At 43.7% G+C, this 72,089-nt stretch overlaps 1 pseudogene; it reads right to left on the bottom strand.

The window, feature by feature from the left end:
• Nucleotides 1–49,423: 49,423 nt before the first annotated feature.
• Nucleotides 49,424–58,923, bottom strand: LOC135911677 (uncharacterized; annotated as a pseudogene).
• Between the last annotated feature and the right edge of the window lie 13,166 nt (nucleotides 58,924–72,089).

The following is a 72,089-nucleotide window of genomic DNA, read 5'->3' as shown; positions in this document are numbered from 1 at the left end:
TCATTTGGTAATGCTAGTCACGAACCCGCCGTGGTTGCTCAGTGGCTATGGTGTTCGGCTGCTCAGCGCGACGTCGCGGGATCGAATCCCGGCCATGGCGGCTGCATTTCGATGGGGGCGAAATGCGAAAATACACGTGTACTTAGATTTAGGTGCACGTTAAAGAGCCCCAGGTGGTAGAAATTTGCGGAGCCCTCCACTACGGCATTCCTCATAATCAGAAAGTGCTTTTGGCCCGTAAAAGCCAATAATTTAATTTAACGCTAGTAACGATAGCATTGCGATTACACTGGTTGGTTGGGTTACAACCAGTGTGTTAAGCAGAATATTGGCCAATGTGAAATCTATACATGAGCGTTGTTGAGTAGTTAAGTGACTTCGTTGGTGTGGAACTTGAAACCAAACTCTTCTAACACAAACTCATTTAACTATTTTTGTTTGGTTTTAAAACGTCCATATTGAAGTCTCCAAAGATGATCACAAGGGTACGGTCCTCATGGCAAACCCACGTAAAGTTACTGGTCATGACCTTCTAGCTATCACACTTGAGTGTACCTGGAGATGTATACACGGTGGATATCCAAATTCCATCTTTCATTTGTAAGCCACAGTCAGTGGAATTGTCCTCTTGCGAGTCAAAGGTGTATGGTTCTGCATACATATTGTCCTATGCGTATATGGTAATGCCTCCTGCTCTGGAGTCCAAGTGCGCTTCACAAATATTTCTTTTTCAATTTTTATTAAAAAATTTATGTTTCGTAATGACAGCATTTATATGATTGGTCTAAACAAATTCTGCTTGTCGAACAACAGGCAGTAGATAGAGCATCTAAATGTATATAGCAAAAGTGTGCCACAGAGTTATTGCGTCAACATCAGCTGCTACCGATTGTTTTTCAGCAATTCAAAATGATATTCCAGGTGTATATAAGAGTCTCGCAAAAACCGTATGTTATACACAGATGTCAATGACGTGTTTAAAAAGAGTAAGTAAAAATGAAAGTGTAGTTGATGTAAAGGCAATGCTATACATGTAAGAACGTTTGTGTTGCATTGTTTATTAGCCCCCACAGACACACACCATTTTCTAATTTCCTTATGCATTTTTCTTTTAGAGATAATTCCGAACAGGCCATCGTCAATTTGATTCAAAAGACTTCGAAAATAATATTCGCACCGCTTGCTACCATAATTAATTTGACAAGTGATTTACCGAAGCGCTCTATTGTACGCAATGTTAATTTTTTTGCGAACTGGTATCTTGAAATTATCAGAAAAGTAATAGCGCGAGATCACACCAAAATTAAAGAGTTGCTGTATTCCAAGTATACCAAAAAGAACGTCTCTTTTTGCTATATCAGCTAATTGCAATGGAGTGCCGTAAGTTACTGTATTTACAATTTGTATAATTGTATTGTTCAAGCTTTGCTTTTGATAGTGTCAGCAAGGGGCATATAATGATATCGCATCGTCATCATCATTATCATCATCATCAGCCTATTTTATGTCCACTGCAGGACGAAGGCCTTTCCCTGCGATCTCCAATTACCCCTGTCCTGCGCCAACCGATTACAACTAGCACCCGCGAATTTCCTCATTTTCATCGCCCCACTTAGTCTTCTGCCTCCCTCTACTGCACTTGGCTTCTCTTGGTAGCCATTCTGTAACCCTAATGGTCCAACGGTTATCTAACCTGGGGATTTCATGACCTGCCCAGTGCCCCTTTTTTCTCTTAATGTCAACTAGAATATCGGCTATACCCGTTTGCTTTCTGATCGAAACCACTCTCTGTCTCTCAAGGTTATGCCTAGAATTCTTCGTTCTAACGCTCTTTGTGCGGTCCTTAACTTGTTCTCAAGCTTCTTTGTCAGTCTCCAAGTCTCGGCCCGACATTTCAGCACCGGTAAAATGCACTGATTATACACTTTCCTTTTCAATGACAATGGTAAGCTTCCAATGAGGAACTGACAATGGCTGCCGTACGCGATCCAACCAATTTTTATTCTTCTATGAATTTCTTTCTCGTGATCAAGACTTCCTGTGATTAATTGACCTAGGTAAACGCACTCTTTCACGGACTCTAGAGGCTGATTGGTGCTCCTGAAATCCTATTCGCTTGCACGGTTAGTCACTATTATCCTCGTCTTCTGCACATTAATATTCCACTCCACTCTCACACTCTCTCTGTTAAGGTCCTCAATCATTTGTTGTAACTCGTCCCCAGTGTTGCTGAATAGAACAATATCATCGGCAAACCGAAGTTTACTGAGGTATTTGCCGTTGATCCTTACTCATAAGCCTTCCTAGTTTAATAGCTTGAATATTTCTTCCAAGCACGCAGTCAATAGCATTGGAGAGATGTGTCTCCTTGTCTGATCCCTTTCTTTATAGGTATCTTCCTACTTTTCTTGTGGAGAATTAAGGTAGCTGTAGAATCTCCGTATATATTTTCCAGGATATTTACATAAGCGGTCTGTACTCCTTGATTACGTAATGCCTCAACGACTGCTGCTATTTCTACTGAATCAAATGCCTTTTCGTAATCTATGAATCCATATACAGAGGCTGATTGTACTCTGCGGATTTCTCGATTACCTGATTGATCACATGGATGCGATCCATTGTAGATTATCCCTTCCTGAAACCTGCCTTAATTTTCCCTTGGTTGACTAAAGTCCAGTTTGGCCCTTATTCTACTACAGATTATCTAGGTGAAGATCTTATATAATACTGGGAGTAAGCTAATGGGCTTATAATTTTTCAATTCTTTGACGTCTCCCTTTTTGTGGATTAGTAAAATGTTTGCATTCTTCCAGTTTTCTGGAACCTTTGCAATCGATAGACACTTCCTATGGAGAGTCGCCAGCTTTTCAAGCATTATGTTTTCTTTATATTTGATGAAATCGACTGTTACTGCGTCTTCTCCTGCCACTCTTCCTCAGTTCATGTCTCGCAAGGCCTTTGTGACCTGATCGCTAGTTGTAGAAGTATCTGTACTATGTTCATTACTGCTTCGAATGGAGGTATTGTGGCTCCTCTGGCTACTTTACAGATCAGCATAAAATTCTTCCGTTGCTTTTACTATACCTTCGAGATTGCTGATGAGATTACAATGCTTATCTTTAAGTGCATCTTTGTTTGTCCTATGCCAAGTTTCCATCTCACTGATTACAGGCTGCGTACATTTCTTACGGCTTCTTCAGTCTTTCTCATGTGAGAATTTGCAAAATCACCAATTTTCGCCTTGTTGTTCAGTTTTGACAGCCTGGCGAATTCTATCATATCTCTTGAGTTGGACGCTTTCGTTCTTTGCCGTTTCTTTATTAGGTCCTTGATTACTTGGGACAGCTTGTCTATTGGTCCCTTGCCTCCCACTTCAATTGATGCCTCTGAAGCCAGCCTAGTTACGGTTTCATTCATTACCTCTATGTCATCTTCATTTCTCTGTTCTATGGCGGGATATTTGTTTGCAAGCACCAGCGTGAATTTGTCTGCCTCTAGGTTGACCTGCTTCTTCTTGACCAATTTTACTCTTTCTCTTTTCAAATTGAGGTGAATCCCAGCCCTCACTAACCTATGATCACTGCATTTTACCCTACCTATCACTTTTACATCCTGCACTATGCTGAAAATCATTGGTATGAAAGCAATTTCATTTCTTGTTTCACCATTACTGCTTTTCTATGTCTACTTTCTGTTGCTACGCTTCTTGAAATAGGTATTCATTATTTTCAGCTTATTCCTTTCTGCGAATTCTACCAGCATGTCTCCTCTAGCGTTCCTAGATTAGACACCGTAGTTGCCAACTGCCTGTTCAGCAGCGTGCTTTTCCCCCACTTTTGCATTGAAGTCGCCCATTACTACAATATACCAAGTTTGCACGTTTCTTATCGCTAATTTAACATCTTCATAAAGCTTATCTACTTCATCATCATCGTAACTGGATGTTGGAGAGTAGGCTTGTACTGACTTCAGTCTACACCTCTTATTAAGTTTGAATACGACTTCTGCTACCCTCTCATTAATGCTGTAGAATTCGTCAATGTTGTACGCTATGTCCATATGGATTAGGAATTCTATCCCGTTTTGCTTCTTATCTGAAAGACCTCTATAACAGAGGACATGGTCATTAGTCAGCACTGTATAAGCCTCAGCAGTTCTAACCTCCCTTAGGCTAATTATATCCCGAACAATGTCTGATAGTTCTTCAAAGAGTCCTGCTAAGCTAGCCTGACTCATCAGAGTTCGTGTGTTAAAGGTTGCCAAGGTCAGTTTCTATTGGCGGCCTGTCCGGATCCAGGGATTCTTAGCACCCTCTGCGGCGTTACAGGTCTGACCACCGCCTTGGTCAGGTGCTCGGCTGCTGCTGGAGACTGAGGACCATGGGTTAATTGTAGGAACTATGAATACATTAATACAGATTCAACTAACGCTTTGTATATGGTTATCCGCAAATTCACTGGCGTTTTCCCTCACAAATTGCACATCATTGCGGCGGTGCCCTTATCCTTTTAGATATGTAGGTAACATGCTTAGTCCATGTAGTGCAAGTGCGAGTGCAAGTGCGAATGCAAATGCTGTATCGTGTGCATATTGAAACAGCTTCGAATTAGTTTTCGACACACCCAGATCACATACATATGTGTTGAAAAGCAATGGTCCGAGCGTGCTACCCTGTGGCACCCCATACTTTATTGGCTGAAAGTTGCCATAAACGTCCCCAATTCTTACACACTGTACTTTATTTTTGAAGTAATTAATAAATAATTTGTAAACCTCCTTTCGAAAGCCCAATGAATTTAACTTTTCCAACAACATATTATGGTCTATTGTATCAAATGCCTTGGTCAGGTCTAAGAATAGTGATAGTACTACGTGGTTATATTCTAATGCATTGTTGATAATATCCGGCAATTCTTCAAGTAGTGTAACCGAGATTTTGTTCTTTGTAAATGCAAATTGTGCCGTGTTATTTAAAAAAAAAGATTGTCGCAGATTCATTGCATGGTAGACACAATGTCTTTTTCGATGGTATGGCCTAAGGAAGACAAAATTGCGATTGGCCTGTAGTTTGCGCACTATGACTTTTTGTCATTCTTAGATAATGGTCCTACTATGGATAACATTAGCGCATCTGGTATTTCACCCATTTAGAATATTCCATTTAGTATTTTAAGGATAATTTCCTTTAACTCACTAAAGTTGTAGAACAGAAATTATTGCTTTATAAAACAGTAATACGCCCGAAATTAGAATACGCTGCATCTGTCTGGGACTCTAGCTATTTTAACCTAATTAACTCATTAGAATTAGTTCAGAATAACGCTGCTCGTTTCACTCTTTCGAATTATAATAGAACTGCCAGCGTAACAGCCATGAAAACTAGCCTTTCTCTTCCATCTCTTGCAGCTCGACGTAAAGTCTCTCGTTTATCATTATTTCACAAAATTTTTCACTACACAAAACTACGTGATGTATTCATCCATACTCCACACTATGTATCTCGTCGCATCGATCATTCTTACAAGGTACACATCCCTTCTTGCAGCACAAATAGATTTTCCCAGTCATTCGTACCTCGGACATCACTAGAGTGGAACCACCTTACCGCAAACATTGTGTCCATCAATGATAATCCTTTGTTTCGTGATGCCTTAACCAACATTACTTGCTAAAATTCTGTTTAATGTGCTTGTATATCTTGCCCTTTTTTGTAACACCTTTTGTAATTGCTCATTGTAGTCCTACTGAATTATTTGTCAAATTGTATTTTTATGTTGTATATTTTTCTTTTGCAAATTTACTGTTTGAATTCACTTGTAACCCACTCCCCTCTGTAAAGCCTTCACAGGCCTTGAGGGTATAATAAATGGAATGAAATAAAGTTGTAGAACAGATCTCTACAGCGAATTTTATCATACACAGGTGGTTGGTGCATTTTCATCTGGCGCGTCATCGCATATAGATCAGATTCAGAATTAGGCGGCAAATACGCACACTGCGCACAACCACGTTTCAGCCGATACGGGCTATCTTTATCAGGGTTCATACGTCTTACTCCTTCTGCTACACCTGTGAAGGTCGTATTGAATTCATTGCATAAGGTGTGGAAATCTTCCTTGGGAAAGTTTTTTTTATTGTTTCGTCAATAGACGTTTTCTTAGATCTGCTCATCATTTGGTTCGCCATTTCCCAAGTTTTTTTTTGCTATCATTTTTTTAAAGTAAACTGTGGCATGAGGTACGTTCGTTTTGCATGTCGAATTTTCGCAGTTACAAGATTCGTAATGATTTGTATTAATCTCTGCATGAAAGATCTTCTGGGTCTTTTTTGCACTTTTTCGAAGTTTCATCTTTCAGATAACACAAATGAACTAGCTTTTCAGTCATACGTTTATGTTTAGCGTTTCTTATACGAATCATCACTCGTTTCGTTGACTTGAGATAAATATATTGCAATATTTCTGTTATTTTCTTGTACCAACCTATGTGACCAAGTCGCAACAGGGACATCCAATCAAAATTTCGAAAATGTTTAGCTATCACGTTGTTATCCAATACCTCTTTTGTAATAACGTGATTATCAGAGTTTTCAGTGTGTTTATCCGTCATCACCACAATGGACACAGAGTAATGATCCGCTAATTTTTGTTTTATGATACCAGAAGCATAGAATTCATTTCCACATAGAAAGATAATATGATCAATGCAGGATATTGTAATTTTTGAGCCACAATATTCCTCTCTAGTATAATGTTTAATTGCATTCTCTAGGCCGAATTCTGCTGAAATAATCCGTTACAACTCGATTAGATTCCCTTCATTCATTCATCATCATCATCATCAGCCTGGCTACGCCCACTACAGGGCAAAGGCCTCTCCCATATTTCTCCAACTACCCCGGTCATGTACTAATTGTGGCCATGTTGTCCCTGCAAACTTCTTAATCTCATCCACCCATCTAACTTTCTGCCGCCCTCTGCTACGCTTCCCTTCCTTTGGAATTCATTCTGTAACTCTTAATGGCCATCAGTTATCTTCCCTCCTCACTCCTCATTACGTGTCCTGCCCATGCCCATTTCTTTTTCTTGATTTCAACTAAGATATCATTAACTCGCGTTTGTTCCCTCACCCAAGCTGCTCTTTTCTTACCCCTTATCGTTACACCTATCATTCTTCTTTCCATAGCTCGTTGCGTCGTTCTCAATTTAAGTAGAACCCTTTTCGTAAGCCTCCAGGTTTCTGCCCCGTAGGTGAGTACTGGTAAGACACAGCTGTTATACACTTTTCTCTTGAGGGATAATGGCAACCTACTGTTCATGATCTGAGAATGCCTGCCAAACGCACCCCAGCCCATTCTTATTCTTCTGATTATTTCCGTCTCATGATCCGGATCCGCGGTCACTACCTGCCCTAAGTAGATGTATTCCCTTACGACATCCAGTGCCTCGCTGCCTATTGTAAATTGCTGTTCTCTTCTGAGACTGCTAAACATTACTTTAGTTTTCTGCAGATTAATTTTTACACCCACCCTTCGGCTTTCCCTCTCCAGGTCAGTGAGCATGCATTGCAGTTGGTCCGCTGAATTACTAAGCAAGGCAATATCATCAGCGGATCGCAAGTTACTAAGGTATTCAATAACTCTTATCTCCAATTCTCCCCAGTGCAGGTCTCTGAATACCTCCTGTAAACACGCTGTGAATAGCATTGGAGAGATCGTTCTATCGCGTCTATGTTAATATCTCCGACTAAAAGCAACCAGGCTTCATTGATCTGTTTTTGAAAAAATATACTTAGTTCGTGTAGTCAACCATTCGCGTTGATGTTAGGAGGCCTATATACCGCACATAACGTATAATTCAAATCTTGTTTACTTATATAAAGTCCCAGTACTACTGCAGCGTTAAAACTTACGTCTATATTATTCAATATCCAGTCATCATGAATGAACAAAACAACACCTCCACCTTTCCTATGTTCCCTGCACCACGCATACTTAGTATAACCAATCAGGGTGTACATATTTACCGAAGACATGTCTACAGCAACTTCAGGTAAAACAATAACGTTACTGGGAAGAACTGCTCGTTCTAGACATAAACATAATTCATCCCAATTTTTTTTGAAGCTGCGTATATTTATGTGTACCACATTTAGATTTATTTGTAACCCTTCTTCTTCTACCTTATCATATACACGAGCATTTCATTCACTGAAGTTGTGAAATGTACCTATTACGTTATGTAGATGAGATCCCTTTTTGCCCTGATTTGCTTTTTCGGCGCCCCCTCTGCTTTTCTGATTAGTATTTGTCTGTTCTGCATCCAGACGTACTGGTAGCGTTTCTGTTTAGCAAGCTGTCGGGATTGCCAACAAAGTTGCTTTTGGTTCCTTGTCATGTTGTCATTAATAAAAATGTCATGCTTTAACGATTTTTTTTCTGATAGCGAAGTGTCCCTAGTCTACCGATCTCTGAAGCGAACAATAATTGACGCAATTCTGTCAGGCCGTGTTCGTAGTCGATGCGCCGCTTCCATTTCCTCGTGTGTCGGTGTCAGCAACTGTAGCCTCGAGCTAAGTTCTGGCAATGTACAATATAAATCTTCGTTAGGCGCCTCATGAATTCCATGTATTTCAATGTTCCTACGCCGCGAGTGCGCTTGCCTATTTTCCCCAGTGTCTTTCAACAGAACTATTTCGCTTACTGTTCCAGCTAATTTTTCTGTTAGCTCTTCCGATGTTTTTTTCATCTTCTCGATCTGCGTGTCATGATCATCAACCTTTGACAGAAGCTTGTCGTACTTAGCAGAAAACATTTCAATTGCCTTGTCCATACCTTCAGTCAAATTACATTGTTTATCAAGTTTTTATTCAGCCTTTCCAATCTGATCATAACAGCGCCAAGCGTTCGACTTAAGGCATCGATCTGTATGCTCAATTCCTTTCGCTCACTTGCATTTTCCTTTTCATGCTCATCAGAATCGGCATCAGACTCTTGGGATTCTTTTCGCTGGCATTCATCACATTTGCATGTGAATAAAACGCTGACTACCATACTTTTCAAACCGGACTTTGATATTAACCAGCACTTCGCAGCAAGGTACACGCTACAACACTCACTACATGTCAAACTGTGTTGGTCTTTGCCAAAATTCTTCTGACATGAAAAGCAGTTCTGCGCAGCCATAGGCACAAAGCAAGACAGGATGCAGTCCATTGGAGCACACAAATGTAAAATGAAACTAAACTGCCTCTCACCTATAACCAACAAAAAACACGGTTCATTCAATGCTCCACCAGACTGCAGCCTGGTCTCCCATGCATCTTCCTTTTTATGCAGCTTGCAGCCATCACCATCGGGCCGTGCGGTTGGTGATGGTGGCAGCGCATTGTCCTGAGCGCAACGACGCGCTAAATCTGCACCGTCATTGCGTCGTGCATCCCTTCTGCGGCCACGCAAGCTTACGGCGGCGCACGTTCGCTGCTATATTGATATTAAAGCTTTATACTACTTGCCTTCCAAACAGCAACGTGATAAACATCGAAAGTGGGCTGGCCACAAGGAAGATGCTCACGGAGACATACAATTGATGACAATATCACAAAAGGCTGGGCGCGGTCAGGTCGCGCTTACAGACGTTCTTTTTCTGCGTCAGTTACGCTTTCACAGAGCGTCTAAGTGCGAAACATTTGTTCGCATAGCTCTTACAGAAGTATGTCTAATAAAAATTTCTTCGCGCGGCCAGATAATCTCGGTAGCGAGCTCCAAACTACTCGTTTGCTTTAGCTACCTAAGATAAATTATTGAAAAGTTCATTACCGCAGCTTCGTTAATTACTCACACATCTGCTTAACTTACTCCGTATCTAGAGGTTACCAATATAAATTCGCAAATGATAAAATTACGCCACCAAGTTTTGTATTGGTTCAATATTTTTATTTTGTTGCAGTTTAAACAGCCGCCATAATGATAGTGCAGTAGGCTTCTTATAATGCAAGTGTATAACCTTGGACAAACTTTTTTAGCGCAAATCAAGTGCATAAGCTTAAACGCATCTGCCCAACCGTGCACTTGGGCCTTTACAATAGACTTTCGTACAATATACGAGAAGCGCCTCAGCGCTATGGCACATCGCGCAAGGCGAGCAAGAACGTTTTCTGCGCTCCCGATTAGATTTCTGAGTGTTGGTGGCATCAGGCTCGGTTTCTTGGCAGCATCAGGAATAAAAAAGCTGCCTTGAGGAAAGCATTGGAAAACGTTTTCAGTACTTTGTAACAGATGGAGCTGTGCGGAAATGTACGTTAGAATGAAAAGTACTGAAGTTTCAGGGTGAGGGCTTTGCGGCATTTATTTTGGCTGGCGAACATGTTAAGAGCTAAAGAAGAAAATGCCGTGATTTTATGACAGGGCTGAGATTTATAGTCACGTGGATTATGAGCTCCGTCGCAGTGCCCGTGGTGGAACTGGCCCCTGGATTACAGGGCTGCATTTACAAACGAAATGCTGGTTTAAAAATACAAATAATTGGGAATTGTGTAGCCCATGAAATTTTGGTTACACGTCGGCGCCTCTGTGTAGTCTTGGGGATCCCTTCTACCATGAGCATGATGTTTCAGATAACATTTAAAACAACTGTACATTTCTTTTTTCTTTTTTGGGTGAGGTTTGTTTAGCCACTAACTACTGTTGCAAAGTTATTGCTTGGCTCAAGATACATTTGCATGTATTTCAAATATCCCGAATGTTGCCACCGATTCAATTGTGAGGGTTATCTAGTCGGACTGCGCGCGTAAAGCGAATATTGGGGTACATTTTTGACCCCATTCGAGCGCCCGCGATTGCGCGGCAATGTACAAGCATGCAAGTCTAATGAACTGGTGCTTTGATCCGTAGATCACACTCTCAAGAAGGACGACTTGGCGCTCAGCCATCGTTAAGCGTTGAGTGGTTTTTTTTTTTGCAATGCAAGCTCGCTTAATAGCCACTTGGATTCGAGAGTCACCTCTTTTGAACTGCATTATTCTTGACATCCACTACAACGGGACAGTATAGACGTGCTATATTTTCATTGAGTGAATACTGAGAAATAGACTAGGACTTTTGTTGCGTGTGCTTTAACACTTTTAACGAAATAATTTACGATTCACGACTGACCTTTTAATATAAAGTGTTGTACCTCATAAGAGCTCGTACCTCTGTAAAATGCAGCAACCCGAACATTAGCAGGTCTCACGAATAAAGAAAATTTAAATGCTTATTAGTCAGGTTTCACGTGATGGCTCCTTTTCACTCCTTTTTATCAAACTTTTAGCCATATCGCCAGCAGTCGCATCCCAGCAGAAAAATTCTGTGGGGAAGTTCTTTTTTTTTTCAATTTTATCCTGGTTAAAAAAACAAGAAACCTGTTTCTTCCTGAAATTTTCAATGTGTGAAGGTGGTGAGGACATGGTGCATAGCGGTTATCGGCATTACCGCAGTGGAAGCACAAGGGCCTCCGGTCAGTAGTGCATGAGACACCACCCAAGTGGGGTCGCGCTTCAGCCGTGAGTGGCGTACAAGAAGGGCTGAAGTCACGAGTCCATTGCTCAGCGGCGCGTACACCATGGAAGTTCGGGGACAACAAGCCTCACACAGCTTCCACATGCGCCATACTAAGCGGCAGTTGCTCCATTTCGCCCTGCGATGTTTCGAAACGTTATCGGACTTAGCCAAGCCGCCGGATTTCCTAATGGACGACCTCAGCCAGGGAAAGTCGTAGTACCGATGCTGGCAGTTACCTGCAGCTTTGAAGCTCTTCCCAAACATCAAACATCAAACCTTAGTACCTGTCACAGGACGTCTGTGTTGCTCGAAGGCAAAGCAAGAAAGAGACGCGAGACGACAGGCACGTCGTGGTTATACTGCCTTGCACGCTGCTGCAGCTCCTTTTCCATGGAACTGTACCAAGGAACTTATGCTTTACTTCACACATCTAGTCTTTTAAGTACTTTCTTCGTACGTATTGGATCCGTGCGTCCGAAGTGTTGGCACATATCTTCCACCAACATTGCAACGCTTCCGGTCGGCCATTGTATTCTCGCGTTAATTACAGACTCAACATGTTCCTTGCTATATCGGCTTGAATAACTGTCGACCAGCTGCCATGGAAATTCCTCTCATAATGATAAGGCCACCTCGTTGTTCTCAAACCATGCCCGTGTGGAGTCCTCCAGGGTGAAGTAGGCATTGTTGAAGTCGGCGACGCTCTCAATGTGATCACTCCAGTCTTCCGCTTCCTCGAAAGCATCCCAGTGGAAGGATTTGGGAATTCGTGGTTGGATAAATACGGGCTTGGTCGGTCCGGTTGTGAAAGAAGGGTCTGACGGGCTCATAATTCTGACGCGGTCTGGAAGAGGCCCGAACTGAGACGGCAGTCCTTAACTACGACGGCTTGTTTTCCTTAACTACGAGGGCTTGTCCATACCTGAACATGAATCAGCTCGACCGGACTTCGTGCTGAAATTAAAGGGGGGGTTCGCTCTGGCTTTTCTATTTACGCTTATATTTAACAGAAAAGTGTCATTTTCGTTTAGTCCGGAAAAAAAATAAGACAGAGAGAGATAGAGAGAGAGGCTATATAATGAAAACTGGCGTGCTTTGCTTGGCTCCACGCCAACCACACTGCTCCATGTGAGCGCGTTGACAAATGAAATAACACCCACCGGGCGTACGGCACACAAGAGACAACTCGATGAGACAAGTTTTTCGCAGAAAACTTAGAAAAGCCATCACTGCCCGGGACGCATAGGCAGCGCTCATCCATGGTCCACGCATACGTCGTAGCTCAAGGTTCGATCCCTGAGGTACGTTCTGTGCGCAAATTAGGGTCATAGTTTGGAATGGGGACAGGCTGCAATAGGCAGATTAAGCGTGCTCTGTTCTCTCGTGTATTGCGCTCAGGGCCAAACAGCGGTGATCTTATCCACTTATTTCTTTATAAAAAGCACGTTTTATTGACAACGCTCTAACAAATACGGTGCATGCATGCATGATCACGACTGTCAAAGCCACACTGATTGCGAAAATCGCACGTTGGATCCAAAGTGCGAATGTCTGTGTACTGGTTGTCGAAATGTACATAGAATAATGCACATAGAAAAATGTGCATAGACGAATGGAATACAGAGAATGGCAGATAGAAGAATGGAATACTCCAGGTTTTCATTATCCTAACTCTGCAGAATCACTTGAAACTCGCATTCTCATTAGTTCCACCTAGGTAACATTGCTGTTAAGTGCTGTTTTTTTGGGGTGTGTGTTTGTTTCATTTATTTTTTCTTGCAATGTTATATTACTGTTCCGGCCTTTTGTGTACACATTTACCAGTATACCTTGCCCCTCTTGCTTGGGCCATAAGGCCTGCAGTATAATTTAAATAAATAAATAAATAAATAAAGCCCGAAGAGGCAAAGATGACAGCAGAACATAGGGCCAGGCTTCATCCTGTGTTCTTCCATCTACTTTGTTCATTGTCGCTTTGCTAGCCATGAATACACGCCAACTCGCGCAGTTCGCCATTTTGTTAACGTGCGTACTGTTGCTCCCGGTCGCTCCAGATAGCGAAAGAAGACAAGATACCTGAACCTTGGCTCCTAGAAGAAGGTATCAACATTTGCTCCTAGTAACTGTGCGCTGAGCCGGCAGCGCAGTCAGCCTGCGCAGCACCGAGAGGGCAGCTACTGCCGTACGATGCTCTGGAGCCACCAGCATGCCTTGGTGTGCAGCCAATTTATGCCGTTGATAAGCTGTTTATGAGCGCGTGGCCATTTCAGGGGAACATAGGGCTGCATGTGAGTCAGTAAAGATTACCCTTACTCTGGGTGGTTGCTGTTACAGCTGCCGTTGGAGTACTTATCTAAGAGCAAAAACATTCCCCAGCATCCAGGTTGTGATTGCTTTGGTAAAGAGTAGCGCACCAAAATGTCTTTATGATGTGCCAGTCTTTACCAGAGCATTGACAACCCGGATGTCGCGGAAGGTTTTTGCTTAGTTCGCGAAGTCCTTATAAATAATGTATGATTTTTTTGTTTACTGATTATTAATTTTCACCATTATTATTGTCTATACTTGTGCTTTTATTTCTTTTTTTTCCGAATCGCTCCAAGGGGCCATTTTGAATGGAGATAAAATGCGTCTTTGTTGGGAACTGGATCTGCACGCAGGCGTACGGGGGTGTGCGTCTATGTGTGTATGTGTCACAAGTGCAAGCGTTGATATGATCCAGAATACAGCCAAGTTCTACAACAAGATACCTGAAAAACGAAGGCAATACAGTATACAGTAAGAGACAAAACCAAGATATGATAAATGAAAAGCTGCGTGAGTAATGCTGACAAAGCGCACTCAAGGGGAAAATGTTCAGAAGTCTGCCGTGATAGGCTAAAGTAGTAGCAGAATTCAACTCGGCCCCATTGAAATTGTTAAGCATAAGTAGCCATATGATTTACACGTAAGACAACAGCATATATCGTCGTTTTACATTCGCAGCTGACGGCCCTTCGAAAGGCAGATAAGGTAGCTAGCTATTCCTCTCAAGTGGGGCAACTCGAAATATAATTCTTCAAAATCAAGCGACAGCATAAGAGCTCGCAAAACTGCGCTTTGATGTCAGAATGACTGCACAGCCCACTTACTAGCGCTGGCATAAGCGGTCTTCACGCAATTTCTTTTTTCCTCCGTTCAACCCACGAAAATGAACAGCAATGCGAGAGCGCACCCACGCGCGAAGTGCATTTCCCATCGTGCAGCCATAACTCAAGAGCCCTTTGGCGCCCCGCAGCGCCGCTTCAATTTGCATTTAGTCCACAAAACTGTTTTCTTTTTATTTGAAGTGTGCATAGCAGAGGCCTTCCAATCTTTACTTCAAGTGTGTGTTTGCATTATTATTTTGTTGACTATGGATACTCGCAATCATATATTGACTGGGCTGCACATCTGCGATACCCGAAGGGCACTTCTGTGGCATTAATGTTCCCATTTCTTTCTTTCGTTATTATTTTTTTTCGCAGCGAGAATTTCCGATGAAAGCACCAAGAAAAGTTTTTCTTTTTCGACGTATTGGTTGCTGTGGCTTCTCCACTGAGCTCGTTTAGTTAATAGGTAAGCTATCATCTATTTTAGTAGTTGATGGATGAATATGTTGTACATGCGTAAGTATTTATAACTACGTGAGCATACGTTGTGTGCATCGTACATCATGTATACGCTAACGCAGCAAACACAGGCATAAAGCAATTTTTCATGAAGCTTTCGCTTGTAAAGGAGCATTGGCTATGAAAGAGGCATTTATTATAGCGGGTCGGCATATACTATAGGTTCATATTGTAACAAGGAGGTATCTTTACACAAACATCCTAACACCAAGCCGGTGCCTATACGATAGCGAGTCGGCGTATAATATGGGTTCATATAGTAACAGAGATATTTCTTTAAGCAAACATCTTTACATAACACCATGTTCGGTGCCTCATGATTACAGAATTATAATAATTATTTCAAACTTGTCAATTTTAAACAATTCCTTCATTTATTCATTCATTCATTTTACAGAAGCTATATAGATGTTATCGGATAAAGCATCATGTTTAAATTTTGGTAGGGAGAGAGAGAGAGAGAGAGAGAGAAGCTTTATTTTGGTTCCTTCAAGGATTTAGCCTCTCGAGGTCTCGGTCGTCTTTGGCGCCGGCGACTTGGAGCCTCTTCCAGCAAGGGTGGGCCCCTATTCCAGGGCTCCACTGAGCCTAGCTACAAATACTTAACAGATTCCGAGGCTTATCATTCACATGTTCCAGAAGAACAGTCATGATGGGCGTGCACGCAGACTAATTAGCATTATTTGTCTACCTCAGGCGCTTTGGGCCTGCCGGTCTGTCTGTCTGTCTGTCTGTCTGTCTGTCTGTCTGTCTGTCTGTCTGTCTGTCTGTCTGTCTGTCTGTCTGTCTGTCTGTCTATCTATCTATCTATCTATCTATCTATCTATCTATCTATCTATCTATCTATCTATCTATCTATCTATCTATCTATCTATCTATCTATCTATCTATCTATCTATCTATCTATCTATCTATCTATCTATCTATCTATCTATCTATCTATCTATCTATCTATCTATCTATCTATCTATCTATCTATCTATCTATCTATCTATCTATCTATCTATCTATCTATCTATCTATCTATCCGCTTACACCGACCCAGTGGCCGGAAAGTCTGCCAGCTTGGCTTACCATATGTCATGCCGTCATTGTCGTTCCATTGTCGTCATTTTGCTTCGTCATCTTCCTCTCGTAATGCCGTCGTCCCGCCTTCTACGCGTGACTCAGTGGATAATAGCTTGGGCCACTAGTTATGTGCTCGTGGTCGTGATGCCGTCATGGTAGTTGCGTCGTCGTCATTCAGGCTATGTCATCTGTCTCTCGTCATGCCGTCGTCGTCACGCAGTTGTCGTCATGCCCCCCTCATCACACTATCGTTTTACCATCGTCGTCACTTCAGAAACATCATCCCATCGTCGACATGCCACCATCGTGCTAGTGCCTTCGTCATAGTGCATCAACATCATTCGTCGTTTGTCATTCCGTCGTAATTACGCTGCCAACGCCGTCATTGCGTCGTCGTCAAACGGTCGTTACCATGCATCACCGCCATTCCTGCGTTGTCATCTGGCTTTCTTCACGCCGTCATCACAAGTTCTACGTCGACTCAGGGGCCGAAGTTGTCTAAAAGTTGCGGTAGAACCCATCTCATAATGACTGTCGACGGTAATGCATTAGCATCCAGTCAATATAGCGACACAATCTATTGCCACCGTGAAAACGCGTTGTTATGAGGCGCCTACTGCAGCAGGACTCGTCTTTCGCGCTTCCGTAAGAGCACTCCGCCCCATATAATGCCGCCGCGGTTAAGCCTGCGCAGCATGGCCTCCGAAACACATGGTGCAGCAGTGCATGTGAAAGCTGAGGACCATGTCACGCAGCAACCAAGGTCCTTTCTCGCGCTTCTTTCTGGACAAGCCGCACCAACCAATGGCACTACTGAGAAGTCCGCACGTGGTCTCCGAGAAGACAAGCGTGGCGCGCCGGTGCCTGCGAACAATGAAAATTGTTCCCTCGCTTGCAACCCACTCAGTGGCCCATACTCAGGGACCCAAGTAAGCGCGAGGTTAATTGAAGAGCGGCATACACCCAGTCGAAAGCTGATTCAGTCGAAACCTCAGCAGTCATGGAGGCATTACGGAATCATGGTGTAGATGAGTCGTATGTAAAAATACTGAAAGATATCTATAGCGACTCCACAGCCACCGTATTACTCCATAATACCACTCAAGTCGCACCCCTGGACTGTTTCTACGCAATTTTATCAACATGCAGGTTTTTTTCATCCGGTTGAAAATTGCGCAGCAGCGGGATACGAACCACGCACTGTTTGCACGCGAGGCGGATGGTCTGCCTCTACGCCATCGCTGCATCATCATGAAATGCTGAAATGGCGACCGGCAAAGCAGGTTGGTTGGAGATGATGCTAGCCACAATCTTAAAATAGTGCCCATGCTCGCAAGGGCACACCCCCCCCGCATCACACTGCACCACGGCATAGTGTTCACTGGTCTCTATGGACGCGATAGTTTCTTGTCACAGACAGGAAAGCACCATTGCCAGTATCATTGCAAGTATCGTTTCGGTCTAATGGCCTTTCGCGGTGCACCGGACGATGCCGGTTTGGAGGCTGCCGGCGCACCGGACGCGTCGCGGAACTCGTGGACTGCTGGTGTTGAAAACAGCACTCAGCGCCAAATGATGACAATAAAGTGTATAGTGCCCTGTATCTGCCATTTGGAAGGTGCTATTGGAAATGACAAATAAAGCTTCAGCGTACTAAAAGTTACAGCTCGAGTGATATTGTGAATTAACGTGAGGAAGAACTCGGAAGCAATGTTTTTTTTGTAACTTGTTTGCCAAGTTACTAGCACGTGTAATACGGCCTTGACTGGTTGCCCGGATGTTCCTGTTTGAATGCCCGGACACCGGCTCTGACTTTTGGCTCAAAGTCATTTGAAGGTTGCCGGCTACAAACCGCAGCAAACATTTTGGAGCGTCTTTGCCGCAGAACTCGCGCATTCTAGTATTCCTTCCCAGCTCCCCCAGTAATAATTATTTTATAGCCCCCGCCTAACAAGATCCGCCTTCGAGACTATTTTTAGGAGTCTGACTTGTGATACCGCGTGAAATGCTGTCCCTCAGACTTGAGCAACGTGCAAAGCCCTGTTGCAGAGTAAACGGACACAGTGTGAGTACAGAGCTTATCAGAAGATTTTAGAAGTTGCAAGTTGTCTTTCCGTTCTATCTGGCCGTAATGAAGTAGACTTAACAAAGAGCGTTTTAAGCTTCTAAGCTGCGCTATTGTAGGATGATTCCTTGAAAAACAAATTTGTACATCACTCCATTCATACTATCCTATAGAGAAGCGCGAGAAAGAAGCGATACAATTTAAAGTGTTGGATCGCACTTAAAATAAAGTGTTTTTTGCATCACATTATTTTAAATACATCGTTCGCATGTTTAAATGTTTTCTTCGTTGCTGGTACTTCGGTCACTCTCTCTCTATTTTCATTTGCCATTCACTATTGATTTCTTCATTTGACTTCGCGTACATACTTGTGGCAATTTCTTTTAAGGGAATTGGGCCTAGGTGACACCGGTAACATTTTCATTTAAAATAGTGCAAAATGACGAAAAATACTTCTCAGAAAAAAGCAGAAAAAAGCAAAACAAATGAAGTAAGTGAAGAGCACACGTGCGATGGAACCCAAATGAAGGGTCATAAAATGGCACGTAATGGTACAAAACATTTTCTTTGCATGCATGTAAATTAAGAAAGAAACCATGCTTGAAGGTACATAATACGATTGATTCCTTGATGTCTGCAGTATTGCTAATTAAGATAGCAACTATGATAGCTAGTACGAAGGGAAGGACAAACATCTATTGTTAAAATATATTAGCGCTCGGCAAGACTAGAAAGTGTATCATAGAAGAGTGCTTCTACGCAGCTGATTTAAGAACGTGCACTATGCCAAACTGGATCAGGTGCGTGTGTAGACAAGATGAGCCAATATTGACTACGAAATACGCACATTGTTTGCATAAACCTATTAGTTCCTGCTGTTTTCCTGTGGCAATAAACAAATCACCACCACGAATATTCTCCAGCGTGGCAGCTGTCTGAAATGTATGACTGTGAAGTTCGCACACGGGTATGTACAGAACTATTTCATCTGAGCGCAGTCTTTCATCTTAGACGCCTCTGTATACATCTGGTGCATATTATGCAGAGGTAGGAGCAGGGACCACCGACTGCGATACAATGTGTTTTTCTCACTCAGTTTCCGTAGAGTTTGAGGAAGCACATGGTTGGCCAAACACTGCCTTGGTCACACTCAGGAATATTATCCCCAAATGTTCTATGAATTCATAGAGAAGAAGGTATACAAGATTACCTCCACTGGCACTGATAAGACCTGTGGAGCTCGGCAACATGAGCTCTATTGAAGAAAGCTTGTTTTCTCTCTCTTTCTCAAGGCTTTGTGTTATTATTTACTTTCTGCCACACCAGTAACCCCTTCTGTAATGAAAGGTAATCTGTTGGAACATACAAGAGCATGCGTCCTCTTAAGTACTTAAATGCTAGAAAACCTTACTGGGTTTCTTTTTTTCTTTTTTTTTCTTTTTGACAGAAAATAATGAAGGTTATCGAAAAAGAGGAGGTGTGGCGCATGAAGTAATTTTTTAAGTCTCTACGAAAATGAATAACCGTGACACTTTTGGAAACGATCGATTTTTCAAAATTGTTTTATGGAAGCAGTTTTATTTTATTCTGAGATCACCGATCATTGGTATATGTATGACCTGGATTGTCTACATATCTGGGTTATATAATTATTACTCCAGCGCGATACCGGGGAACCTGCTTGCGCGCACATCTGCAGCGTTACATTCATATAATTCGCCAAGGGATAAGTGAAATGTTACCAAACCCTTTCGCGGGTTTCACCTGCAAACACCACGATATGATTATGAGGCACCGCGCAGTCCGTACAAATTTGGACAACGTGAGGCTCTTCAGAGTGGACCTAAATCTAAGCACAGGAGGTATTTCGCACTTATCCATTATACAAAATGCGGCCACCACGGTTGCGATCAAACCGGCCACCACTAGCTAACCAGCGCTGCGCCTTAGCCAGCGTAAGCTACAACGGCCGCTAAAATGCCGCTTCTCTGAAAATTAATGAATACCTAAAGCACAGGGGTGAATATTCGACCTTCTGTCAAAGTTCAGTTCGTGGCACCCTTTAAGCGAAGGCTTTTTTCTTTTTCCTTCTGTACTGGTGTCTGCAGTCTTTAAACCTTTTGAACCTGATGGGTAATTTAGGGTTATACGAGCCAAACAACCCGAAACACAACTTCAACGAAATCAAGCGGAACACTGATGCTTTCCCGCTTGTCCTTATATTCGCGACTGTCATATTGGCTGACATTCATTCAGGTTGCTTTTTTAAGTTTGTTTAACACCTTTAACCTCTTGCCTCGCATACTAGGAAACGCTGGATGTCACTAATTCATCTTATCAAGAAGCGCTTACGCGCTCCCTGACGCCCAGCGCTGCACGGTCGGGACCTTCGATCTTTCATTATTGCAAACGACATAGCTCGGCGGCGGCGTGTCCTTTTTTTTCTACCGACCGGCATGTTTATTGTTTGCCTACCACACCCGGAAGTGCAGCCGGCGCAGGCGAGTTGCCGATGGGAAGACGCACAAGACAAAAGAGAACGCGGTGGTTGGTTTCCTTCAACTTTATGCGATCCAGGAGAATCCGGACGCGAGCGCAGCCAGCTGTGAATCTGCCAAATTCTTCACCTGGCTTTTTTCATTAGGCGCTGAGGAACGACTTCTCCGCGCGTTCCGGCTGCATGCACGAGGTCGGCAAGCTTCTTTCTCACTGTGCGGCCCTCTCTCCGCCTCTTTCTCCTAGCCGTTCCCTTTAATCGCGTTGCGCGAATACTTAGATCGGAGCTTGGTCGTGCTCTCTTTGGTCTGCCTCAAGGCGAGGGGAGGTTCAAACTTTATTGAGAGTCGCCTGCGATCGATTGACTCAGTTTTAGCTTTGATGCGTACAGCCGTGTTTAGAGTACGTAGCGAGAGGGTTGCATGCAGCGAAGGGGGCATCGCCGACGACTCAGAGACGACGAGTGAATGAGGCAGAAATCGAAGAGCCCCGCCTGCACGCTGAAGACACTGATAAGTGCGCCCACTGAACGACTGAAACGCGCAGAAGGGTAACGAGGCCCCGCTGTCACCCAGATCCCCATTGAGAGAGGAAGGCTTGGGTTGATTTACGTTACGGGTGGTATAGCAGACTTTTATTTACTGCCGCCGTTATCTAGTGTGCTCACTCGATAATATATATCGTCATGGAAAGGGACTATATGCAGGCCATAAGGAACGGTTCAAGGGCTAGGCAATACGAACCAAGACAACATGGGGCAAAAAAGAAGAAGACTATATACAAAATCTCATTCAGCTCGATCCTATTAAAGGGAAAGCGAAGGACTTTCTGAAAATGTTCAGCTAAGAGCACATTTTCACAGTGGCTGGCTTTCATAACTTATCTATAGCAATATAAATTACTAAATAAAAAATAAGAATGCTTAATTTAGTAAAAAAAAAGAAAGGAGCACGGTCACCACGGGGAATGTGGTTTGAATTTGTGCCCGTTATTTGGGCGCCGCTTTGTTACGTCATCGTATTGAACTATGCCCGCTGTCTTGGCATGGTGCAGCTGAGGAATCGGAACTTGCGTCACAACAGTCTGCGACATACGGAGCCACGGAAGTCGTATGGAAGCTTCTGACCCTGTGCAAAACCTGAAAGACGTTGTTTTTAAATGCAAGTTTGAGCAATGGCACCTCACCGACATTCAAAGCTCTCTGGGCAGCAACGACCGCTCAGCCTCTACAACCGAAGCGAACTTGTGAGCTTTCAAGCGTGCCGAGAAGGTCCAGTGGCATGTACACACCGGTGGCTTTTTTTTTTTAATGCGTAACTAGAAAGAACTTGCACAACTTGGTGCTGCTTGGATGATAGGGTGGTAAATATTGTTTTATTGAAGGCACAGCTGACACATACAGCGCTGAGTTTCAACAATAGATTTGGTAAAGACAGAAGCTCAAAACGCTGCTCATGCTGATTCCCTGTGCGCTACACTAATGAGAATTACTTGTTTCGTGCACCGGAATGTCACAGAAGTGTTCACCCTGATGCTAACGCCAACGCAACTGCCAACGAACCTCAATGGAAGCTTTTCGCTACGACGTGTCGCTTTCCCGCGCAATTATTGGGAAGACCACACGCGCGGCAAAACGGCACCCAACGCGGGTGCTTGGGCGGCTGGATGCCGCTCGGCCCACATTGCTTCGCTGTGAAGCCGTATAGCGGACGGCGCTTCAAACACAATCGCTGATCTTCGCAGTATGCATAGCGCGTGGGTCTATTATCGCTTCACCCGAATAATCCGCGCTTTCTTGCCGCAAGAACAGAAGAAAAAAAATAAGGCATGAAATTCATGGCGCTGTTAGCTTTAAATCATATAGATGCGGGACAGCTACTTCGCAATGTACCGGTGGTAGCTTGTCAGAAGAGAACATGTTTAAATTTAGCTCCCATTATTTGCGTTAAGAAGAAATTCACTTCCTTTTTGCGTCACCGGCGGCGCTGACGCGTTCGGTTCAATAAGCCCGACGAAAAGGTGACGCCGTTCTACGCTCTATATACTGACGGTGTTATGCTTCGCGGTTCCGTATTATAATGTCAGTGATACTGTGGGGATCGTGCTTGGATGCCTTCTTTATACAGCAGGGGATTCTTGACGTTTTGCGTAGTGGTGGTTAGCTATGTGGCTATTTTGTCCTTACATTGGAGGGTTCTAATGCAGTAATGTAACGTATTCTAATCTGGTTGCCATTCTGTTATCGCCATTAGCCCTCCGTGATTTGTCAAACCTTTTTCCGGCCACGAGCACTTTGCCTGTCCCTCACGCGACTTCATGAAAGTGCAAAAACCCACCCTCTCTACATAACGTATACACATTGATGATGCATTCTTATGCAAAACAAAACATATTCCTTCCGATTCTGCGCCCTTCTCCCTATTAGCCTTACGTTATTGGTAAAAATTTATCATGCATGCACACTCAGGCCACCATAAGTCGGAAGACTCAGTCGGGAGTAGAGTCACTCAGACTCAAACCAGCCCTTGAGTCGGAGTGTGAGGGAGCGTCGCTGAGTGGAATTTTGGCGAGCCTGAGTACCGAGTGAGGCCCTATAAGTAAAAAATATATTTTGCGAGGCTGTCTTAGTGAGTTATGTTTATCTTGCGATCATTGGGGGTTCGAGCGACGTCGCATAACCGCCAAAACTCACGTCAAAATGACGTGCATGCACAAAACAAGGATTATTATTCCAAACAAAACTATTTTTATTTTGCAATAGCCTGAGACATCCCCGTTACGAAAGGAAAGAAGACGGCTGCATGCACCCTACCTACCAACCCTCCGGCACTTTTGGCAATGTTTGCGAATTTTGGTTCGTTTTACGACTTTACGAAAGATTTCATTAGGTTTTACGAAACATAGATTATGTTTGTGAACTTTTTTCACTCATCCGCCTTTGAATCTTCTGTTGGGAGTTGTCTGATAGTGAAAGGACGCAAGGGCAAGTTCCTTCATTCGGGCAAGTGTATGCAGAGAAGTTGCTGAAGCAAGCGAAATCGGCCACAGCAAGGTCGCTGAAGTAGTCACTGTGATCTAAAAGCAATGTGTTGCCGGTAAAGTTGCTGTTCCAAGTTTACTTCTGCTTGTGTGCTGCATCAAAAAATAAATCTTTGCTAAATAAGGAGCGCGTTATCTGATAAAAGGCGTGTGCTGTGGGAAATCTTTACAAAAAGTGCCTTCTATTCACCTCTTGAGCCCCCACGCCCTCGACTGTCACTAAACCTCCCCACGCCGTTTTGGTGCCATATCCCCGCAATTTTTACGAATCATATTGAGGTTCACAGGTTGTCAGGTACGAGGGTTTATCCAGAAATAAGGTTCCCATCAATTTTCGAAATAGACCACATTGTTTATTCCCGTAGAAATTTACATCATTAGAAGGATGAAACTTTGCTCTTAATTTTCTACATAATCGCCATCTTTTTCTACGCATTTTTGTAGATGGTGCTCCAATTTCTGTATCCCAATGTCGTAGAACTCCGCCGCCAACCCGTTTAAGAAGCGTTTCACCTCTTCTTTTACTTCATCGGCGCTCCGGAAGCGTTGGCCACTCAAATGTTCCGTTAACTTTGGGAACAAGCGCTAATCACTAGGCGCGAGGTCTGGACTGTACGGTGGGTAGGGCATGACAGTCCACCCAATGTTTCTCAAAAGTTCCTGGGTTTGACGGGAGACGTGAGGTCTGGCGTTGTCATGAAGCAGCGTTCCACCGGCTGTCAGTCGTGCTCGCCGGCGGTTCTGGATAGCTCGCCCGAGTTTTCTTAGTGTTGCACAATAACTGCCTGAGTTGATTGTTGTCCCAAATTCCATGAAATCGATCAGCAGTATCCCCTTACGATCGCAAAAAACACTGGCCTTGACTTAGCCAGTAGAAGGAGTTCGAATTTCTTTACGACTGGTGACTTTGGGTGACGCCACTGTTGGGATTTTTGTTTTGTTTCGGGAGTGAAACGAAACAAGCACGTTTCGTCTTCCGTGACAATGGAGTCCGACAATTCTTCCTTATCTTCTGGACACTTTTGAAGAAACTGGTGAGCATAGTCAAGGCATTTCTCGTTGTGGTCTGATGTCAATAGCCGCGGTACCCATCTAGCACAACACTTCTGATACTCCAATTTTTTAGTCAAAGCTATTTCCATTATACTGTAAGAACTCCCAGGACTCTGAGCAACAAGTTCACGGACGGTGATCCTCCTGTTTCGAAGCACTTCACGTTGGATCATCTCGATAACCGCCTCCAAAACTGATGGTCTTCCACTCCATTCTTCATCGTGGACTTCCATCCGACCGGAACTAAACTCCCTGCGCCACTTTCGGACGTGTTGAACGGACATACACTTGTCGCCATACACCTCTGCCAACTGACGATGAATATCCACGGGTGGAGTCCCTTTGGCGTGCAAAAGCGAATTACGGAACGAATGTCGCACTTGGCGGGATCAACGATGGGAACCTCCATATCGGGCGGCTGCTGAGCCAATAATGAGCGGTGCAGCGAAGCGCGGCCGGGGGGAACCGAGAGTGGGGGAACAGCCCCACGCAGCAGTATTGCTGGATTTCGCCTCGCACCTTCCTTCCCGTGTGGCTGGAGCTCTTTGGGAACCTTATTTCTGAATCAACCCTGGTATATATGCACCCATCACTCCGGCTGCTCGGAGCTGCCGGCGAGAACGTATTTCTTTGATTTTAGTAAAAATGAAGTTCGAAGCGCAACATCAAGCTAGAATTATAGTACATTCTGAGTGAAACACCCCCGCACCTATGCCCGCGCGCAACGTTGTTATGTGAAGCAGTGTTTGCTCACCTTGTTCAACTCATCCATGGTTTCCCGCTTGATTGCAACAAACACAATATTCCTCGATCAAATCTACACCTGTTTGCAGGCACGGCATGGCCACAATTAGTACATAACCGGGGTTGTTGGAGAAGTATGGGAGAGGCCTTTGCCCTGCAGTGGGCGTAAACAGGCTGATGATGATGATGATGAAATCTACACCTAGGTAGCCGAGATTTCAAATCATGTCGCAGCGCTAAAGGCAGAGGTAAAGCAAATACGAAGCGTAGAGCCGATCAACTGTTTCCACAGCGGTTGCCATCTTGCGGGCACTGAACGACATAGGTTGCATGTACAATCAGCGCATGCATGTATGTCACTACTTCGTTAAAAAACCAAGTATTTGTGTTTATTTTCTACTGTATTCGAACAAGTTTTTCGTCGAAATGTTATGAAACAATTTTGCTTCCAGTAGCGCGCAGTTGTCAAAATAGTAAGTGTTCCTGTCCAAAATAAAGTTGGTATACGGTTGCGATGAGCCCCTCCTATAATTGAACACCACAGCGAAAACAGGTGCTTTCTGTCGGGTCACGTTAATAAGCGGCACGGCTTACTAGCATGTGCAAAAACAGATGGAAGGCAAATTGAAAATACGGTATCGGTAAGGGTAGGGTGGCAGTGTTCTGCTAACACTACTCGCGATATCCTCTAGCTCACGGATATGAAAGGCGAGAGCCTTTCTTCGCCGTGAGCCTAGAAAGGCGAGAGCCTTTCTAGGCTCACGGCGAAGTTTGTGTCAGCAGACCTCACTGCCGGAGTGTACGCCGAAGCGTCATCAAGCCATATGACGACAGATTAAAGAATGCAAAATGATTGATAGTGACAGTTAGTGAATGATAACGTTATAATAGAGAATAGTAGAGGTTAATAATGAATAGTGAGGACTAATAATGACTACTAATGACTTGTAATGACTACTAATGACTCCGAAATGACCAGTATGTCAACGACGGCTTGCCGTGACCACAATTAAACAGAAATGACTAGAAATGTCTAGTAATGAGTAGTAATGACTAAAATGACTACTAATGATTTGTAACGACTACTAAAGACTACGAAATGACCAATATGTCTAACGACAGCTTGTAATGACCACAATGGATTACAAATGACTAAAAATGCTTACTAGTGAGCAGTAATGACTAATAATGACTGAAATGACTAGTAATGACTATAAAATGACCAATATGTCTAACGACGAATTGTAACGACTGCAATTGATTAGAATGACTGAAAACGCTTAGTAATTACCAGTAATGACTAAGAATGACTGAAATTACTTGTAATGGCTGCTGATGTCAAGGATATGACCAACATGTCTAACGACGGCTTATAATGACCACAATTCATTAGAAATGACTAAAAAGGCTCAGTAGGGAGGAGTAATGGCTAATAATTACTGAAATGACTTGTGATGACTAGTAATGACTACGAAATTACCATTATGTCTAACGACAACTTGTAACGACTACAATTCATTAGAAATGACTGAAAATGCTTAGTAATGACCAGTAATGACTAATAATGACTGAAATTACTTGTAATGACTACCAATGACTATGATATCACCAACATGCCTAACGACGGCTTCTGATGACCACAATTGACCACAAATGACTGAATATGCTTAGTAGTGAGCAGTAATGACTAAAAGAAAGAAGAGAAAGAGAAGAGGCAAACAGAAAGAGCCGAATGATAAGAGGAGGAAGAGTAGGCTTTCGCTGTTCACCTCTTAAGAGAGATCTTACGAGACCCTGTAATTTTTAATCTGGAGAAGTGGTCGAACGCGACACTGTCACGGACGCTGGCATTCACACAAGTCGTGCGTTCCCTGTATAATAACGGCATAGCAGCCAACGCTATCGTAGGCGTGTCTTTGCAGAAAAAAACGAGTTGTTGGTGCTTTTAAGTGGAAGAAAGCGAGGCCTAGTTTGCGCTTAAGGGACTGATGCGCTTCTGGTGGTTACTGCAGTCATTAAACGGTGTTGAATTGAAATAAATAATGCATGTGTGTGTAATTTTGGTAATCTTACGGTATAAAAATAAAGCACAAGATATTCCAAAAGAACGAAACATCGCATTCTCTTTCACAGGTTTCCTTTCCCTGTTATTTTGGTGAGTTCGAAGTAGCGTTTCTCAGCGTCGCGGACAATCGCTTAGCAGCCGTGCTCATTTCAACTCTCATTCGTGGATTGGCGCGGGCCCGGTATGCACACGGTATGCACTTGCGAGAACTGCAATCCACGATACCTTTCAAGCTGCCAAAGGACGAAAGATGCGAAAAACGTTGCACTAGACAAAAATATCGCCAAGCCGGGCCATTACATTTGCCGCCGTCATGTATACGGCTTCGTTCATTTCGTTCAAACCACACCGCTTCGTTTAATGAGACCGCTTCCTTAAATTTGTAGAAAAACCGATGGGTAAATACAACTTTGAAAACGCTCTTTTTGCTAAGTTCTTATTGCCGTGCCCTACTGAAACGCTGTTGAAAAGACCGCAGCTTTGAAACACGTTTCACGTCGACAGGGTTTCACTGTATTAATTCCTCCTCACAGTTGTATTCGCCGCTTGGGTTGAGTTGCAGCATAGATTTAGTGTGCTTGTGGGGACAGTATATTTACAATTGTTTGCTCCGCTGGTAGTCCTGCGTCATAAAAGGAAAGAGAGAGAAAAAGGAAGGAAACCATCATCATTTTACGGAATGATCACATGTTCGTTCATGACGACATGGCGCGCGAACAGCGTTTAGTCTATATTTGAGATTTAGTGGTAAATAATTATATTAACCAGCATCGTCGTTTCCCGATGTTCTTAATACTTTACGTGATATACGTGCTTGCCACGGCGTTGGTTACTATACTTATTGTCTAGTACGCTCTTCGACAAATGTACACCACCTGCCGTGGTTGCTAAGTGGCTATGGTGTTGGGCTGCTGAGCACGAGGTCGCGGGATCGAATCCCGGCCACGGTGGCCGCATTTCGATGGGGGCGAAATGCGAAAAGATTGAGGTGCACATTAAAGAACCCCAGGTGGTCGAAATTTCGGAGTCCTCCACTACGGCGTGCCTCATAATCTGAAAGTGGTTTTCGCACGTCAAACCCATTAATTTATTAATGCACACCCTTTGTTATGTATATTTGCCCCACAACAATAATCGTCACGTCTTGCTTGCGTTTCCTTTCTTGAAAACGCTGCACTCGTTACTTTCCTGTCGAGAATGCTTTGTCACGCTGATAACGCGCAAGCCGTTCATGACTTGAGGGTACCGGGCTCGCAGCGTTATAAAAAGGAAATGGGGACAAGACAGATGACGATTATTGTTGTGTGGCAAGATACGACCCAAAGGGTGCAATTTTTTTTTAAGAGTGGCTTTAAGAGTCTTACACTGCTAGCGATTCAAACGCTTCCGTTAAGTCAAAAGTTCTTCAGTGTGCACAGCCCTCCTGTTGCTTTCGCTGGTTGTGCTCGGAAGGCAACAATGTATTTCCTCGTCTTGTTCAAATATATGTATGGAATGTTTTGGCCAGTGTGAAAATATCAAACTTACATTCAGCGCTTGCAGCGTACATAAACCAGCTAAACGTTTTGTCAACAGCATATTTGCTCTCGAAGAGAGATAAGTGTTTCACAGGAGGCGTGCCGGAGCTATATAAGAGGCAGAATTAGTAACACGGCGCTCAAGATCCTCAGCAGAGTTCGAATCGCTGAGGGACAACCCACACATAACATTATCTGGATACCAAGCCACGCAGGGATCAGGGGCAACGAAGGGGCAGACAGCTTAGCTCGAGGGATGACCAACCGAGCAGGAACGTCAACCGCCCCAGAGGGGCCACAGATCTACTGCGGGAACAGCTATTCAGAGCTATTAAACCTCTATAAGGGGCTAAGATGTCAATATCCCCCACCACATAAAGCATTAACAAAGGAGGAAGCTGCAGGATGGCGGAGACTGCAAACGGGCTCCTTCCCAAACTTACACATACTAAGTAGGATGTTCCCCACGCAGTATAGCGCAACCTGTCCGTGGTGTGGAGCTAAACCAACATTATACCACATTACATGGGAGTGTACAGGCATTCCACAAACACAAAACACCAAGTACGGAGCAATGGGAGAGCTGGCTCACCAGCCGCGAGCTAGAGGCTCAAAGAGCTCTAATAGCGCACGCGTTCGAGCCCTGGACTAGGGGCTCGGACTGGGGGCTCGGAGCACTGGACTAGGGGCCCATCCATGGCTGAAGAGGACCCAAGCTTCAAGAATGAAGACTTCGGCCTCGACCCTCTAAAACCTTAAAAAAGTCAATAAAGTTTTCCATTCCATTCCATTCCCACGAAGAGTTAAGAAGGTGCATGCACTCTCCTAATTTTCCGTACACCTGCTTGCTGGAACGCATAACGCTTACCCAGTTCTTTTAAGTTTTTAGCGTGTTAGCTGTCAGTGAGCCACGAACCTGCTTACGTACAATACAAGGACTAGTTCAGCGTATACATCTTTGTCTTTACCAAAGGCATGTTTCATCAACCAAACAGTGGTTGAGGCTATGACAACCATGGGGTGGTTCAGTCTATGTACAGTAAATTCTATGACTTCTAGTCCCCCCCCCCCCCCGAGTCTGCAATAAATAAGAAACGTAATGTCGCGTGCCAGGTGGTTGTGATAGTGATGTTATACGCAATGTTAGCCTAACTGCCCATCAGCGCCGGGAATTGCTTCAGCGAAGCGCGGCTGTTGAGAGCCCACATCGCACTAACGCTGTTCTATTGCTTCACCGCCAAGTAAAAGCACGAAAAGACGTGATACCAATGTTCTCACAACGCGCGGCCTTTCCTGAAACACTACAGGCACAGAAACGAGGATGCTGTATGTGCGGGTTGTATACTATTTCAACATCAAACTTTTTTCCGGGTTTCAGTTTGACCTGAAGCGATGTGGACACAACTGTCCTGCACAAATTGCTCGGCCCGATCACCTCGACGGGCGTATACCGTTCACTCTCATGGACGTCGCCAGAATGGCACCGTGGACGCCATTCAACACTCTCGTACACTCGTAAAAAAGTTTGCACCCTTTAGGGCGTATCTTGTCCTACAACAATAATCGGCATCTGTCTTGAACGCATTTCGTTCGTTAACGCTGCGAGCCCGGTACTTTCAAGTCACGAATGGCATGCGCGTTATCGGCATGGCATCCCCGACAGGAGAATAGCGAGCGCAACATTTTGGAGAAAGGAAACGCAAGAAAGGCAGATGACAATTATCGTTGTGGGACAAATATACACCCCAAAGGGTGCAACTGCTTTAAGAGTGTAGGTGCCTAAGGCCCAGCGCAACGACTGTTCGAGTAATATGGCCCAATTTCAATTTATTCCCAGCTTAAAGCAACACTGGTCATAGTGCTCAATAAAAGACCAAGTATTTGTTGAATATTAGGCCTCCTAAATATTAGAATAGAAAAATTCGGGAACATGTAAAATTACGAAAGCAGGGTGAATGCAGGGTGAATGCAGAAACATTTCCGTATCTAATAAAGCGTATATAATATTATCGGACGATCCACTCAGAATGAAGCATTCCGAAATAAAATTATTGCACTTGAATGTTGACAGTTTCTAGCACTAGTATACTCTATCATTTTTCTATTCGTTTCTTTGGTCACTGATTAAACTTCCGGCTATGGAGGCTGCATTTCTATGGGAGCGAAATGCAAAAACACTCGTTTTCGTTCCCGTAAAACAACTAACTCTAGGTGGTCCAAATTAGTTCGTACTACTCCACTACGGCATCACTCGTGACCCAAAGACAGTTTTGGGACCATAAGTCCCTGAATTTAATGTGACTTATTCGTTTTTTTACGCAGATTCTCGCGGAATCTGCGTCTAAAAACAAACTCTCGACAGGCCGGCGACGGGGTTTGCTCTGGATACAATTTGGCACGCTGGCCAACATAAAATATATTTAGCTGAGATGTACCTAGTGAAGAAATGTGAAAAAAAGATTATTACACCTGAAGCAACAACAAAGCGGGAGGGTGGGATGTTTATTTCTCTGTAGTGTGTGCAACATGCAAGGCTGTGGTGTTGTAAGAACATGCACCCACCAAAGAGAAAAAAAGCCTAAGCAGATATCGCGTTCCACGCGCTCAATATATACATATATATAACTGTGTAGATGGGCACAGGTATATTCTTGAAAAGATATCGGCAATTCGTTTGTGCGGCTTCTGTGGTTTCAAAGAACTTCAGAGGACTATAATTTCTTTTTTAATGTTTTTTTTTGGACATGGCTGCAGTGGTGGAATAAGAAAGTTTGTTACGAGCAAGCCGCAACCTCTTTAGCAAAGATTGAGTTATTAACTGTTGTTCAGCGGTATTTTGCTACATATTTAGACTGTGTAATTGAAGCCAATCAGACCTCAAGGTATCTATATCTAGTACAAATCATCAGGATAGAACGAATTTTGAGTTTATCCAACTCACGATGTCCATTAATGCAAAATGGGGATCTTGATAAAAACAATTCTTGGAACGCCGGTACACTCGCCAATGTTTTGCGGATGGATATCTCCGGATGAATATCGCTGCTTGTCTCAATATTTCAGGCAATTGGACATGCTCCTAGCACATACGGACTTAAATATTACAATTATTGTAAGTACAATAAAGCGAGCAACAATAATGTTAGTACATGCCAGTTAATTATACGGCGAATTCGCTCTATTAATCAGTAGGTCGGTCGGTCGGTCGGTCGGTGGGTTGGTCGGTCGGTCGGTCGGTCGATCACCTAACTTTATTAGGGTTCTAAGGAACTACGAAGTCGCAGTTGCGGGACGCTTCCACGTTGAGGCCGGAAGACCATGGCCCTCCGCCCGTTCGCGGGCCATTTGGACAACCCTTAGTTGGTACTGGGGATCGCTGCTTTTAAGGGCCTCTTCCCAGTCCTCTTGTTTATTAAAAGACGCGTTTTGTAACGCAGAACATCAGCAAAGCATGTGTGCTAACGATCAATGCTCTTCATTGCACTGAGGGCAGTGTGGGTTGAGGTCCGTAGCAAAGTGGCTAAACTTTCCTCTCGGAGGGAAATATCCCGTTTGTAACGTTCTCAATGTGGAAAATTGAGGCACTCTTTTTTTTTTTACTCTTGACCGAAAACAATTCTTGGCTAAAAGTTTCTTCCATGCGTTATCTTTATAAATTTCCTTTCACCTTCGATGCCTGCTACACATGTCCGGTAGAAGATCGCTGTGTTTGCTATCAAAGAAAATATTGCAACATGGATGTGTTCCACCATATACAACCAGTTCAGGTGTTTGCCATATGTACAGAATACACATAACGAAGAAACATAATTGTAAATCGGCAGTCTGATGCATTATGCAAAACAAAAATAAAAAATAAATCAGACTCATACGAGGGCAATATTGAACAAATTTCAAAAAAACAAAGAAAGAAAGCAAACATCATTTGATGGTGTTTAACGTTTAGTAACATGGCAGAGGCAAAAATGTATTGCTCGACTGTAACATGACCTCCTCCCCCACCCCGCCCGCTTTCCCTTTCATGCCACGCTATCCGACTGCAGATGAAAGCCTGCCTTTAATGTTGGATGCTTTCGCAAACCACAAACCACAATTCAGTACCACAACAGGGGTGGAATTCATTAGGCGAAATTATAAACAAATTTTTCCGTAAGAAAAATCTAATAAAAAGGAGTTTTCACATAGCTAAAACCGTTCTTCAGCTCAGCCAGCTTGCTATGCCCACCGCTGTAAATATCAGCACTGAAGTAGAAAAAAGGCGTGTATATGTAATGTTGGCACAGGTTCGAACTTTACTTCTTGCGCCAATAGTAGGCGTAAGTCCATTCACAAAGCTTAAATAGCCATTGCAGCTGCCGACGTAAGAAAAAAACGTTTACGACAGCGGGTAGCAGTCTTGGGAACATAATTATATCTTCGTCGTTAGACCTGATGCGGGTAAACACTGGAACTTCTTGTTGCGGCCGATTGGACAGAGGCCACAGCTGGTAGCCTAAGCTGGCGCGCGCGCTAACTTTGCCGCGCGCTCTGATTTGTCATGTGAAAGTGCATTGAGCAGTTTTAGCGCATAATTGTACTCGACGTGCCGTGCTTTGGAACACAGTAACAGTAATGCCGTGCGGTGAACGTCTGCTTATTGTCCGATAGGCTGTTTCCTCTATTTGCGGAATAGCCTGACTCTTCATACTCGTCATCACAGTGTGCTGTCCGTCTCTGACAACTTCGAAGTTTGTCATTGATGTGTGTTGAACACTTCTCTTTTTCTAGATTGACCTTTCCCTGGCTCCTAGAGCTGCGGATGATTATTTTTCCATGTGCTTTTGAAACTATAATCTTTCTTGGGAGGGGAAGCAATGAAAAAAAAAAAACGCCTGAACACCTCTAATTATCGAAACTTCTTGCGGTTGGACAATTTGCTGTCCTCTTTCACGCTGTTAGCCTCAGATTGTTAATATATTGCTCTATAGTTTCAATTCAGCGCAAAGTCAAGCAACGTAGTGTTTGTGCCCACGCTTATGCTCGTCTTGTGCCTACGGTGTGAGCAAACGTATGCGTACGACGCACGGCAATCCTGCATATGATACGAAGCGAGACTTCAATATTATGACATATAAAAAAAGAAATGGCGAATAAAATTACGTACCACCACTGATACGAACATTACTTGGCCTCTCGGACAAGCGTGATGCGGTGCAATAAAATACACCCAATGAACGGAGCGAATAATCGTCTCCTCACTCCTCTTGTAGCCAATCGTGCTAAATGAAAGCGTACGAATGCTCTTTCTTTGTGGGCAACAATTTTTGAGCGGACAACACCTGCCGGGTCTGTAACTCTTAATGGACTACAAAGATCCATTCCGCCATGTAATATCGTGTAATAGGTCCACAAGGTGTGGTCAATAAGCGACCAGTGATCCAATATATAGAATGCGACATGACGGGAAGCTTTCATTGCTCCAAAATTTTAATGTGCATTCTGTGTAAAAAGAACTACGCCCTATAGGGTACCACCTCATATCGCGTCACTTAGCGTGATTGTCAGCGATCTACAATATTTCCCTATTTATAAACTGCTATTTATTTAGCAATCCACTGAAGAATTAAGTGCTCTTACGCTGTTTAAGAATGTTCAAATAACTTCTATGAAATTAGTGAAGGTTCGGTGACGTCAAGTTCATGTTTACCTGTGCGCGTGACACCATGCTTGTTAATTTAGTTAGTAAGTGAATGTTTATAAGTTTATACGGCCGGTAAAACTACTTTCCTTACTTCGAATAGCTGTTCAAAAGTTTCTATCGCAATTGATGTTTCGCCTTCAGGGCGAAATTTGTAATTTATTATTTTTTTTTACTAAGTAACTGCGTATGAATGGCCCAGCTTTGTGAATTCCGCCCCAATTGTCGTGGCAAGGAATAGCGCACACAAGATTAATTCTGAAATCAACCGCGATGTAATAAAAGTTATAGTTTCCGTTGCAAGACGTTTGATGATTGGAAAACTATATTAAAAGGCCCGTACACCGATTCGAAACACCTCCTAAAATTTTATCACGTCTCGGAACTATGGAAACAACGAGTCGTTTACTTTAACAAGGAACTATGAACTTATGTATTTCAATCACCATAAAAAGTTGCGCAAGGCTGCATTAGGTGCTACTCTGCTGTAAAGCACTTATAATCTGGGTTTACTGGCACTGATATGTATTAGTGGTAGCAGGTTGCGACTAATGCTCATTAGGACGCGTTATTCGCTGGTAATTGTGCTCAGATTTTCATCAAAATGTATAACCTCACTTGTTTCTGTCAATTACGGACAGTTTTTTTTATTAAGAAATTGGGATGCTTTCGCTGTACGATTGCCGCATTGCCTGCCCATGAACTCAGGGCCCACTATTCTTCACTCGGCACTTCACACATCTACTGCGTGTAAGCTTGCCTCTAATCCCCTTTTGGTTTTTAATCAAACAACATATTTTTCACTCCATCGTATACGCCATGTTCTCTTAACAAGTTTGTGTCGGCTTGGCTGCCATTGATGCCACGACCCAGCGAACGCCGCCTTTTCCGGGATGCATCAAAACGCTGAAATAAGAAAGAAACATCGTCATACAAGATTATGAACCACTGCATAACTACATGACACGCTGCAGACGTTCTACAAAGCCTTTAATTGGACAGATTTATAAAAGTGCATTTATTGCTGCCACAGCCCAACACTTTAGAAGCTCAATTATTAGGTATGCAATTGTCATTCCTTTCCGTTAACACTATTACCGATGCTCACGCACGCATAACTAAGAAGTGTTGATTCACGTCTAGAAACGATATATAGAGACAAATTAGACACGCATGACGTTTCAAGTAATAGTATCAGCACAAAAAATTGATTGAAAAGATAACGAGCGTTGAAGCTGCTTGGTCGAGCTTCTTTGCTCGTAGTGGGTATAGGCTTCTCAGTGCAGAAGCCCAGCAGCAGCAACCACTTGCCTTGCCCGCCTTACCAGCCGGAGCTGGTTGGTTCAAATTATCACCTGGTATCCACTCTTGTTTTCTAAAGGTCCAGCGAAAACTATATTTAAATGACACTCCAGATGATGTATTAAACTCCCCCAAACCTAATAATGAAGGCACAGTATGAATTTCAAACAACTCGCCTAACAAAACAAGCAGGCCTTGAGAAAAAGATTAGAATCTGCAGAATTTCCAACTGCTAGTATTGCGCTAGTAAGCATGCATTTCAACAGAAACCAACTGTTACCCTTGCTAAAAAATACAGCTCTCGGTGCAATTGCAGACTTTACACAAGCACATGATTACATACTTTTCCATAGGTTAAGAAAGTACGGAATGGGTGAGAACACATTAAACTACTAAGCGTTGTTAATACCCGTCGCCGGGGCTTAGCAGCTACGATGTTGCGCTGCTGAGCACGAGGTCGCCTGTTCGATTCCCGGCCGTGGCGGCTGCATTTTAACGGCGGCGAATGTGTGTGTCTGTGCGTGTGTACGAGGTCATACATACTAGTGTGAGAGATCTGCTTTTCTTTAGACAGTACGTTTATAAACAAGTATTTTACAAATTGTCAAAGAGGTCAATGTAATTCCCTTAAAGATACTCCCATTTCACACAATACTCTGGTTCCATCTTGTTTGACATTGCCGAAAGCACCCTTGGATGTTACATGTTAAGTGCTTCAGCAACAATGCTATTTTCTGTTGAATCGTCACATCCCGAAATGCCGGCCCTGGAGAAGCAGTTTGCATTTGGGGAACGGGAAAAAAAAGTCGTAAATCCGGCGAGTAGGTAGGGTGTTCCTGCAAAGTGATAGCACTGCGTGGAAAAACCTCACGCACTATCAGCGCATAGTGCGAAGGGGCGTTATCATGATGCAGAACCAAGACTCTTTTTTGACAAATTAGATCGCCCACTGCGCACACGAACTTTCAGGGCCTCCACGCAGAAATCATACATTGACAGTTTGGCTTTCAGGTACAAAGTTGCAGTGCAATGTTTCACTCCAGTAAAAAAATACGATCAGCATGGCATTGCTTTCTGTATTCTGCTTCCGCGATATATTGTCTGGTTCACCTTTCTTTTTCCACTATTTCCTTTGCAATTTTAGCTCAATGTCGCATTCGTAAACCCAAGTTTCTTCACCAGTGACAACCATTTGCATGCTTTTATCACTGTAGTTCCAAGTTTTCCAATCAATGGAACATATTCTCATTGAACCGGCAGTTTTAGCACCATCTAGGCGTAAACGTTTTTCCTTTCCAAATTTTCAGTGCAAGTTCTGTGCACAAATCACTTTCGCAAACAAACTATTTCTGCTATCATTTTAACAGTCATTCGACGGTCACTGAGTGCAAGACAACGCATAGGATCGATGTTTTCATCTTAGCATGACCTAGAAGCACCAACCTGATTCACGACCTTCCTGATTCACGACCTGATTCCGATAGGGTATTCACGACCTTCCCGAAAATGCTGCATGCACTCGAACACGTTTTTTTCCCCACTTTATCCGTTTAGGTAATCCTTTCTATACGACTTTCGCGACATTTTAATAATTTATTTCTCATTCTTGCCCAATTTCGAAATAAAATTGTAATTGATCTGTTTTTCGTCTGTTCGTCGAGCTCCATTTCGACAAAGACTAAAGATTGGTTGCACCAAAAGTGCACCCATGAAGTTCTGCCTTGCCATACAGCGCTCCGGGTCAGGCTGGAGACAAACCTTGTCATTTAGAATTGAGAAAGCCACAGAGTGACTCCGCTACAGCTTCTCCATTATTTTGCTGACTCACTGCATGCCTCCATGTTGCTTACAGACCTCGCACACATTTGTTCTGCAGCTGAATTTTTAATTTATACTGATTGATCATACGAGCCTCTTTCTTTCCTCTTCTTTCATCCAACTCTTTGCAATGGCTGACCCAGTCATGAAAAGATTAAGTAGATGTGCTGGAAATAACCAACGAAATAATAACGCATAGAATGCCTGTCATTTTCCAGGGCAGAGGCACTTGTAGAATGTCTTTTTTATGTCTTTTTTTATTTTAATAACCCCCCATCATGGCGTCGTGGCTTTGGTGTTGCACTGCTAAGTCTGAGGGCACGGGATTAAATTTTGGCCACAGTGGCCACATCTGCAAAAACACCCATGTACCATGCAATAAGTACACGTTAAAGAACCCAACTGGTCAAAATTGTTTGGCAGTGCATCTTGCGGCGTACCTCTTAATCATATCGTGGTTTTGGCAGGTAAAACCCCAAATTTTGTGGTGCTTTCTTTTATTACAGCGAAGCTGTTAAAAGACACTTTCCCCCCTATCGTGTCCGCGTGTAAAAAAAAAAATCCCGATGACAGTGAAATGCCGGGCCGACTCGTGGCGGCGGTGCAGTTCGCCGTTAAGAGGCCCGCATTCACAGCTTCACTGGTCATCTTTCTTCACAGAGTGGAAGTGCACTGCGTTTTGCTGAACGTTTTTTTTTTGCGCACAGCCTCCAAAATCTACTCGTATCACGTCATTACAGTTCAATTATCTGCCCAGGCGAACATCATTGTTTTTGCATTTCGCCCCCCATCGAAATGCGGCCACCGTGGCCGAGATCTGATCCCTTGATCTCGCAACCTCCTACTCAGCAGCACAACACCATAGCCATTAAACAACCACGTCGGGTGTTTAGCAATGCTACGTGCATAACCAAGTAAACTTAACGAATAAACCGACACCAGTTTCATTGGTTTACATTGCCGCTTTGAATGAAACACGTTACTAGGCTTTTATGATGATTCCCTTCAACTTTCCAATGTAAATATGGGCCGTAATGGTTGTAACTAAGACGCCCAATAACGTAATTAGTTTATTTAGTGAATGTATTGTTTTTAAATATTCGATTGTAGATTAAGAATTTTCCGTACTCTGCAGAACCAGTTTAGACTGAGTACTCCTGTTACAGAGCTTACAGAGAGTTACAGAGCTTACAGAGGTTACGGAGTTATATAGAGAAAAAAAATCCCGAAGAAGTATTAATGGGAAATGAGCAGCGATTGGTTTAATTCTGCCTACTATGATACTTCGATTCTTGCTGATCAAAGTTATGATCGTGCTTAGTGATTTCGAGGCGTTTTTCGCGGACGTTCTTGGGCTTCTTTCAGGCTTGCCATAAACTTTTATGTAGCCCGTATTGAGCAACAGAAAGCGGTATCGGCAATATATCAGGATGGTCCACAATTCTTTCATTGACAGATCTTCTTAGAATATTTTAGAAGTTTAATAATAGTAATAACTATTTATGCAATTAGGCGAAATACAAAAAAAGAAGAGTCTGGTTTGCTCCAAGCGACGGCAAACAAAATTACCTTGGTTCTCTCCAGTTACGTGGTACTTGCATATTTTTAAATCTTGGCACAAGTTCATTACGTGGTACACATGGAATACATAATGCCGAACTCAAAGAAGAGAAATACTTGAAAGGATTCCCGTGACTACTTTACCTTTTACTGTGCCCATTGAAAATTCGTGCAATTTTACTTGACGCGAACAGCTATCTGACAGCGAAGCAGGTATTCAGAATAATACCATAGTGTACTTCTGGGAATGCCACTTTTCTTTTACTTTCTCTGATACAGCTCTGTCACCGTTTCTTCGCGTGATATCGTTACTCTGTCCACATAAATAATGTCCTCAAGTGAGAAACAGAAGGCAACAATAAAATTCACGGCCTTCCTGCGAACAAAGCGGCTGTGTGCACGCAACGTTCAAAGAGTTCCGTGTTACGTTCGTTTCACAAAGGCGAAGAGGTAAGAAAAAGTAGCCACGTATGAAGAATGTGCCTTCGCACAAAATGTCCGTAGTCGCGTAACTGTCAAACAAACGCTTTGCTTTCGACATGTTCAACGTTGCTTTGAGTTACTGCCTTGAGATGCCGTACCCAACGGGAGTTGTGTTCCGAGTCGAAGCGCTTGCACTTAAACCTTAAACTGAAGCAGCGATGGGAGAAAATGACTTTAAATAAAAAAAAAACGCTCGTCGTAAAAACGTGTTGAGGTTGTACAAAAACGAAAAAAGAACAATTTACTGCCTCGCCACCAGCTCCACGCGTAAAGAAAGACGAATTTTAAATGTGCCGTTTCAAAGTGTGTCTATACCTCCCCTGCGTCTGCAAAAAAGTATTGCCTCGTTTTGAAGCTTTATGGCGCAGTTTGCGCTCAGGGAGGGTGGCTACCTGTCTTTTCCGCGACTGACGCTCCTGATTCTGTGTGAACTTGTTTATCGGCGAGATGGAGCAGGATGATTTGTTAACCTAATCTTCTCCTTAACTTTTGTTCCCCGCCTCGGAAGAAAGCAAATACCAAGATGAATGCGTACTATAAATTCACGTGTGTGTCTTGGGTCTGATTTACTGCAAGAAACGCGTCGTCGCGAGTCGCGACTACGAGCACACGACACGAAGGCAAGCTTACAGACAGGCCAGCTTAAGTAATAATGGGTGTTCCGGTCATATTTCAGGCATATGCACACTGACACTGTCACAAATTTCAAAAGCACATGACTAAAAAGGCACGATACTTCCAGGTAGCTCCCCTTTCTGCAGCATCAAAGCTTATGAAGGCATCATGTTGCCCATTTTCGCAATGTCATTAGTCAGTCTGGCGGACGCAATACATGAAAACTTCTCTAAAATAAAACTTCGGAGATTAAGATACGCGCTCTAAAATATTTATAAAGCTGTATTTACGACGGGCATAGCATGGCAGTCGGCACTTTCAGTACGTCTATGTGACCAGTTCTTTGCAAAAAAGCGCTAAGGCGGAAGTCTGTACATTGCTCTGCTCTCTGTACTTCGTTGAGCATAGACGCTTTTTCCGCACTGGCGTCTGAGTGTGCGAATACGAAGTTATTTCGGCTAGTATGCCCGAAAAATATGACGCAGGAGCTGAAACCTTTGTCGATTTCGGTTGAAGACGCAAAAAAATGACTCACCCGACATGCTGTCAAACTTACAACCACACCTGCTGCTACGTACGCACGAAATCGTTGTGTTAGAATTCTGGTCAAACCACGTATTTCTACACATTTTGCAAGACGTTGTACTTATAATGCAGCGTAATTCATTCTTTTAGCGGAACCACATCATCATTGAGGTGCACTTGTCGTACTGCTTCATCTGATTTGCCTCATATCGATCCCTTTATTGAATTCAAATTTTCATTGTCATTAGACAGAAATATGGAAACCCCTATTCATCGATTAAGGCTGGGCACTGCCTACACAATACATTTCTTGCACAGAATTGGCCGTGCGCAAACCCCCGAATGTGATTGTGGATTTGTAGATGAAGATATACATGACCTCCTTCTAGACTGCCTACATCACGACACACCGAGACGCCGACTTAAAACAACCCGAATTACAGTAGACCACATAGATGTTAGTTTAAAGAAACTTTTGGGTCCTTGGCCAAAAACGCCCATGCAGAAGAGCGCTTTAAAAGCACTAAAGACTTTTCTTGAAGACAGCGGTATTGCTGGCCGTTATTAACGCTTTTATTCTTGCTTTCATTTCAATGTCGCTGCATATATGAACGTGTTTGTGGATTATGTTATGTTGACTGTTCTGTTGTGTCTATATGTGATAATGCATTTAGACAATTTATGTACCACCCGCTGACTATAGTGACTATGTTATTAGGTGACAGTACCATTTGTATTTTTGAGACTTTATCTGCAGAACTGTGGAGTCATCTAACTTGCATATTACATGTACCATATGCTTCTTACATCATAGTATTACTTTGAAAACGTTGCTTGACAAACCCTGGTGCTTGTATGAAAAGGTTATTTGAAATGTAATCTTGAACCCTGTATGTTGTAAGCAAGACCCATTCAAGAGCTAAGGAGTAGCTGGCGCCTTACATTGTGCGTCAACATCTCATTATATTATATCAATAAAAAAATATTTGGGTTGATAGTTTGATTCGAGTTTTCCGTGGTAACACCCTATGTTGGGATTACCAACACCTTGTCTCAAAAGCAGGTGATCTACTAAGATTCCCTCATGCAGAAACGACAACACTCAGTTCGCCAATACTTCGTATTCACGTAGCAGCCGCGATGGAGCAACAGCAGGTTCTAAATATTCTAAACACGCATATATCAGTTCTCTGCTATACCACTCTGTTACCACTCTTGCCGTCTACCCTAAGTCTCCGACAGGACCTAAAAACATGCTCCTTGTTTCCCACTTCGCTGCAGCATTCACAGAGCTGGTAAAAAGGCGCGCCTAGCTACCTAATCTTGAAAGTCCAAACTGGAATGTGTGCCAATCTTGCCCCGATTGAATTCAACAGTGTCAGAATTCGGCGGTTCAACCTCCTGACTACGCATAGCTTATGTGCCGCAACCCGCAAGGATTGTGAACTACAGAAATTTGATTCCTTTCAAAGCTCGGAATTGTATGCATTTTAACTCGAATCTAACTCTTTTTTGCTGCTGAAACTCAAGATCCTTGATAGAAGAACACGGTCGGAAAAACTGTTCGGTTGGCTGCCAAATAAAACATCGCAAATATGGCCAGTCTGTAGATTGGTAGGATTTCTTGAAGAACCAGGAATCGCGGAAAATCCTTGGAGATTTATGATGGTGCTAGGCTAGTTGTGTATTTTTTTATCCCCTATTCAGACATGCGCATCTATGTTTGCTACACTTTTAGTAACTACACGTAGGAGGAAGAGGATCTACAGCCTTGCAAATGCCTGCCGGAAATTCCTTCCCACGAGAGTCTCCTTATTTATTGTGGGGATAGACATAGCACAGAGTGAGATGCACCATGAGAAGATCTGATTCTACCAAGACCTCTCAAGGGAATTGTGCAGATCAGTGGCCGAATTCACAACGCTTTTCGTTTTTAAGGTTCGTAGGCACTCTTTTCCATCGGTTGTTCGCCTTAGGTAATATTGTGTCCGACATGGGGATTGGATGGAAGCTACTTTTAAGAACAGTTTCAGCGTAAGAACAATCTAGTAAATACGGGCACAGAGGTATAACGCTGCCACTATACCAAGTTCACCCTGTACCCAATGTGTATGGGTACAGGGTGAATACCCTGTACCCATACACATTACAGGGTGGGTACCCATACAGGGTACCCATACAGGGTGTATACAGGGTGGTAATTAGTGACGTTTAGCTTTACTTGCTAAACATCACCCCTCACTGAATGTGCATCGGTGCCTCAAGGAAAATTGAGGTGAAGGCGAAACATTCCTCTACTTAATGTCCTGAGTTTCCGTGGGAAGGCTGGGACCTCCATGGTTGCGCATGGAGCCTCTCTATATTTCACTCAGTCCAAAAAAAAAAAACTGTTTGGCCTAGTTGGTGTTCACTGCATATCATATTGACCGCAAATGAAGAGGGGGACAGCGGATAAGAACACAAAAGCGACATGGGCGGTAAATACCGCCCGTGTCGTTACTGTGTTCTCTTCCGCTGTCCCCGTCTTTATTTGCGGTCAATATGATATGCAGTATGAAGCCTTGCGCGCTGGCACAAATTACAAGCATTCTAAGGAGTAATGTTTCGTACCATTATAACGGTGGGACAATGAACACATTGCTAAGCGCAACAGTCCTAGGTTGGTGTCACCATGCCATTGTTCGCGCTCACCGCGTGCGAAAACGATGTAGTAAGGAGGCTTCCAATCGGCTGAGTCTCTTGGTCACGCAGGCCTGGTACGGTGGGCACGCAGCGTCCATGATTCCGTTATGTGCTCATGCAGGTTCATTGTGTGCGTGGTGACCACTAGCGAATCATGGTGTGTAAGCACTGCTGCTTGTCAAGCCAAGCTGTCTACAATCTTTTTTTTCTCACAGTGGCTGAAATTGTGTTCTGGAAGGGCACCTCTGTCACCACTCATTTTGTGCATGGGAACTGTTCGCATAAAGTCTTCGTTAATTGATTTTTGTAGTGTAAAGTGTTTCATTTTAATTGATCACACCTAGGCGTAAAGGAGTAGCCGGTGGCTGTAAGATTTACCGGCATCTGGAATATTCATTACTTGAAAAAAAAAAGGTGTGCTACAGCCTGGCACCCTACCGTATCTGTTGATTATAAGAACGAACAAGATACAAAGTTGCTCCTACTTAGCAATGCAGAGCAAAATTCTTATGCTCTTTTAGCTTCACTCGTGATGAAAATCAACCTTTCATGCATGCTGTCGATGTTTACAAAAGAAAAAAAGAAACAGGGCAAACAAATTTAATTACGGGATTTAGCGTTCAATGGAAGGACATAAACAAGAAAGGAAAACAGCGTAGTTAACTAGTATAAGTACCAAACGTCTACTCCGTGATGGGAAAAGAGGTAAATGGAATAAAATGTGACAAGGAATAAAAAAGAACGAGACAAAAATACGCACAATAACGCGATGCAACATGCTGCAACTTTCAAATCCGGTCACTCAATTCAGAAATCCTTAAAAATCTCAGCAGGACATTTAAAGCCCTTAGTGCCGAAACAAAGGTGTCGAACCTAATCCGAACCTGAACCAAATGCCGTACTCAAGCGCCAATTTTGGGAGCAACTGAACCCGCACCGGAACCGATATATTTAGAACTTGCCTGAACCCGATCCGAACCGGAACTGACGAAAATGACGGTTTGGCACGAAACGCTTCAAGCATATAAGGCGACAACGATAGCTCAATAGTCTGCACGATAGTTCGAATAACTATACTTCAATCGGCCCACCCTACTAGCAGATTGTTACGAGTTAGGTGTTGCGTTTCTTGCAAAAATGAGGATGGACGATGAGTATGTCCTGTAACTACGGTTTCCTCAGCAGAGACACTTGCACTGCTAAAGTGGGCCATGCCAGTTGTGTTCCGCCATCGAAAAGTTGTATAGGGGACTCTACGGAATCAACATTTCTGGTGACGCTCCCTAATCGGCAGTTAGGTCAACTTGTAACTAAAGCTAGGTATGTTAGATAAAATCGGAGAGTGGAAAAGACTATGCCCTCAAAGAGGGATGTCAACAAGTTCACCTGCATAACTTATTCTAACCAAAACACTGCGGTCACTAACGAATCCCGTCACCTTCTCAGTGAGCATAATCATGGCTATAGATGGCACGCAAAATTCGCTTTTGTTATGTGCCATGCTTCAACCCGCATTTACTGCGTATCTTTGAGTTGTAGAAATAATTCGTGGGGCACAATGTGCGTGATCTTGATCATAGGTCAGCAAACTCACTCATGAGTCAACTGCCTCAGACTCAGACCCACCCGTCAGTCTGAGTTTGAGTGATCCTGGCTGAGTAGAATTTCCGTGAGTACGAGTTCGAGTGAGCCCCGCTGAGTGCATTTTCGGTGAGTTTAAATGCGAGCTGGTCGGATTAAGCAAACTTTTGGTGAGACTCAGCCCGGGAGTGAGCTCTAAGCAAAAAATATTTTTTTCTGAATGAGTCTGATTCAGTTCGATTGATTTTGCCTACCTAAAAAATAAAAATAAAACATAGCTAAAATCACGGCGAGAGCGGCAATACGATACAGCGTGCCGCGTACATCGCATGAGAGCAAAAAATAGAAAAGAGCAAGGCACGAGGGTTTCCAGATGGCCCCCCAGAAATATAGCCAAACGATCTGAAAATGTAGCCCAAAAATAACCAGACCCAAATGTTTTATGAGCGAGAAGTTGCCAAAAACATAGCCTAAACGCTTTATGGTGTTCTACAGGTGCCTTATGTGTATATGGCGTAAATGGTGTCAAAATCTCACCGCGTACTTCTGGCTCCAAAATTACTTCTGCCGCATGCAACCAGCACAACACGGCCCTCAAAATCTACGTAAACTATTGGAGTGAGAGCTGCCACTCAGCCGTGGATTTGTACGCCACTTATTGTTACAATGAACCGAAGGATTTTTTTTTCGATTTACTCATGACGTTATCGGTATTTACTGAGCCACGTTCTGAGCTAACTTTAGTTCATGCCTCGCTGTACCCGAGGCATTTGTCTATAAGAGTCAAGCAAACTCTCGCCAGCTCCAACGTTTAGGATCAGATTCGGCTGTTTCCTATCGTGTGCCCAAGAGGCGACTCGAGCTCAAGGAATCAAAATAGGGACGCCTTTCCTAAGCTTGATTCATAAAACAAATATGTTAGTTATCTCCCGCTCTCTTTCTTTTTCAATTTACTCGAGAACAGCTTGACGCTGAGTTAGCAAATGCTGCCGCTTATAGGCACACTGGACTCCGGTGAAAATTTGAAACCTTTTCGCGTTTTCCTTGTGCGAAGAAGCTGCAGTTGTGACTACAATTCGCCTTTGATTGGGAACAAACAGAACGGCTTGCTGGCCCATTATGGAATAGGTGAATTAATGTGTATAATATTCATTGCCACAGGGATTCGCTGGCAAGATCTGTGCAAAATGAAAATGTGTACGCAAGTTTCTGTGAATGCAGGCACGAATGCGTGTGTTGCCAAACTGAGCTGTGTACCTTACTTTCAGTGAGACTTCTGAGAAGAAAAAAATGTAATTCCGCTAGGGAACACACACAGTCGATTTATATAGGTAACGCACGGCTGTCATGAAGTACAAAGTAAAGTTTGTCTAAGAAATTCAAGCATCATATATTAGAATAGGAAGTCAGTAGAACACTATTATGCTTTTACGGACTGGCAAAAACTCTTTTCATAACCAGTATTGCAATGTGTGCAATAAATAATAAAATATGGACGTAACAGTACCACAAGCACCTGTTATGTACATCGAACGCAGTTTTTTTTCTCATTATAGCTGCAAAATACGCATGAGTAAACTACAATGTAATGACTAGTAAGGCGAACAAAGAGGAATTACAATGATGGTAAAATACGCGCATATAGAAAGTAAGCCATAATCGCAATTATTCCTACACACAAAGTTTAAAGGGAAGAAAATTGCCGCAGGAGAACGGTATGAAAACCGACAAGTTGTCATCCAGATGTTGGCAAGGCAATCACTCACCGAGCTTTGGTGAGCAATTGGATTGCCATCTTCACAGAGCTTATCATTGTAATAATATGCAACGTTCAAGAAGTATCATGAAAAAATAGCAACTTTCACATAATACGTAGCTGCTTGACTAAAAGAAAGAACGAAAAAAAAACATTGTGTAGAGTGCCAGTTCGTACTTCTCACACTGTAAATTTACGCAGATGGATTAAATATACAGTCTAGCCATATTTAAATTAACTTCCACTGTCACATGGACCATATAGACATGCAGAGTTGAAACGCAACAGAAATGTTCATCTGGCTGAAGATCTTTGCAGCAGTCCCCACTCTCTGCGAGACCTTACTTCACGTGAAGGAGAGCTTGTAGTGTCTAATTCGACATAGGGTTTCTCAAATCATTCTTTGACAAGGAAACCTGGCTGAACACGTGTTGGACGGGTGCGTTCGAAACAGGCAGCGCAAGTATGGACAAAGCAAGCTCAGCCAGCAGAGGAAACATTGGATTTCCGGCACTGGTTCTTGCCTTCCTGATGCTTGGTGATGCCTGGTGATACTAGAGCAGAATACTTCGTTTTGTTCGACAGTTGAGACTACTGCGCTTCGCTGAGCATGCACATAAAGACTCGAATCGTCGCGTTTCTCGTTTAAAGCTACTTGAGGATTTTTTCATAAAGTTACTGGGTGTATAAATAACACGGTGATTTCCGGGAGAACCAAGCAATAGGTTTCGAAGAATCCTTGAAAAACATTGAAGGACCATGGGCGCAAATGACTCGCCACGACATGCGTGCGAGTACTTGACCTGTTGTCTAAGTCCACATAATAGTTTGCTGTATAGCAGCCGGCATGGGACACGTACTCGACAGCTGTGAGCCCCACCGCTCTTCTTACTGAACCACGCGTGAACGGGCAGCAGATGGCGCGGAAACCAAAACAAACAGAAGAGAGCTTAGCGCTGGAATACGTATAAACATGGCAGCCATGACTTGACGCCATCTTCCCAGCCCCGACATTGGCTAAAAACACAGCCTTCGAGGTTGCCTACATATGTTCGTAGCAGCAATGAGCTTTGGCTTTTCATAAAGCGGAGTTCCCGAATTTTGTCAGTTTTGACGTGTACTTTCAACTCGGATGTCTTTAAAATAGCCCGAATATATTCATGTAGCAAGCTCAAAATTTTCGGCGCCAACCCGCATAGGTAGCAGCTCAATTTGGCTATTAACAGCCCACTCTGGCAACCATGCAAGGCCCACGTGGCCGTCGTTCGCGTTGTCGTCCGGCTCCGCGCGGCACCTGCAACACCCCTTCCCCACCCGGCCATCATCCTATACACGCAGCCTTTACGGCCGTCCTAAGTTGGCGGGGCTAAGTCCAGACTCATGGCGTTACACTTCTACCGCACTTCCAGCTCCCCCTTTTCCATGTACCTCCTTGTTTCGCGTTTGCCTACAAATCGTGCCTCCGCATCACGCTGGAGGCAGATTTGGAAGAGAAGGGGAGGCAGGCTCGCTACGAAGCGCAAAACATCCGGGCCCATGCGAGTACTTTGTTATGTGTAAGCTTTCCCTTTCACTGTTGCCGCCGAGGTTAAACAACGCGAAACGTTACAGTTCCGTGGGCTGCGGTGTAGCGAGAAGCGAACAATATCGACGTCTCCTAATTTCTGGAGTTTGGTATAGGCTTAGTTACTGTATCCATTAAGCGTTTGCTCGACCCCTCCCCTATTTTGTCTGCAATGCATTCTTGCTTTCGTGCAAAAGCGGTGCTGGCTATCGTTCAGCGTGATTGACGACTGACAATGTGGAGCAGCTTGTTTGCTAGTCGGACCACGCATCTATTCTTTTTCTAATTTCTATAATGAAAGGTACTCATGATGCTACTACAAAGTGACCGGACTTTCGAAATGATCAGGAGGCCAGCACAACCTTCGAGAAGAAAAAGGTGACTTTAGACCCTATAACGTAAAACTATTCCAATATGTTTTCATTCCAAGTTCCTAAAGTCAAATTTGCGTAGCCGCCGACGTAAAGCATCGGGTGGTGACCCAGTGCGTTGTCTTAAGAGCCAAATCAAACGCGCTCATCATTTATAGGATGTCAATTTTTTGGTTTCTAAGCGAATAGCGTTGCCTACATTGAGCAGTTTAAAAAAAATCTAATTGGCACACAAGATACGAGGGGAACGCTCAAACGGAGAGAGATTCTAGGGGGCCGACCCATGCACAGTGAAAGTAGAGAACCGGATGAGGAGGGTGGTGCCGGCTCCTGGGATTGGTCCGCTTCTCTTTACTTAGCTTGCAGTGGCTGGTTGAAAATCGAGCCTGCGAGCAACAAAAGGTTAAGAATAGCCCTAAAACGAATCCTCAGCAAAGAAAAGTTGGCTTAGCGTTGTCGTAAACGTCCCGAAAGGGCTCCCCGGCAGGTGCGAGTAGCCAGTGCCTGAGTGATCGGCGGACAACCATCTTCTATTCCTTTCGGAACGGGGCAGTCTCCGGCTATTCAGAAAAAAATTCAGTTTTGCTCGGCATAATAATGCATTTTTCACGAGTACCGCCACTTCGACGCGGTGACATTTCGCGGTTTTGGGACGTCGCGTGATCGACAGGTGAAGGGCGCGCAGCCCGAAAACTTCTGGCCAATAGCAGAGGGCTAATGCCGAAAAGGCGTCGAATGATAAATAATTATTTTTCTTTTGTTTGGCCTAGTAATGCATAATCAGTGTGTGCATGTCAATCAGATGTGGAGCTATCGCAGTTTTCGTGACATCGCGTGACAAACAAGCGAAGTGGCGGTGGCCCAAAGAAGCTTTTGACAAATCGCAGAGGGCTGATTGCAGAATTGAAATAGAAAAGATTGGAATAGCTTCACATTATGACATCCCTGGGGTGCTGTAACGTAAAGCTATTCAAAACTTCTCTATTCGAATTCTGCGATCAGCCCTCCGAGATTGGTCAAAAAACTTTCGGGCCCCACCCCACTGCCCCTGTCTCTCACGCGACGTTACGAAAACCGCGAAAACGCCCCATCTGATATGATGATTTCTCATTCAGCGTCTTTTTTGTCATAATACCAATAATACTGTGCTATTGATCAAACGTCTTCGGGCTGGGCCCACTTCGCCTGTCTGACGCGCGACGTGACGAAACCGCTAAAACTTATGACATCAAAGTGACGTGTACGCGTTAAAGACGCATTAATATGCCGAACAAAACTGAATTTTTTTCTAGATAGCCGGAGGCTGCCCCATTCCAAAAGGAATAGAAGATAGCTGCCCACAGATTTCTCTGCCACTAGCTACTGGGAGCGGTCGCGAACCATGGATTTCCCTGCATATAATAAAAAATTTCCGTGGCACATAACGCTATCTAGCTCTTTCGGCGCTATTAGATCTTGCCGTTGAGTGCGGGAGTTGGCCGACATTGAGGAGGATTTTGAAAACAGGAGGCTTATTTACATTACATATGAAACACAAAGTAATGAACAATCAAAGCCATTGACAGCCGGCAGCAAATCGGGTGCTGCGGCCTGTGACAACAGAAACGACAAAAACAACTCCTCTCCCTGCCTCTCGCTTTTAATCCTTTTGGGTCTCACAGGGAGACGCCATTTTCGACAATCGTCAAGCCAGCTCAGGTGTCATCATTTTCCTTCAATGGTAGGCGCCCGTGCCAGTGCCGTCACATTCAGCCAATGGGGACGCCTCCTCGTCTGGAACCGCTCAGCTGGAGGAGACGGGTTATTCTCGAACCACTTTCCAGAGCCGCAAAACACCTTTGCTCGGGACCGAAAACAACTACCTGGAACCGTGCCAGCCTCCCGTTGCACTTTCTGGAAGAGTCAAGCATGGGAGGGAGAGGGGGGAGGGGGGGAGACAATAGCTCGATGTGTGGCGCATGAGGTGGCGGTCGCCAACCTGTCTGAAGAGTCCCTAAACGTGACAGACGCGCCCCGGCGTCCCATAATTGGAATGGGAAGGTGATTGGATGTGGTCGGGGAACTTGAGTGATGCTAGGAAAAGAAAAAGGGTCCGTATCCAACAGCTCCTCCTCACCCCGGATGTTCGGAATGGCCGGTGAACTCAATTCGCTGGCCGTAAGGAACGCTGATGGAACATGTAGTGTACTGGTTACAAGCCTCGTGTGTCGAATTTCTGGATCCCGGGCCTTGGAGAACGTACGTAAAACAAGCGAAACAACATAGCGTTGCACCACGTGCAAGCGCAGGCTCTTCACCTCTGACTCGCGAGGCTATTACTATGTCAAAATCAACCCTGTTTTTTTTTGCCCTTTGCAAATTTTCATAAAGTAGTTCCAACCACCTTTCTAAACATCTTCCTATATCTCCCCGAATGCCGACAAAGCCAGAGTGATATTGTCGTTGCAAAAGAAACGAGGGAAAGTTAAGCAATTTTTATAGCTATATGCAAGCAAAATTTTGAAACTACAAGTATGACTTCCAGTCCATAATAACGCTTCCGACCTCCTTAGTCAAAGGAAGGAAGGTAATATGTCGGTTTACCGAAACAACCGGCTCAAACCATCCGCGTTCCCATTTAAATTGCCCCTTTTGTAACGGACAGTGAAGTTATATTCCTGGAGAATTAGACTCTATCTGAGCAAGCATCCGTTCTTAGGGGACATGTGTTTGAGCCAGGTCAGAGGACAGTGGTCGGTCTCGAAACTTAATTTCGCTCCGTACAGATAACAAGATAATTTGTGGACCGCCCAAACTAAGCAGGCGCATTCTTTTTCGGAAACGCTGTACGCCTCCTCTCTGCACATAATTTTCGGCTAGTATACAGTACCGTATGCTCCTCCACGTCTTCGTCCACCTGGTTGAAGACGACTCCCAACCCTCTGTCACTAGCGTCGCACTGCACGATAAATTCCTTTGAATATTCGGGGGTCCAAAGCACTGGTCCTGAGCTCAGAACCTTTTTCAGGTGCTGAAATGCGGTTTCTTTGGCCTCATTCCATGGAACTTTTTCGGGCTCTCCCTTTCGGAGGGTATCATTCAGGGGGCTTGCTACGTGTGAGAAATTTTGAATGTACTGCTGGTAATAACCCAGGAGCCCCAGAAAGGCTCTGACATCCGTCTTAGTTCGCCGTTCAGGAAAGTTATTGATAGGCCTTATCTTTAGTTCGGAGGGCTGCCGCGTTCCTTGTCCTACGACATGCCCTAGGTAAATAACTTTCGAACACTCGAAGTTGCACTTTTCGGACTTTTGCGTGAGACCCGCGTCTCGTAGACGTGCCAGCAGCTTCCTTAAGGGATCCATGTGATCGTTTCAGCTGTTAGAAAAGATGGCCACATTATCTAAGTAGGGGATCGCGTAATCTTGTAGGTCTTTCAAAACAATATCCATCAGTTTGGAAAAGCTAAACGGTGCGTTAACATTAGTGGTCGAAATGTGCCAAGCGGGGAAGTGAATGCTGCGTAGCGACTTGAGCTTTCTGACATGGGCACCTGCCAGTTCCCCCTAAGTCAATTGTTGAAATGCACTGGGCTCCGCCCACCCTTTCAACTCGTTCTTCTATGTTCGGTATAGAGTAAAGTTGGTCCCTTGTAATCGCAATAAATTTCATATAGTCGACATATGGACGCCGCTCTTTCCCGCTCACCTCTACGAGAACCAACGGGGAAGTGTAATCACTGTGTGCTGGCTCAATGATTCCCAACTCAACCATTCGTTTGATCTCTACTTCTATTATTTGCTGACGAGGTGAGACCCGGTACGGTTTAGATTGGGCGTTCTCGTCTGATCTCAACCCAATCTCATGAGCAATGAGCGTCGTTCTCCCCGGCCGGCTACTGAAGCAATGGCGAAATTCCACAAAGGGTTTCCGGAGGTCGCTTACTTGATCAGCTTCGAGAGCCAGTCGGTTTACAGACAGATTCTGGTTGACCTCTAGGGAGCGTTCCGCATCTGTCACTGTCGCTAAAACTGAAAGTTCGACCACTTCTTCTTCAGACGCGTTTACCACCATGTTCACAACCTGTTCCCTTCCACAATAAGGTTGCATTAAATTGCAATGGTAAATGATTCCCTTATTCCTTTTTCCGCGAACTTTTACAGTCTAGTTAGTCTCCGATATCTTCTGGGTAACCTTTACGGGTCTTTCCCACTGTAGCTCAAGTTTGTTTTTTCGTGAAGGCCTTAGGATCATCAAATCAAATCAAATCAAGTTTATTTCAACATGCAACTGATGCTGAGGACCGTGGACAAAAAGCCAGCAAGGCTTGACGTGGTCCAGTTTTACAGCAGCAACAAATGCAACAAAGATTAGCACGGGTAAAAACAACAGCAATTGGAAAAATAGGATTTCCACATTAATAACTGCGAAACATTAATCATGATAACTATGAGCAAGTACAACAAAAAACAAAAAAGTAAAGCTTACATGATGAGTAATTCTCATAAATACAGCTAGTCATAAAATACATCACAAAACACACAAGAGATAATAAAACAAATGAAGCACTATCTACGTCGCTATTACGACACAATATATAAAAATATTTCATACAGTGACATATACAGAAGGATTCGATACGCACCAATACAAAAAAAATCGTTATACAAGAATTGAGCCTGTTCAAAGAACATTCATACATCTACGTACATATTCGCATCTAGAAGTATGTTTATCCTAGCACAGAAATAAGCATTACTTTATGTTTGCCTTGTTTAAATGGTAGGGTAGTCGAAAACGTAGCATTTGATAAGTATAATTTGTTCTAGGCCTTGGTAGTTCCCATATTTCAGAACTCCTTGTACTGACCACCTTATGTTTTGCTATTAAGTTGGAAATACGTTTTAGGGTGTCGTTTCTTTTAATACTGGTCATATAATTTCGTAGTAACATATTTTCATAAATGTTAGGCGTTGACAGCAAATTGAGCTTTTCAAATAGAGGTATGTGTTAAGTAAGGGACATCGAGTATACAACGTACAGCCTGTTTCTGTATTCTATGCAGTACATTGATATTAGACAGCGTTGTAGTGCCCCAGAACAGATGGCAATAGTTTATATGCGGTAATAACAGTGATTTGTACAAAATAAGTTTAATACTTTCTGGAAGAAAAAAACGCAACTTGCATAGTATTCCAGTCACTCGAGAGAGCTTACCTATTACCATTTCCATGTGAGCATTCCACGACAAATGTTGCTCAAATATATCTCCAAGACACTTAATAGAAGGAAAAATAGGCAAAATGGAGCTGTTAAGCTGTAAAATGGTACTAGTGTCAATATTTTGATTTTTCGGCCTAAAAATACAGCTTTTGTTTTATTAACATTTATTGTTAGCGAGTTCGCGATACTCCAAGATGATTATTTTGACAGCACCTCGTTGGCTTTAATTATGAGATCTTCAGCATTTTTTTCGGTTACAAGAATTGTAATGTCGTCTGCATATGCAATAAATTTTACGTCTTTGTCAATAGTCACTAGATCATTAATATAGATACAAAAAAACAAGGGGCCCAAAATGCTGCCCTGGTGTACTCCTGCGATAAGTGGTTTCAAATCGGACGTATAACTGTTTATAACTACGTGTTGCATACGGTGTTGGAGATATGATTTTATTACCTTAAAAAAACGCCTCTGAAACCATAATAGTTAAATTTTTTTGTAGGGTAGCATGATTAATGCAGTGAAGCGCCTTTGAGTAGTCGACGAAAAAACCCAGTGTACATAGCTGATGTTCGAAAGAATCTAATATAATTTCCTTTTGTGTTAGAAGGGCAGTTTCAGTAGATTCACCTCTCGTAAATCCAAATTGCATGTTTATTATTCATGTATGTTTAGTTGTAAAGAATGTAATGTGACTGTGAATTAATTTTTCCAGAGGTTTTGAAAAAAATTAGCAAGACGGATATTGGTCTACAGTTAGTTAAATCGCTGTTATCGCCGCCTTTGTGTAACACTATAACTTTAGCAACCTTTAGGCGTATTGGAAAAGTACCATCAGATGAAACAAGGTTATAAATGTATGTCAACGCCGGAGTGATTGCATCTAGCACGAACTTAGCAGACCCAATTTTAAAACCATCGGCATCACAACATTTACTATTTCTGATAGATAAGAAAGTGTCGATTATTTCCGTATCTGTCGTAGGAGTCAAAAATGCAGATTGGCTGGTCCTTGTAGTTAGATATTGCGAACAATTTGGATCGTGAGAACTCTTTGCTAAATTGGTAAAGTACTTGATAAAGATTCGGCTAGTTCCTTTTCTGATATTGCATTGCCATTCATTGTAATTTCTCTAATAGTCTCATTAGAACTGCTTCGTCCAAGAACTGTGGTAATACGCTTCCAAACAATATCTGTATTTTTCATAACGTCAACATTAAATAAATTTTGTAAGTACATCCTTTTCTCGTGAAGCAGAAGACTGTTTACTTTATTCCTTTGAACCCTAAATTGACGCAAGGTTTCTTCAGACCGCGTTGAAATAAAGTTATGAAATAAGATATTTTTTGTGCGTATTCCTTTTAAACACTGTTTCGTAACCCATGGCTTTCTACATTTACGTGCAGGTTTCAACACCTTGTACCTGAAAAATTTCTCGTAAGCAGATTTAGACTTTTCATCAAAATACCCGTAAGCTGTCTCGGGGTCTGTAATAAGCAGTAGAGGTGACCAGTCAACGAGCAATATTTCATTGCGAAAATTGTTTAAACTACGTGCATTAATGTCCAGTACAGTCAAAGGAATGTCGTTCATGGTTCCAATAGATGTGTTAAGTTTAAAAAACAAAAAAATTGGGTCATTGATGATGTGAGTGCCTACAACACCGGATGAGAGATTTGTATCTTCAATGTTCGTTATGAAGACGTCTAATTAGCGTACTTGAGTCATCTGAAATATGAGTGGGAGAGTTTACTACATTTGCAAAACCATTAGATTCAAGTGTCCTATAAAATTGATCGCGTGGTTTAGAAGTCTTCAACAAGTCAATGTTTATATCACCTGCCATGATGAGCTTCAAACATTTATCCTTAATCCAGCTTAGGCACTCATATATAAAGGACAGAAAGCTTGATATGTTTGTACCTGGAGGTCTGTATACAACACAATATACATTATCATTGCATTTAATTGAAAGCACTTCACAATCAATAGTAACAAAGGAAAATGACTCAATCAGTTAGCACTGCAGCGTGTTTTTTACCATCAACATAACACCTCCTCCTCTTCGAGAGGGTTGATTTACAAAGAATTATTTATAACCGGGAACCTAAGCACATCTATTTCATTATTATACCAGGTTTCACTTATCATGACCACATCTGGGGTGAAACCAAACGAGGCAGTAAGAACAACAATTTGGTCTTCCCTATTTCTGGCTGATTGTGCGTTAATGTGAATGAAAGATAATGAATTCTTGTTCTTTGGATATAAGTTAGCTACTTCGCAAGGCGAGAGAAAAGTAGGGGAAGAGCTGTTTGTAGGTATGACGTTGTGGAAAGAAAACATCCTTTACTAGTCGATCTTATCAAGACCCGAGGTGCAAGCTATACGCATTTCTCGGGAAGACTCAGTTTTTCTTGCGAAAACTTTGCTGTCCCTTGTCCATGCAAAACGCCAATTTTTTTCTTTCTTTTTCGCGATTGTCACACCTAGCAGCTTCTTGAATTCGAAACATAAATGCTCCTTTATATATACTGGGGCAGACTATGCAAAACCAATATCAGCCGTTGAAAATCTTTTCTTTCTAGTCTTTTCTAAAAGTGCATCGCGATTCGATCTGCTGTAATACTGTACAAGAATGTTTGGCTGCGATGAGCCATTTGTTGGAATCCTGTGGCATACTTCAACATCGTCCTGTGTAATTGATTCACCGACAACATGGCCAACGTTTTGCAAAATTTTCGGGAGATTTTCATCTTGCGAAACTGGAATACCTTTGATTTCTAGGTTTTTGTTTCTTGGGTATTGTTCTAGTTGTACCATTCTTAGTTCATTCGCTTGCACCTGCTCTTTAAGGAGTGCACACTCAGACAGAAGACAAGCATTCTGAACCTTAATATCTGCGTTTTCCTTTTGGATGGCTATCATGCTAAATTTCGTTTCTTCGAAACATTAGTCCATGACCCTATCGCCTAACTTAAATGTTCGCCTACGCACATTTCTGTCATAGGACGCCTTCGCGGTTTTCTGCGCCTGTTTTAGGTTTTTTCAACCAGTTCTCGCGAGACATTTAAGCAATCCAGGAATTTTAAAACGTAACTCACCAGCGCCTGGCTTTCACATGTTCCTTCCCACATTTCTCTTAACATTCTGAGGGGGGAACGGATCGTCCAACCACACACCAACTCGGAAGAAGTGAACCCCGTAGCCTTATGTGGGACCCTTATAAACGCGAACAGGGTTGCGGGTAAACAGTCCTCCCAGTCTGCTTTGTGTTCATGGCCGAATGCACGCACCACTCTCTTAAGCACCGAGTGCACTTTCTAAACGCTGTTTGATTGTGAATAGTACACGGTTCTTTGTATCAGCTGCACACCACACCTTTCTAAGAACGTCGTAGTTAAAGCACTTGTAAATACCGTCTCCTGGTGAGCCTGAATCTCTGCAGGAAAACCGATTCCCGCAAACGCGGACAACTAAGCGTCGACCATCGCGGTGGAGTTTAGTTCCTTCAATGGAATCGCTTCAGGAAACATTGTCGCGGGACAGGGCATGGTCAAAATGTACTAGCACACTGATCGGCTCACCGGCGAAGGCCAGACTGTGTCGGTCACCAGCAGACGGAATGGCTCCGTGATTAAGGGAATCAACTTTAAAGGTTCCTTCCGCTTATCTCCCGGCTTTCCAACTCGCTGACCCGTGTCACAGGACCTTACATAATTTTCCACGTCCTTAAAGCATCCTGGCCAGTAATATTCTAACAAGAGCCTCTCCTTCGTTTTGTTGATTCCTAGATGGCCCGACCAGACATTTCCGTGACACAAAGTCCGGAGATCCGCCCTATACCTCTCGGAACGATTAACTGATCGAGGATACGGCCCCTACGATCTCGGTAGTGTCTATACAGCAATCCTCCCTTTTCCTGGATGGTAACGTTGCGCCTAGCTATGCCCTCTTTTGCATTGTAGTGTAAACGTGTAAGAGTCTGGTCCCTCTGTTGCTCCGTGCTGCGCGACTCCCTGTCGACCCGGAGAAGCCTGTCAAAGTCCCCAGAGGCAGGTGAAAGTACAAAGCTTCTCTTCCTTTCTGTTACTTCCACTGACGACCTTTCTTTGCTACGCGAGTTTTCTACGGGGATCATTTCAATTCGCACCTCTGCTGTCACAGTGTTTTCTTTTTCCTCCGTTGTCCGAGGTTCTACTAGGGAATGCGTTTGCTCGCGTTCCGCCACCGCTGCGCTGGGGTCCTCGGTCAGCTGAACGGCGATTTGGCGTGCTCGCGAGCGGGTTAATGCCTGCACCCTTCCTTCTCCGAACTCCTGACCGCGCTCCCGTAACAAATGCTGCGAATCGTTTGAAAAGAAATACGGGTAGTCCATTGGAAGTGCCTTCGAAACATTTGCCTCTGTCACTAGTTCTCCGAAAGGACCGGAAATTGTCTCTCGTGCTATTTGCAGACACACGCTGTGATCCTCTAGCACTGTCTTGATCCAAGTTACTTTCCCTGTATAATCCTCGGCGTTTACAAAAGAAGGGTGAACTAGGTCCATGCTGGCTCCACTGTCCTTAAATATCTTACGGATTGTTCTTCTAATCCGTAGCTCCTGGAGGTATGGACGGAGAAGCTCCAAGTTTTTGTCGCTTCCGCCCACGTAGAAAAGCACTACTGTTTTTTTTTTTTGCAATCCGACGCATAGTGACCTAGGCCCTGGCACTGATAACATCAGACCGGTCGCCTCTTCTCGAACTCTCGCGTATCAACCTTCTTTGTCTCCTCCTCCGGAGGGCTGCTAGCTCCTTTATCATTGTTCCCTTCCTGAGTTTTTTTCATCGACTCGGCCTTCTCGGTAGCTTTTACCTGTGTGTGTTTTTTGTGGTGGATATACCTTCTCGGATTATCCCTTCCATTTGAACGCTTATCGTCAGTAGTGAGTTTTTGTCGCATCACATACTCATCAGCTAGCCGAGCCGCCTTATCTACCGTGTCTACGGCATCTCTATCCTGCACCCAAAACCTCACTGACTGTGGAATGCTGCGGTAGAATTGTTCGAGACAAATACACTCTATAATTTTGTCTCTACTTTCGTAGACTTCGGCACCCTTAAGCCACTCAACAAGGTTTGCTTTCAAATGGTACGCAAACTCTGAGTAGCCCTCGTCGTTATTTTTGCTCGCTTCTATGACTCGCTGCCTAAATTCTTCGGGGAAATTCGGTACTTCCTACACAGCGCTGCCTTTACTTTCCCGTAGTCTTCCGCGTCATACACCGTTAATCTTGCGGCTACGTTCACTGCCTCACAAGGCAACAAAGTCACCAACCACTGTGACCAGGTGCGCTAAGCGAAATCACACCTTCAGAAGTTCTCTCTAAATGAACCAAGAATAAGGCAATATTCTCTCCATCGTTGTACGGCTCCATCCACTGGTCCATCCGACATGGCTCGACCTCGCTTGACCTGCTACTGTTGTCCCCTTCACTGCCCGCCGCTGGACGCGATTTCTGAAGAGATGCGCATGCGGAAGAATAGCCACTAAGCATGCCCGGCTAACCCCACTGTTTGCTACACCACCACCACCTCCACGGCCACTATATTGTGCATTCTTTTTCTCAATGTTGATCGTTTATAAAGGTTCTGCAAGTGCGATATATTAGTCTCATGTGACGGTCTTATAGTTAACGATATTTTCAATTCACGAGTAAGCCTGAGTGTGTGAGAGCCTGTAGGCGAAGTATACCTGCCTGAAAAAAAATCAACAGCGCACAACCGGTTGGCGAACCCGTCCGCGAACTGTTATAAATTTTTATTTTTCCAAACCCTACCAGAGCCGGAATGAAATCGGAGCGCGTTGAACCCGAACAGGATCGGTATTTTTTTCGGTTCGACACCCTTGGCTAAACCCGTCTTAAATGATAAACGGGCTATGAAAGGCGCCGTAATGGTGAGATGTGTGTTAATGTCGACTAGCATGCTTGTTTTACGAGCATGGCACACGAGCCTTCTTGCTTTCTGAGCCCATTGCGATGGGACGACCACTGCCGAGAACGGAGCGCGCGACGTCGTGCTCAGCAGCAGAACGCACCATAGCCACTGCGCCAAAACTACGGGTAACAATAAATATTTGTCGCAATACACAAGCTACGCTCACACGCCCGTAAGTTATCTAAGCGTACATGTCATTACGCATGGACACAATTTGTTACTGACGAGCAACAAGCTCATTTCATAATAGTAAAGAATTAATTGAAAACTGCACTGTCAGATGACTTCGTTTGGTGTGTAGAAGAGCGTATTGACCAGTCTGGTGTGACTGATTTAAAGACACCGTTAGGCTACTGTGGAAGAATTTTTAGATTTATTTTATTTTACGTGCGCTACATCTACGCGGGTTGGCAGGATTGCGTTACTTCTAGAAGCAAGGTGTGTGAATTGGTTCATGTTCCCTCCCCAAACTCAGTGATTTAGCTTTAGTTCCGCTGGAGAAACTCCTTTTCAGTCGTCTCAATGTATGCATTATCTTCAGAGTATTCAAATTTGTAAGAAATGATTGCCTTACATTAAGACAACCTGCTATTTCTGTCGAGCGAAGGTGCGAAGAGCGTGCTACGTACCAAGAATGTTTGTTTCCACTGGAAGTCAGACATGAATGAAGCTGGGCCTATAAGCCGTGTGATTACAAAAATCTCCTCATGAATCACTGCACATACTACGCTAGTTAAAATAAGTATACCTAAGCTGGGCTCCTGTAACACTTTAAAAAAATTGCGTCCACAAGTAATGGCTAAAAAAATCTGAGCAAACAATCATGCCGCAGCCCGGACGCAGGGTATACGAAGCGTACGCCAACTGCTGAACTTTGTTTTATGACAGACCAGACAAATCTTCTTGTCCAGTGCCAAGATAGAAGCACAAAAACAGGTGTTCGTTTTTACACGAACACAATACACCAACCACAAGGAAGTGGCAGAAGGAATTATAAAGCAAGAAAGTATGTTTCTCTGTTGTATTGTGAAAGCTGTGCATCGCGTGCATGTGGAAAAGTGGGGGCTATTCAAACCGGCAGATGCTTGAATTTTGGTTATCTGAGCACAAGTACAGTGCAAGAAATTACAAACAAGACAATTTAGCCCATCACAATGCAGGTGCGTTTCGTTGCTGAGAATAAAGCTGTGCCGTTGCAAAGGCCAAGAAGCAGACAATGGAAATTACTTGGAGAGCAATCAGTGAAAAATGGATAGGAGGAAAGGGGAGGAGGGACCCGCTTTTATCCTTCTCGAGATGCCCTTTCGCGCTGAGTATAAACTGTGGTCTCAGTGCTTTTGCAGACTATAAATATGTGTCTTCTGGCAAGTAAAAACCAGTTCTGTGTGAGGGCTTTGTATGTCTCTTTTTTGTCGCCTCTTTTGTCTGGCGTGCTGCGATTAGATAAGGATGAATAACCAACTAGCCAGAATGTTCACTCTATAGTGATTTGAAGTTGTATACACGCTTCGTATGCGCTTCGTATGTGCTGTTCTTGCCTCTATGGTTAAACTTTGCAGCGCTGCTTTTTAAACACAAGTACACTAGCAAATTTCTTTATCAGACCCGTCGAGCAATATACCCTTCTTGCAAGTGTGCAACCACTTTGGAGGTATGTAGCCCGTTTGTATGAGTGGTCTTTTTTATTAATTGCAATTTAGTGTTACGAAGCCATCATTGATCCTTATTGACAACCATCCCTGTAGTGTAAAAAGAGTTATTGGAACATGAAATAATTCAGAAGAGCAAATACGAGCACTGAAAGCTTTAGCGTATTTCTATTAAGTAATGGCCATGCGTCCCATTTTTGGCACCGACCGTTCTCTCTCTCTCTCTTTCCTACTCTAGTCTTCTCATTAGCGTCTGCTTGTTCTTGGCTGTTATTATTTATGTTCATTGTAGCAAGTGTCTTTGTCTCTACTATATTTGTGATCTACTCATGTCAGTGTTGAAATTATTGTCTTTCTTTTCTAGCTCTATATCCTCATGTTTCGTGCGCGCGTTGCAACAAAGCTGAGGAAAACGGTGGATGACATTTCCAAGGCCCCCATAAAATAAGTAACTTAGAATAAACTGCAGAAATATAGAGCTTCTATTCCACACCTGAAGTAGAACGGTAGAAGTCGTCTATGAACGCAAGGGGGGGGGGGAGGCGTTGAAGTTTATGAACCATTTGCCGTAGTGATGTCACAGATAAAGAGCAAAGGAACAAGATGACCTCTGACATTCGCACATTATGGCAACCAGCTTTGTTTCCGTTTGACATTCTCCAAGAAAGAGCTTTGCACCCCTCACCTTTTAATGCGAAGCATTATTCAGCTCGATCTCCTGGGAGGTGTTTGTACGGCGTCAGGGCATCCTCATTCGCAGCATCAACAAAAATGAAAATATTTACGTGTCCGATGACGGGTGTAACGGTTGTTCATCATGTATGCCTGTGTGCAGACAAGCGGTAATGAACGTCAGAGACGCATGCACATGCGTAAAATAACATTTATCTAAGATGTTAGAATTAAAGCCAAACAAACACTAAACAATGAGTACAAGACGAAAGTCACTAAAACAAACACATGTTTACATGAAGTCCTACGCGCACAGTTCAAGAAAGCAGCTAAAACATCTCGCTGATTCAGGTCACATGTTGGTGATGATCGGCAGTAGAAGTGTCCGGACTATTCTAGTTGGAGGCGAGCCAAGGCACGATGACTCCCATGAGAGACGAGCCAAGACACGATGACGGCACTGATCAGATGAGGCAGGCGACGGGCCCCGGCTGCATTACCGTTGCCAGCGCACTCGAATACGTGTCAGGCGGGTGGCTTCCACCATCACAACGCCACGGGCGACCTCGAGCAAGAGGCGGCTTCAAAGCAAAGGCCTCGGTTAGTCATCAATTAGGCCTCGTCCATGACACAGCCTTGCACTGCTCCGACAGGCGGCTACGAGCAGGCAACAGCCAGGCCAACTCCTAGCGGCCTCACGCCAGGCACCACTCCATGTCTGCACTAACAGGCAGGCGCGTCCTCAGGGCCGCCTCAGGTACCGCAGCAGGAGCTCCTGGAACAGCGCACTGGTCCTGCGTCTCCCAAACCCTTCTCGTTCGGCACCCGCCTCTTCTTATTCATTTTCCTGTTATTGAAATTCCTTGACGCCGCCAAGCGCGCAAGCTGCTGTTGTTGTCCTGACTGGCTGTGGCCCATACCCACAATGGCCATGAATCGGGTGGTTCAATTAGGTGCATAAAAAAAAAAGTCAAGGGAGTCAACAATTTCAACATTGGAGCTTCAAAACCCTCAAAACTTCTCGCAAAGTCCAACTTAAGTCAAATTAAGTCCTTGCACTACAATGGGTTTTTCACCCGGAATAATCAGCGCTGCAACCCCATGCACTGCCCACGAGTAAAGGAGTCCATGGAGGAGTTATCACTTTCTACGCAGTGTTTAGACGGTGTGTGTAACATGATGCACTGTGCCCTGTCAAGCTGCAGCGATGCAGACAGCATGGACTCTGCGAACTCTATACCAAACGCTTCATCAGCCTAAATGACGGTGATAAGTTTTATTTTCATTTTTCTTATAGCATGACCGCCAAGTAGTGCCGAGTCAGGCCAAAGTGAAACCTGATAAAGCTAAATGGCGGCGCATGCTTTCCTGGCAAGGGACCCATTTGCGACGTTTGATGGTGCTCTGAAATCTTTTCCAAGTGACCTTAGCACTAAGAAAGAGACCTATGCTGCATAGAAAAAGATAATTGAGATGGGATGACATTCACAAAAATGTCTCCCATTACAGAAACCACGGAGGAAGGCGAGAGCACTTCATCCTCTTTTTGCTGTCGGGCGGTGGAGGCGCGCGAGTAACGAGTATCTGAATAAGCGAGGCTCACGGTTCTCGTTGGAAGAGAAGTAAGAGACGAAAAGCAGTGACAGTTCGATTGTGTTATTGCTCAATTATATTAAAATCGTGTGTCATATAGTGCACTCTGTATACACGATGTACTGCTATTCAGAGAAAATATAATGTTAGGCAAAGAAGTACGCTCTGGAATCATCTTCTGTCGCATGACGCGTTCACTTGCACAAAGATATCTAGAATTATCGCAGTCTGGCACTTGTCAAAACATGTCACCAAGACCAATTTTTCGACATTCTACTTTGAATAATGCACACAAGATCTTACTTATGCTGGTGTGTTCAGGGCAACTAGCTCAGCATACAACAGCTCTAGAGAGCTTCAGAGTAACGTAGTATTTTTCCAACTCATGGTCGCGAACTAGGGTGTAAAGGATAGCACTATATCCTCTCAGGGGTTGCTAAATGACTAGGAAACTTAAAGAAAGTTGCAAACGGTCTTCCTAAACAATGTTGTGGACATTCTTGACCACTGAAAATGTCGTCGAAGCGGACGTTGGGGTTTTAGACATGCTTTTGCCATTCTAGAGCCGTAAGGCAATTTTGAGAAATCACATAGGCATGATGCGACATCGTTTGTTTCTTTGTGCAGGACATGTAAGCAAGTGAAATGATCCGATGCATTCCGGAGCACCTACTCTTTCACACCTAACTATGAACACTGCCCCACAAATTAGTCGCCAGGCACGCCATATTTTGCATTTTGCATTATGTGTACATTGAATCTATGACTGCGACTAAAAGCCCTTGCAAACGTTAGCACCAGGGCCAAAACTGCAACATTAGAACCAGTCCTCACCTGCACATCAGAAGGACCGAATTCGTAGAGTACTGAAAGTTGGACAGGATGATCAAGGTGTCCAGTTAATGTGTGTCGAGCCAGTTCGATGTTTCACAGAAGATAATTGAGATACTTACTTGTTGTCGGGTACAAATATAGCATGTGTTTTAGCGTGTACATTTAACAAAATTGCAATGTTGCTATGTTAATGAGCGTGTCACAAGTAATTACCTTTAGAAAACGCACAGGATGAGAGTGGAAGGAACAACCTGTGGACATATTCACACTTATTCACATAACAGGGCGGTATATTGTACTCAAACTCAGATGGGATGTTGGTGTGATAAGATAAATACATGGGCAAAGTTAACGGTGTCGAATTTAGCTAATTTTCTTATTGAGGACAATAAGATATTCGTTATTTACTCGTCAGAGTGGCTTCCAGGCTTCAATAGAAGCGCTGTTAGACAAAGTGGTGCATCAGGGTGAACGACTGTGCAAATAAAGTATCAATGAAGAACATCCTGGCAAAATTTCTAAATGGTAGATGAAATTTTACTTTACGGTTAAATTTTACAACAACCTTAGATGCTTGTTGAGAGACTAAAACGTTTACCAAAACAGAGCTCCTTGGTATATGAAGTTGACCATTTCTATACATAGGGTATGTGCTCCTTACAAAAAAAATGAGAACTAGTAAAATGCTAAGTTGTGAAGCAATCACCTGATTCTGGATGAATTAGCGCAATCACGTGGAAGCTGCGAAGACACCCTTTAGGGTAGCACTATAATTTCGAAATTGTTCCTGCAGAAAAAATTTAAAAGTGAGAGGAAAGGTGGTAAGCTGAAAATGTGCACCCGTACAGTTCCAGCCTGTATTAGGCAATTCAACTGTACGCTAAGAATTTGTTTCGCAGTTCTCATACGTTAATTTCACAACATCAACTGCGCGTCAAAAAAAAAAAAGGTCGTCCGCGCCGGAGAGTCAGCTGCGGCACGTCCAGGGCAAGCCAGGAGCCCTACCACTGACATATGAGCCACAACAGCGGTAGCGATCTCTCCATAGAGTGTGGTGTTCACATATGTAAAAGTATGCGGGCTGGAGCAGCAGCCCGCATACCGGCGTCACCTTCGTGCGCACTGGAAACCGAACACCGCAGTTAAGGCGGGAAAAATTACGCCGTGAAATAAATGTGCCGTGTAACAGGTGGTAATTTTTTCTAGCCACAAGGTATCTATTCTCAAGAACATGCTGGGGTAATAAAGTTGCAGGCTGTTTGCAGAAGCTTAGTTACTTCCTGGAGATCACATGGCCTTTAATCGGAGGCGCAGGAGGGGATTAGGTCGACGGACAGTTTCGCTACACTCTAAAAACAGTTGCACCCTTTGGGGTGCATATTTGCCCCACAACAATAATCGTCATCTGTCTTGCCCGCGTTTCCTTTAACGCTGCGAGCCCGGTACTTCCCAGTCACGAACGGCATGCGCGTTATCAGTGTGACGCAGCATTCTCGACAGCAAAGTAGCGAGCGCCGAGTTTTCAAGAAAGGAAACGCAAGCAAGGCCGATGACGATTATTGTTGTGGGACAAATATACACCCCAAAGGGTGCAAACTGTTTTTAGAGTGTAGAAATCATGGTTCCGATTCTACAAGATCGCTGAGCCTCCTGTGTGCCTTCTCTTTTTGCTTGGTTTTATGTGTCTGTGTGACTCGGCGGAATGGAAAGGTTTGGGAGGTAGATTTCAATTCTGGCATTTTACTTGCCAAAACGAAGATATGATTATCAGGCACATCGTGGTGGGAGGACTCCAGGTTAATTTCGACCACTGCTACGCTTCACTTTATGCGCCCATGAATGGAACGGATGCCAAGCGCCTGAGGCACGATGTGCCTAATCATCACGCTCGTCAACATGAAAAGACTTGTCCGGTGTGTGTGCGACGGGGTTATGAACTAGTGAAAATCCTACTCTCCTCTGTCCTCCGCTCACCAACTCTACGCCAGGGAGTGGTTTCTCTCCAAATTCCTCTGTGTGGGTTGACCCGACGTGACCTACGCTCACCACTTCTACACCAGCAAGCGTTTTCTCTCAGAATTCCTCTGTCTGGGCTTACCAGTATGCTGACAAGGTCCTCTACCAGGGAGCAAGAGAGAAGGAGGTTGCCCGGATGGGGTAGGGTGTATAGGAAGGCCAGCGAGATGCCACGTGGACATCTCTGCTCTTGCGTGCAGGAGCACGCACGCCGAACGTTTGTGTACTTCTTGTCTTAGAGCGCACCGCCCACACGCAACTTCTCTTATGTGTTTTTACATCATTTCGTCTTCCCTGCCGTGCCCTCTCCGTTGGTCAATCTGGTTGGAGCTGCAAGCAGACGCTGTTGAAATTCGCTGATGCCCCGTCCCCGTAACAACAGGTACCAGCTAATAAAATACCAATTGAGTTTCTTTAACATGCACACAACGCACGGTACACAAGCATTCTTGCACTTCCTTCATATTGGCCGGGAAAACCATTACGCCACCGCGACGGGGTTGGAAGATAGGTTTAGCTAGCGGATCAGTTTGCGTGGTTCGAAGCACGTGCCTCCTGCTTTACAGGGTGTCCCACGCAGCGTGAACCAAATATTAAAAATATGCAAATGCCACGTACCTGGACAGAACAGGGACAATCTTGTTTGCGGTAGCTTGGAGATACTCAAACTATTCTTTTTTTCATTCCGCCTAATTAGATAATTAGTCTTAAGTAATTATTCAGCTTCACAAATATTATAATTAGATGGAAAATGTCAATGAGAAAATTGTAGAGCAAAAAAAAAACACCCGATACGGCTTGCTGTTGCAGAATACGTGCTACAGAAAAATGTTTTTCCGAGCGTGAAAGAAGCCGGCAAACACACAAAACATTGCCGCGCGACTGGCCCCTCGAGGCACTTTGCGTGTAATCGCAGGCTTCTTTCACGCTTGGAAAAACACTTTTTATGTAACACACATCGAGCAACAGAAAGCCGTTTATCATGTTGCTCTACAATTTTCCCATTGATACGTTCATCTAATTATAATATTTGAGAACTTGATAATTGATTCAGATTACGAAAAGGTTAATTAGCCGGAATGAAAAAAAATCCCAGTATCTCTAAGCAACGGCAAACAAGATTACCTTGGTTCTGTCCAGCTACGTGGCATTTGCATATTGTTAATGTTTGGCTCAAGTTGCGTGGGACACCCTGTATATAGTTCATTTCAGGGCTTGAATAGCGCGCTATAGGCATAACGTTAGCTGCTTGGAGCGCCGCCATACTACAAATGAAACTCAACGCCCCTAACAAAACAAATCGTGCATAGTTTGTGTGTCTGACATATTCTCAGGCACAATAAGAACATATTGCACTGCGTATAGCATATAACCCGTAATTACCTTTGCAGCAATGGACCCGGCGAATTTGAACATAAGCGCGTCGCGCTTGTTGCAAGATTTTGATGATTACGCGTCTTTAATAGACACGCGGATGAACAAAACCGAGCTACAGCATGAAAAACAAAAAGAAACTATTATTCCTTCAGCCTTGCTGGCCAATAAAATGTGAGAGAAAACGGGGTCCTTTTTGACCATTCATGTGCTACAAGATGAACCAGCAGCGCCGGTATATGACAGCGATTTCATTTCAAAGGAAAGGTAATGATTTCCGACACTCTTCCTGGCGCTATCACTTTCTTTCGTTCCACTTTAGACACTTAGGTTTGGGTCCAATGCAAACACATCGAAAATGTGGCTTAGAATCTGACCACGCTCTGGGCTTTCTTAATACTAGCAGAGAGGATCCGCAATTATAACGTTGCCTTATATGTTCTCAAGAGCTGAGTAGCATTATAAACGGAGTCATCGGCGTCCTACTCGACCACTGAAATATATATATATATATATATATATATATATATATATATATATATATATATATATATATATATATATATATATATATATATATATATATAGATCCCACGCACTATAGGAATCAACGTGACGCGAAGCATCTTGCAGGTCGATTTCTATGCAGCGCTTTTGGGATTCTGCGAAGCGACAAGGTGAAGCAAGATGTTTTTGTAGGACAAGCCATTTAGTGTGTGAGGCGAGCATGTATGTAAAGTACAGCAGCAAGACGACGACGATATAATACTGTGACGGCGATGGCGCTGGCATGACCTCTTATTTATTGTGCTCCGGCGAAGAAACTTGATAAGCTTTTTCGTTACGAACTACGCCTATCCCGAAGGTAGTGTGCTGGTTAGACTGGACCGGTTTAGAATGGGCTACAATGTCACATAGGGTGTTGAAGCGCTAGCAGACACTGGGGAACGATGGGAGAAACTGGCCCGCCGTCAAATTTACATAAATTGTAGCTATGCGACGCGATGCACGCGTGAATCACCTCAAGGAGCGAGTGTGCATAAACGAATGAGTTCTATTAGATTGTTATTGTCCCGTGCAACGGATGCGTTTGTGGCCTAATGAGTGGAGCATCTAGCTACTGCGCTGAGAGACCCACTATGGGATCCAGCAACTACGCTGTGGTTTATATCCCGACATCGGACATCTATTTTTTTCTACTCAATAGGCCGCATGATTGCCGGGAAGAGAACCTAACTTCGTAGAGATCGATTGCAAATTGCATGGTAACAGATACTCTGCAACTGGTTCTTCGACTGCAGTTGTCAAAGAGAAGGCGGTTATATGCGCTGCAAATGGCTTCAAACTTGTTCTGTAGAATGGTAGGTTGCTTGCTTGACCATTTTCTGAAAGATAGTGGTTAAATTTAAAGTGTGTGGTAGCTGAGCGGCGATGAGCCGCCATGTCTATTGTGTGAGCCGGCTTGGCTATTGACACGGGCCTGGTGGTGATGGCTTAAGAAAAGGCTCAGACACCAACCATGCAGTCGGTCCAGTCTGGTGCCGAGCATGTTCTCCTGCGTGTACTATACCTACTTCGTCGTCGCTATCCCCGCTGGAGTGGTGGTGAAAAAAGTGAAATCACACAGGAGGACGAGGTGACGCAGCCATGTGCGCCAACATTTAGCTGATGTCTTAGGACCGTTTAGAGGTGCGCAGTTTTAAAGCGAAGCTTCCTTTGTCGAAAGTAACTGGCTTTACTCAATTGTCTGAGAAACGAAGGAAATAACATTGTGTTTCATAATTGGTTTTCGTGGCAATGAAAGAGCGGACGCTATTGCAAAAGAATCGCTATCAAAGCCACTGACGCTCAGCGCACCGATCAGCCACCAAAGGACACAGTTAGCTGCCACTTTCAGTCGCCAGCTGTGGGTCCCGCCACATGAATCCTCCATCGTGAATGACCTTATTTCATTGGAAACTACTCTCATTTATGAGGTCGGACTCAAAGCTTGTGCAGTATGTCTAAAAATTCATATAACACATTTTCATAATACTCCCTATTAGACAAAATGCATTGGTTCCACCTTTTATTCCATTTCTGGAAGCACCTTTGGAAGCCTTTTGTTAAAAATGATGTATTAAGAGAGGTGGCACACGCTACTCCTCGTTGCTTGTTAAAGAAATATATTGTCCCAAAATTTTTAAGAAAATGCGGCACGAAAGAATCACAGAAACGGTAAGTCAGCAATATTACAAAGTTCTCTACATGAGTACAGGAACTCACAGAAGGTGAACATCTATACATTTGCATATGTAAACACATGTGCTTCGTACTGTCCGAGAACACGTACATCAATTTAGTTTCGCTGACAAGGAAGTTCAGTTTCAGTGACGAATGCACAGACCGAAAGTATACCCATACATAACATACTACATAAACGTTTTACAAACAAGCTTATGCTGAATTACAGTGGCAGATTCGGAGCGCCTCCGGTAGTAGTCTTTCTGCTCCTTGCGGAGTAACTCTATTGCATTGGAAGACTGAGAGTGCCATCCCTATATTTCATCGGTGGATTGGGAGCAGCTCCGCCGCTAGATCCACTCCGTGGAGCAGCGCTCTGTACTCCACAAAAATTGACAGCGTCGAGTGGAAGTCGCTTGATGTCATGCCACACAACATACCACTATAGCACGTGCGCCCATGAGCGCGAATCATGGTCACTCGAAGCAATGAGTGGTGCTTCGCAATGTCAACTCGCGCTTTTACTGCTTATGAAGAGCGATGATTCACCTAGCTCAAGTTCCGAATCTACCAGCGGGTACTCAAGTGAAGAAGAAGCTTCGCAAGCTAATGCATTCAAGCAAGCTTTTTTTATTTCTTATCTTTTATTAATTATTATTGTTATTATTATTATTATCTTATATCCGGTTTTCATCTGGTTATTTCCTTTTTTCTCCAAACACAAAACGTTTACTTTTAAACTCACACGCCCAAATTGTTAACTCCCTTGTTATAATTATTATTTTTAGGCACCTAATTAAGCCGCCCGATTCTTGGCCAATCCCCCACTGTGGCTATGTGCCACGGCCACTAAGGACAACAACAACAACAACAGCTTTCGACATCATGTTTCCGCTGCCGGCCAAGAGACGGAAAGTTGCGCGTTGCGTCAACGACGTCGTTCGCCAGTATTTGAAGAGGTAACAGCGGCTCCTTTTCGGAAGCTCGCATTTTAACAGCCCTTACTTTTGTTGATTAGATGCATTTCCTAAGGCACTTCAGGGTGTGTCGATGTGTTGCCACCGAACTGATCGCGGGCTTCGCTGCGTCTCCGATGTGTCCGACACACAATAACGGTGGACAAGAGAAGCAGACTTACATGCGGTGTTACAGACTTACAGACTTACAAGCACCAGGAGGTTAAAAAGAAACACGAAACTTCTAAACATTACGCCCGCTACTTCAAACCGAAAACGAAGAACGCGAGGAATGCTGGGCGCTTTCGGAAGTATGTGTGCGCTTGCGCTCCCTGCGCATTGCTCTGCTGGGAGTGCCTGTGCATGAATCGCAGATTTCTTTCTGATTCTCTCCGCCGTAGCGGAGTGCTCCGGCGC

This window comes from Dermacentor albipictus, chromosome 1 (assembly GCF_038994185.2).
Source record: "Dermacentor albipictus isolate Rhodes 1998 colony chromosome 1, USDA_Dalb.pri_finalv2, whole genome shotgun sequence".
In the NCBI taxonomy this organism is placed as follows: domain Eukaryota; kingdom Metazoa; phylum Arthropoda; class Arachnida; order Ixodida; family Ixodidae; genus Dermacentor; species Dermacentor albipictus.
Note: the sequence above shows the minus strand (reverse complement) of the source record. Positions and strands in the feature narration are given on the sequence as shown.